Genomic DNA, 72,089 nt, shown 5'->3' with positions numbered 1-72,089 from the left:
TATACAGAGGTGTGTGTGTGTATACAGAGGTGTGTGTGTGTATACAGAGGTGTGTGTCTGTATATAGAGGTGTGTGTGTATATAGAGGTGTTTGTGTATATAGAGGTGTTTGTGTATATAGAGGTGTGTGTATAGAGGTGTGTGTGTGTGTATAGAGGTGCGTGTGTGTGTATAGAGGTGTGTGTGTGTATAGAGGTGTGTGTGTGTGTATAGAGGTGTGTGTGTGTGTGTATAGAGGTGTGTGTGTGTGTATATAGAGGTGTGTGTGTATAGAGGTGTGTGTGTATATAGAGGTGTGTGTATATAGAGGTGTGTGTGTGTATATAGAGGTGTGTGTGTATATATAGAGGTGTGTGTGTGTATATAGAGGTGTGTGTGTGTATAAAGAGGTGTGTGTGTGTATATAGAGGTGTGTGTGTGTAGATAGAGGTGTGTGTGTGTATATAGAGGTGTTTGTGTGTGTATATAGAGGTGTGTCTGTATATAGAGGTGTGTGTGTATATAGAGGTGTTTGTGTATATAGAGGTGTTTGTGTATATAGAGGTGTGTGTATAGAGGTGTGTGTGTGTATATAGAGGTGTGTGTGTATATATAGAGGTGTGTGTGTGTATATAGAGGTGTGTGTGTGTATATAGAGGTGTGTGTGTGTAGATAGAGGTGTGTGTGTGTGTAGATAGAGGTGTGTGTGTATATAGAGGTGTGTCTGTATATAGAGGTGTGTGTGTATATAGAGGTGTTTGTGTATATAGAGGTGTTTGTGTATATAGAGGTGTGTGTATAGAGGTGTGTGTGTGTGTATAGAGGTGCGTGTGTGTGTATAGAGGTGTGTGTGTGTATAGAGGTGTGTGTGTGTGTATAGAGGTGTGTGTGTGTGTGTATAGAGGTGTGTGTGTGTATACAGAGGTGTGTGTGTGTATACAGAGGTGTGTGTGTATACAGAGGTGTGTGTGTGTATACAGAGGTGTGTGTGTGTATACAGAGGTGTGTGTGTATACAGAGGTGTGTGTGTGTATACAGAGGTGTGTGTGTGTATACAGAGGTGTGTGTGTGTATACAGAGGTGTGTGTGTATATAGAGGTGTGTGTGTGTATATAGAGGTGTGTGTGTGTATATAGAGGTGTGTGTGTGTGTATATAGAGGTGTGTGTGTGTGTATATAGAGGTGTGTGTGTGTATATAGAGGTGTGTGTGTGTATATAGAGGTGTGTGTGTGTATATAGAGGTGTGTGTGTGTATATAGAGGTGTGTGTGTGTATATAGAGGTGTGTGTATAAAGAGGTGTGTGTGTGTATATAGAGGTGTGTGTGTGCATAGAGGTGTGTGTGTGTATAGAGGTGTGTGTATAGAGGTGTGTGTGTATATAGAGGTGTGTGTGTATATAGCGGTGTGTGTGTGTATATAGAGGTGTGTGTGTATATAGAGGTGTGGGTGTGTGTATACAGAGGTGTGTGTGTGTATACAGAGGTGTGTGTGTGCATACAGAGGTGTGTGTGTGTATACAGAGGTGTGTGTGTGTATACAGAGGTGTGTGTGTGTATACAGAGGTGTGTGTGTGTATACAGAGGTGTGTGTGTGTATACAGAGGTGTGTGTGTGTATACAGAGGTGTGTGTGTGTATACAGAGGTGTGTGTGTGTATATAGAGGTGTGTGTGTATATAGAGGTGTGTGTGTATATAGAGGTGTGTGTGTATATAGAGGTGTGTGTGTATATAGAGGTGTGTGTGTATATAGAGGTGTGTGTGTATATAGAGGTGTGTGTGTATATAGAGGTGTGTGTGTATATAGAGGTGTGTGTGTATATAGAGGTGTGTGTGTATATAGAGGTGTGTGTGTATATAGAGGTGTGTGTGTATATAGAGGTGTGTGTGTATATAGAGGTGTGTGTGTATATAGAAGTGTGTGTGTATATAGAGGTGTCTGTGTATGCAGAGGTGTCTGTGTATGCAGAGGTGTGTGTTTATAAAGAGGTGTGTGTGTTTATAAAGAGGTGTGTGTGTGTATATAGAGGTGTGTGTGTGTGTATATAGAGGTGTGTGTGTGTATATAGAGGTGTGTGTGTGTAGAGGTGTGTGTGTATATAGAGGTGTTTGTGTATATAGAGGTGTGTATAGAGGTGTGTGTATAGAGGTGTGTGTGTGTGTGTATAGAGGTGTGTGTGTATATAGAGGTGTGTGTGTGTGTATATTGAGGTGTGTGTGTGTATATAGAGGTGTGTGTGTGTAGAGGTGTGTGTATATAGAGGTGTTTGTGTATATAGAGGTGTGTATAGAGGTGTGTGTGTGTATAGAGGTGTGTGTGTGTATATAGAGGTGTGTGTGTATATAGAGGTGTTTGTGTATATAGAGGTGTGTGTATAGAGGTGTGTGTGTGTGTGTATAGAGGTGTGTGTGTGTGTGTATAGAGGTGTGTGTACAGAGTTGTGTGTGTGTGTACAGAGGTGTGTGTGTGTGTGTATAGAGGTGTGTGTGTGTGTATATAGAGGTATGTGTGTATAGAGGTGTGTGTGTATATAGAGGTGTGTGTATATAGAGGTGTGTGTGTGTATATAGAGGTGTGTGTGTGTATATAGAGGTGTGTGTGTGTATATAGAGGTGTGTGTGTGTAGATAGAGGTGTGTGTGTGTATATAGAGGTGTGTGTGTGTATATAGAGGTGTGTCTGTATATAGAGGTGTTTGTGTATATAGAGGTGTTTGTGTATATAGAGGTGTGTGTATAGAGGTGTGTGTGTGTGTATAGAGGTGCGTGTGTGTGTATAGAGGTGTGTGTGTGTATAGAGGTGTGTGTGTATAGAGGTGTGTGTGTATAGAGGTGTGTGTGTGTATAGAGGTGTGTGTGTGTGTATAGAGGTGTGTGTGTGTGTGTATATAGAGGTGTGTGTGTGTGTGTGTATATAGAGGTTTGTGTGTGTATATAGAGGTGTGTGTGTACATAGAGGTGTGTGTGTATATAGAGGTGTGTGTGTGTATATAGAGGTGTGTGTGTGTATATAGAGGTGTGTGTGTGTATATCGAGGTGTGTGTGTATATCGAGGTGTGTGTGTGTATATAGAGGTGTGTGTGTGTATATCGAGGTGTGTGTGTGTATATAGAGGTGTGTGTGTGTATATAGAGGTGTGTGTGTGTGTATAGAGGTGTGTGTGTGTGTATAGAGGTGTGTGTGTATATAGAGAGGCGTGTGTGTGCGCGCAGACGTGTAGAGGTGTTTATGTGTGAATAGAGGTGTGTGTATGTGTATATATATATATATATAGGTGTGTGTGTATATAGAGGTGTGTGTATTGAGGTGTGTGTGTGTATATAGAGGTGTGTGTGTGTATATAGAGGTGTGTGTGTGTATATAGAGGTGTGCGTGTGTATATAGAGGTGTGCGTGTGTATATAGAGGTGTGTGTGTGTATACAGAGGTGTGTGTGTATACAGAGGTGTGTGCGTGTATGGAGGTGCGTGTGTGCGTGTATGGAGGTGCGTGTGTGTGTATATAGAGGTGTGTGTGTGTATATAGAGGTGTGTGTGTGTATATAGAGGTGTGTGTGTATATAGAGGTGTGTGTATATAGAGTTGTGTGTGTGTATATAGAGGTGTGTGTGTATATAGAGGTGTGTGTGTGTGCATAGAGGTGTGTGTGTGTGCATAGAGGTGTGTGTGTGTGCATAGAGGTGTGTGTGTGTGCATAGAGGTGTTTGTGTGTGCATAGAGGTGTGTGTGTATATAGAGGTGTGTGTGTATATAGAGGTGTGTGTGTATATAGAGGTGTGTGTGTATATAGAGGTGTGTGTGTATATAGAGGTGTGTGTGTATATAGAGGTGTGTGTGTATATAGAGGTGTGTGTGTATATAGAGGTGTGTGTGTATATAGAGGTGTGTGTGTATATAGAGGTGTGTGTGTATATAGAGGTGTGTGTGTATATAGAGGTGTGTGTGTATATAGAGGTGTGTGTGTATATAGAGGTGTGTGTGTATATAGAGGTGTGTGTGTATATAGAGGTGTGTGTATATATAGAGGTGTGTGTGTATATATAGAGGTGTGTGTGTATATAGAGGTGTGTGTGTATATGGAGGTGTGTGTGTATATGGAGGTGTGTGTGTATATGGAGGTGTGTGTATATAGAGGTGTGTGTGTATATAGAGGTGTGTGTGTGTGTGTATATAGAGGTGTGTGTGTATGTAGAGGTGTGTGTGTGTATAGAGGTGTGTGTGTGTACATAGAGGAGTGTGTGTGTATATAGAGGTGTGTGGGAATATACAGGTGTGTGTGTGTGTATAGAGGTGTGTGTGTGTATAGAGGTGTGTGCGTGTGTATCGAGGTGTGTGTGTGTATAAAGAGGTGTGTGTGTGTATATAGAGGTGTGCGTGTGTATATAGAGGTGTGCGTGTGTATATAGAGGTGTGTATATAGAGGTGTCTGTGTTTATATAGAGGTGTGTGTGTATATAGAGGTGTGTGTGTGTATATAGAGGAGTGTGTGTATATATAGAGGTGTGTGTGTATATAGAGGTGTGTGTGTGTACGTAAATAGAGGTGTGTGTGTATATAGAGGAGTGTGTGTATATATAGAGGTGTGTGTATATAGCGGTGTGTGTGTATATATAGAGGTGTGTGTGTGTATATAGAGGTGTGTGTGTGTATATAGAGGTGTGTGTGTGTATATAGAGGTGTGTGTGTGTATATAGAGGTGTTTGTGTATATAGAGGTGTGTGTGTGTGTACAGAGATGTGTGTGTGTGTACAGAGGTGTGTGTGTATTTCGAGGTGTGTGTGTGTATATATAGAGGTGTGTGTGTATATAGAGGTGTGTGTGTATATAGAGGTGTGTGTGTGTGTGTATAGAGGTGTGTGAGTATTTCGAGGTGTGTGTGTGTATATATAGAGGTGTGTGTGTGTATAGAGGTGTGTGTGTGTATACAGAGGTGTGTGAGTTTAGATAGAGGTGTGTGTGTATATAGAGGTGTGTGTGTATATAGAGGTGTGTGTGTATATAGAGGTGTGTGTGTATATAGAGGTGTGTGTGTATATAGAGGTGTGTGTGTATATAGAGGTGTGTGTGTATATATAGAGGTGTGTGTGTATATAGAGGTGTGTGTGTATATAGAGGTGTTTGTGTATATAGAGGTGTGTGTATAGAGGTGTGTGTGTGTATAGAGGTGTGTGTGTATAGAGGTGTGTGTGTGTGTACAGAGGTGTGTGTGTGTATAGAGGTGTGCGTGTGTGTGTACAGAGGTGTGTGTGTGTGTATATAGAGGTGTGTGTGTATAGAGGTGTGTGTGTGTATATAGAGGTGTGTGTATATAGAGGTGTGTGTGTGTATATAGAGGTGTGTGTGTATATATAGAGGTGTGTGTGTGTATATAGAGGTGTGTGTGTGTATATAGAGGTGTGTGTGTGTATATAGAGGTGTGTCTGTATATAGAGGTGTGTGTGTATATAGAGGTGTTTGTGTATATAGAGGTGTTTGTGTATATAGAGGTGTGTGTATAGAGGTGTGTGTGTGTGTATAGAGGTGCGTGTGTGTGTATAGAGGTGTGTGTGTGTATAGAGGTGTGTGTGTGTATAGAGGTGTGTGTGTGTATAGAGGTGTGTGTGTGCGTGTAAAGAGGTGTGTGTGTGCGTGTATAGAGGTGTGTGTGTGTGTGTATATAGAGGTTTGTGTGTGTATATAGAGGTGTGTGTGTGTATATAGAGGTGTGTGTGTGTATATAGAGGTGTGTGTGTATATAGAGGTGTGTGTGTATATAGAGGTGTGTGTGTATATAGAGGTGTGTGTGTACATAGAGGTGTGTGTGTGTATATAGAGGTGTGTGTGTGTATATCGAGGTGTGTGTGTGTATATCGAGGTGTGTGTGTGTATATAGAGGTGTGTGTGTGTATATAGAGGTGTGTGTGTGTATATAGAGGTGTGTGTGTGTGTATAGAGGTGTGTGTATATAGAGAGGCGTGTGTGTGCGCGCACACGTGTAGAGGTGTTTATGTGTGAATAGAGGTGTGTGTATGTATATATATATATAGGTGTGTGTGTATATAGAGGTGTGTGTATTGAGGTGTGTGTGTGTATATAGAGGTGTGTGTGTGTATATAGAGGTGTGTGCGTGTATAAAGAGGTGTGCGTGTGTATATAGAGGTGTGTGTGTGTATATAGAGGTGTGTGTGTGTATACAGAGGTGTGTGTGTATACAGAGGTGTGTGCGTGTATGGAGGTGCGTGTGTGTGTATATAGAGGTGTGTGTGTGTATATAGAGGTGTGTGTGTGTATATATAGAGGTGTGTGTGTGTATATAGAGGTGTGTGTGTGTGTATATAGAGTTGTGTGTGTGTATATATAGGTGTGTGTGTATATAGAGGTGTGTGTGTATATAGAGGTGTGTGTGTGTGCATAGAGGTGTGTGTGTGTGCATAGAGGTGTTTGTGTGTGCATAGAGGTGTGTGTGTGTGCATAGAGGTGTGTGTATAGAGGTGTGTGTGGAAATAGAGGTGTGTGTGTATATAGAGGTGTGTGTGTATATAGAGGTGTGTGTGTATATAGAGGTGTGTGTGTATATAGAGGTGTGTGTGTATATAGAGGTGTGTGTGTATATAGAGGTGTGTGTGTATATAGAGGTGTGTGTGTATATAGAGGTGTTTGTGTATATAGAGGTGTGTGTATAGAGGTGTGTGTGTGTGTATAGAGGTGTGTGTGTATAGAGGTGTGTGTGTGTGTACAGAGGTGTGTGTGTGTATAGAGGTGTGCGTGTGTGTGTATAGAGGTGTGTGTGTGTGTGTATACAGAGGTGTGTGTATACAGAGGTGTGTGTGTGTATACAGAGGTGTGTGTGTGTATACAGAGGTGTGTGTGTGTATACAGAGGTGTGTGTGTGTATACAGAGGTGTGTGTGTGTATACAGAGGTGTGTGTGTGTATACAGAGGTGTGTGTGTGTATACAGAGGTGTGTGTGTATACAGAGGTGTGTGTGTGTATATAGAGGTGTGTGTGTGTATATAGAGGTGTGTGTGTGTATATAGAGGTGTGTGTGTGTGTATATAGAGGTGTGTGTGTGTATATAGAGGTGTGTGTGTGTGTATATAGAGGTGTGTGTGTGTATATAGAGGTGTGTGTGTGTGTATATAGATGTGTGTGTGTATATAGAGGTGTGTGTGTATATATAGAGGTGTGTGTGTATATAGAGGTGTGTGTGTGTACGTAAATAGAGGTGTGTGTGTATATAGAGGAGTGTGTGTATATATAGAGGTGTGTGTATATAGCGGTGTGTGTGTATATATAGAGGTGTGTGTGTGTATATAGAGGTGTGTGTGTGTATATAGAGGTGTGTGGGAATATACAGGTGTGTGTGTGTGTATAGAGGTGTGTGTGTGTATAGAGGTGTGTGCGTGTGTATCGAGGTGTGTGTGTGTATAAAGAGGTGTGTGTGTGTATATAGAGGTGTGCGTGTGTATATAGAGGTGTGCGTGTGTATATAGAGGTGTGTATATAGAGGTGTCTGTGTTTATATAGAGGTGTGTGTGTATATAGAGGTGTGTGTGTGTATATAGAGGAGTGTGTGTATATATAGAGGTGTGTGTGTATATAGAGGTGTGTGTGTACGTAAATAGAGGTGTGTGTGTATATAGAGGAGTGTGTGTATATATAGAGGTGTGTGTATATAGCGGTGTGTGTGTATATATAGAGGTGTGTGTGTGTATATAGAGGTGTGTGTGTGTATATAGAGGTGTTTGTGTATATAGAGGTGTGTGTGTGTGTACAGAGATGTGTGTGTGTGTACAGAGGTGTGTGTGTATTTCGAGGTGTGTGTGTGTATATATAGAGGTGTGTGTGTATATAGAGGTGTGTGTGTATATAGAGGTGTGTGTGTGTGTGTATAGAGGTGTGTGAGTATTTCGAGGTGTGTGTGTGTATATATAGAGGTGTGTGTGTGTATAGAGGTGTGTGTGTGTATACAGAGGTGTGTGAGTTTAGATAGAGGTGTGTGTGTATATAGAGGTGTGTGTGTATATAGAGGTGTGTGTGTATATAGAGGTGTGTGTGTATATAGAGGTGTGTGTGTATATCGAGGTGTGTGTGTATATATAGAGGTGTGTGTGTATATAGAGGTGTGTGTGTATATAGAGGTGTTTGTGTATATAGAGGTGTGTGTATAGAGGTGTGTGTGTGTATAGAGGTGTGTGTGTATAGAGGTGTGTGTGTGTGTACAGAGGTGTGTGTGTGTATAGAGGTGTGCGTGTGTGTGTATAGAGGTGTGTGTGTGTGTATATAGAGGTGTGTGTGTGTGTATAGAGGTGTGTGTGTGTATATAGAGGTGTGTGTATATAGAGGTGTGTGTGTGTATATAGAGGTGTGTGTGTATATATAGAGGTGTGTGTGTGTATATAGAGGTGTGTGTGTGTATATAGAGGTGTGTGTGTGTAGATAGACGTGTGTGTGTGTATATAGAGGTGTGTGTGTGTATATAGAGGTGTTTGTGTATATAGAGGTGTTTGTGTATATAGAGGTGTGTGTATAGAGGTGTGTGTGTGTGTATAGAGGTGCGTGTGTGTGTATAGAGGTGTGTGTGTGTATAGAGGTGTGTGTGTGTATAGAGGTGTGTGTGTGTATAGAGGTGTGTGTGTGCGTGTATAGAGGTGTGTGTGTGCGTGTATAGAGGTGTGTGTGTGTGTGTGTATATAGAGGTTTGTGTGTGTATATAGAGGTGTGTGTGTGTATATAGAGGTGTGTGTGTGTATATAGAGGTGTGTGTGTATATAGAGGTGTGTGTGTATATAGAGGTGTGTGTGTATATAGAGGTGTGTGTGTACATAGAGGTGTGTGTGTGTATATCGAGGTGTGTGTGTGTATATCGAGGTGTGTGTGTGTATATAGAGGTGTGTGTGTGTATATAGAGGTGTGTGTGTGTATATAGAGGTGTGTGTGTGTGTATAGAGGTGTGTGTGTGTATATAGAGGTGTGTGTGTGTATAAAGAGGTGTGCGTGTGTATATAGAGGTGTGTGTGTGTATATAGAGGTGTGTGTGTGTATACAGAGGTGTGTGTGTATACAGAGGTGTGTGCGTGTATGGAGGTGCGTGTGTGTGTATATAGAGGTGTGTGTGTGTATATAGAGGTGTGTGTGTGTATATATAGAGGTGTGTGTGTGTATATAGAGGTGTGTGTGTGTGTATATAGAGTTGTGTGTGTGTATATATAGGTGTGTGTGTATATAGAGGTGTGTGTGTATATAGAGGTGTGTGTGTGTGCATAGAGGTGTGTGTGTGTGCATAGAGGTGTTTGTGTGTGCATAGAGGTGTGTGTGTGTGCATAGAGGTGTGTGTGGAAATAGAGGTGTGTGTGTATATAGAGGTGTGTGTGTATATAGAGGTGTGTGTGTATATAGAGGTGTGTGTGTATATAGAGGTGTGTGTGTATATAGAGGTGTGTGTGTATATAGAGGTGTGTGTGTATATAGAGGTGTGTGTGTATATAGAGGTGTTTGTGTATATAGAGGTGTGTGTATAGAGGTGTGTGTGTGTGTATAGAGGTGTGTGTGTATAGAGGTGTGTGTGTGTGTACAGAGGTGTGTGTGTGTATAGAGGTGTGCGTGTGTGTGTATAGAGGTGTGTGTGTGTGTGTATACAGAGGTGTGTGTAGACAGAGGTGTGTGTGTGTATACAGAGGTGTGTGTGTGTATACAGAGGTGTGTGTGTGTATACAGAGGTGTGTGTGTGTATACAGAGGTGTGTGTGTGTATACAGAGGTGTGTGTGTATATAGAGGTGTGTGTGTGTATATAGAGGTGTGTGTGTGTATATAGAGGTGTGTGTGTGTATATAGAGGTGTGTGTGTGTGTATATAGAGGTGTGTGTGTGTATATAGAGGTGTGTGTGTGTATATAGAGGTGTGTGTGTGTATATAGAGGTGTGTGTATAAAGAGGTGTGTGTGTGTATATAGAGGTGTGTGTGTGCATAGAGGTGTGTGTGTGTATAGAGGTGTGTGTATAGAGGTGTGTGTGTATATAGAGGTGTGTGTGTATATAGCGGTGTGTGTGTGTATATAGAGGTGTGTGTGTATATAGAGGTGTGGGTGTGTGTATACAGAGGTGTGTGTGTGTATACAGAGGTGTGTGTGTGCATACAGAGGTGTGTGTGTGTATACAGAGGTGTGTGTGTGTATACAGAGGTGTGTGTGTGTATACAGAGGTGTGTGTGTGTATACAGAGGTGTGTGTGTGTATACAGAGGTGTGTGTGTGTATACAGAGGTGTGTGTCTGTATACAGAGGTGTGTGTCTGTATATAGAGGTGTGTGTGTATATAGAGGTGTGTGTGTATATAGAGGTGTGTGTATATATAGAGGTGTGTGTGTACATAGAGGTGTGTGTGTATATAGAGGTGTGTGTGTATATAGAGGTGTGTGTGTATATAGAGGTGTGTGTGTATATAGAGGTGTGTGTGTATATAGAGGTGTGTGTGTATATAGAGGTGTGTGTGTATATAGATGTGTGTGTGTATATAGAGGTGTGTGTGTATATAGAGGTGTGTGTGTATATAGAGGTGTGTGTGTATATAGAGGTGTGTGTGTATATAGAGGTGTGTGTGTATATAGAGGTGTGTGTGTATATAGAGGTGTGTGTGTATATAGAGGTGTGTGTGTATATAGAGGTGTGTGTGTATATAGAGGTGTGTGTGTATATAGAAGTGTGTGTGTGTATAGAGGTGTCTGTGTATGCAGAGGTGTCTGTGTATGCAGAGGTGTGTGTTTATAAAGAGGTGTGTGTGTTTATAAAGAGGTGTGTGTGTGTGTATATAGAGGTGTGTGTGTGTGTATATAGAGGTGTGTGTGTGTATATAGAGGTGTGTGTGTGTAGAGGTGTGTGTGTATATAGAGGTGTTTGTGTATATAGAGGTGTGTATAGAGGTGTGTGTGTGTATAGAGGTGTGTGTGTATAGAGGTGTGTGTGTATATAGAGGTGTGTGTGTGTGTATATTGAGGTGTGTGTGTGTATATAGAGGTGTGTGTGTGTAGAGGTGTGTGTGTATATAGAGGTGTTTGTGTATATAGAGGTGTGTATAGAGGTGTGTGTGTGTATAGAGGTGTGTGTGTGTATATAGAGGTGTGTGTGTATATAGAGGTGTTTGTGTATATAGAGGTGTGTGTATAGAGGTGTGTGTGTGTGTATAGAGGTGTGTGTGTGTATAGAGGTGTGTGTACAGAGGTGTGTGTGTGTGTACAGAGGTGTGTGTGTGTGTGTATAGAGGTGTGTGTGTGTGTATATAGAGGTATGTGTGTATAGAGGTGTGTGTGTATATAGAGGTGTGTGTATATAGAGGTGTGTGTGTGTATATAGAGGTGTGTGTGTGTATATAGAGGTGTGTGTGTGTATATAGAGGTGTGTGTGTGTATATAGAGGTGTGTGTGTGTATATAGAGGTGTGTGTGTGTATATAGAGGTGTGTGTGTGTATATAGAGGTGTGTGTGTGTATATAGAGGTGTGTGTGTGTGTATAGAGGTGCGTGTGTGTGTATAGAGGTGTGTGTGTGTATAGAGGTGTGTGTGTATAGAGGTGTGTGTGTGTATAGAGGTGTGTGTGTGTGTATAGAGGTGTGTGTGTGTGTGTATAGAGGTGTGTGTGTGTGTATATAGAGGTTTGTGTGTGTATATAGAGGTGTGTGTGTGTATAGAGGTGTGTGTGTACATAGAGGTGTGAGTGTGTATATAGAGGTGTGTGTGTGTATATAGAGGTGTGTGTGTGTATATAGAGGTGTGTGTGTGTATATAGAGGTGTGTGTGTGTATATCGAGGTGTGTGTGTGTATATCGAGGTGTGTGTGTGTATATAGAGGTGTGTGTGTGTATATAGAGGTGTGTGTGTGTATATAGAGGTGTGTGTGTGTGTGTATATAGAGGTGTGTGTGTGTATATAGAGGTGTGTGTGTGTATATAGAGGTGTGTGTGTGTATATAGAGGTATGTGTGTGTATATAGAGGTGTGTGTGTGTGTATAGAGGTGTGTGTGTATATAGAGAGGCGTGTGTGTGCGCGCAGACGTGTAGAGGTGTTTGTGTGTGAATAGAGGTGTGTGTATGTGTATATATATATATATATATAGGTGTGTGTGTATATAGAGGTGTGTGTATTGAGGTGTGTGTGTGTATATAGAGGTGTGTGTGTGTATATAGAGGTGTGCGTGTGTATATAGAGGTGTGCGTGTGTATATAGAGGTGTGCGTGTGTATATAGAGGTGTGTGTGTGTATACAGAGGTGTGTGTGTATACAGAGGTGTGTGCGTGTATGGAGGTGCGTGTGTGCGTGTATGGAGGTGCGTGTGTGTGTATATAGAGGTGTGTGTGTGTATATAGAGGTGTGTGTGTGTATATAGAGGTGTGTGTGTATATAGAGGTGTGTGTATATAGAGTTGTGTGTGTGAATATAGAGGTGTGTGTGTATATAGAGGTGTGTGTGTGTGCATAGAGGTGTGTGTGTGTGCATAGAGGTGTGTGTGTGTGCATAGAGGTGTTTGTGTGTGCATAGAGGTGTGTGTGTGCATAGAGGTGTGTGTGTATATAGAGGTGTGTGTGTATATAGAGGTGTGTGTGTATATAGAGGTGTGTGTGTATATAGAGGTGTGTGTGTATATAGAGGTGTGTGTGTATATAGAGGTGTGTGTGTATATAGAGGTGTGTGTGTATATAGAGGTGTGTGTGTATATAGAGGTGTGTGTGTATATAGAGGTGTGTGTGTATATAGAGGTGTGTGTGTATATATAGAGGTGTGTGTGTATATAGAGGTGTGTGTGTATATGGAGGTGTGTGTGTATATGGAGGTGTGTGTGTATATGGAGGTGTGTGTGTATATGGAGGTGTGTGTATATAGAGGTGTGTGTGTATATAGAGGTGTGTGTGTGTGTATATAGAGGTGTGTGTGTATGTAGAGGTGTGTGTGTGTATAGAGGTGTGTGTGTGTACATAGAGGAGTGTGTGTGTATATAGAGGTGTGTGGGAATATACAGGTGTGTGTGTGTGTATAGAGGTGTGTGTGTGTATAGAGGTGTGTGCGTGTGTATCGAGGTGTGTGTGTGTATAAAGAGGTGTGTGTGTGTATATAGAGGTGTGCGTGTGTATATAGAGGTGTGCGTGTGTATATAGAGGTGTGTATATAGAGGTGTCTGTGTTTATATAGAGGTGTGTGTGTGTGTATATAGAGGTGTGTGTGTGTATATAGAGGAGTGTGTGTATATATAGAGGTGTGTGTGTATATAGAGGTGTGTGTGTGTACGTAAATAGAGGTGTGTGTGTATATAGAGGAGTGTGTGTATATATAGAGGTGTGTGTATATAGCGGTGTGTGTGTATATATAGAGGTGTGTGTGTAAATAGAGGTGTTTGTGTATATAGAGGTGTGTGTGTGTGTACAGAGATGTGTGTGTGTGTACAGAGGTGTGTGTGTATTTCGAGGTGTGTGAGTGTATATATAGAGGTGTGTGTGTATATAGAGGTGTGTGTGTATATAGAGGTGTGTGTGTGTGTGTATAGAGGTGTGTGAGTATTTCGAGGTGTGTGTGTGTATATATAGAGGTGTGTGTGTGTATAGAGGTGTGTGTGTGTATACAGAGGTGTGTGAGTTTAGATAGAGGTGTGTGAGTTTAGATAGAGGTGTGTGTGTATATAGAGGTGTGTGTGTATATATAGAGGTGTGTGTGTATATAGAGGTGTGTGTGTATATAGAGGTGTTTGTGTATATAGAGGTGTGTGTATAGAGGTGTGTGTGTGTATAGAGGTGTGTGTGTATAGAGGTGTGTGTGTGTGTACAGAGGTGTGTGTGTGTATAGAGGTGTGCGTGTGTGTGTATAGAGGTGTGTGTGTGTGTATATAGAGGTGTGTGTGTATAGAGGTGTGTGTGTGTATATAGAGGTGTGTGTATATAGAGGTGTGTGTGTGTATATAGAGGTGTGTGTGTATATATAGAGGTGTGTGTGTGTATATAGAGGTGTGTGTGTGTATATAGAGGTGTGTGTGTGTGTATATAGAGGTGTGTGTGTGTATATAGAGGTGTGTCTGTATATAGAGGTGTGTGTGTATATAGAGGTGTTTGTGTATATAGAGGTGTTTGTGTATATAGAGGTGTGTGTATAGAGGTGTGTGTGTGTGTATAGAGGTGCGTGTGTGTGTATAGAGGTGCGTGTGTGTGTATAGAGGTGTGTGTGTGTATAGAGGTGTGTGTGTGTATAGAGGTGTGTGTGTGTATAGAGGTGTGTGTGTGCGTGTATAGAGGTGTGTGTGTGTGTGCGTGTATAGAGGTGTGTGTGTGTGTGTGTATATAGAGGTTTGTGTGTGTATATAGAGGTGTGTGTGTGTATATAGAGGTGTGTGTGTGTATATAGAGGTGTGTGTGTATATAGAGGTGTGTGTGTATATAGAGGTGTGTGTGTACATAGAGGTGTGTGTGTGTATATCGAGGTGTGTGTGTGTATATCGAGGTGTGTGTGTGTATATCGAGGTGTGTGTGTGTATATAGAGGTGTGTGTGTGTATATAGAGGTGTGTGTGTGTATATAGAGGTGTGTGTGTATAGAGGTGTGTGTGTGTATATAGAGGTGTGTGTGTGTATAAAGAGGTGTGCGTGTGTATATAGAGGTGTGTGTGTGTATATAGAGGTGTGTGTGTGTATACAGAGGTGTGTGTGTATACAGAGGTGTGTGCGTGTATGGAGGTGCGTGTGTGTGTATATAGAGGTGTGTGTGTGTATATAGAGGTGTGTGTGTGTATATATAGAGGTGTGTGTGTGTATATAGAGGTGTGTGTGTGTGTATATAGAGTTGTGTGTGTGTATATATAGGTGTGTGTGTATATAGAGGTGTGTGTGTATATAGAGGTGTGTGTGTGCATAGAGGTGTGTGTGTGTGCATAGAGGTGTTTGTGTGTGCATAGAGGTGTGTGTGTGTGCATAGAGGTGTGTGTATAGAGGTGTGTGTGGAAATAGAGGTGTGTGTGTATATAGAGGTGTGTGTGTATATAGAGGTGTGTGTGTATATAGAGGTGTGTGTGTATATAGAGGTGTGTGTGTATATAGAGATGTGTGTGTATATAGAGGTGTGTGTGTATATAGAGGTGTGTGTGTATATAGAGGTGTGTGTGTATATAGAGGTGTGTGTGTATATAGAGGTGTTTGTGTATATAGAGGTGTGTGTATAGAGGTGTGTGTGTGTGTATAGAGGTGTGTGTGTATAGAGGTGTGTGTGTGTGTACAGAGGTGTGTGTGTGTATAGAGGTGTGCGTGTGTGTGTATAGAGGTGTGTGTGTGTGTGTATACAGAGGTGTGTGTAGACAGAGGTGTGTGTGTGTATACAGAGGTGTGTGTGTGTATACAGAGGTGTGTGTGTGTATACAGAGGTGTGTGTGTGTATACAGAGGTGTGTGTGTGTATACAGAGGTGTGTGTGTGTATAGAGGTGTGTGTGTGTATATAGAGGTGTGTGTGTGTATATAGAGGTGTGTGTGTGTATATAGAGGTGTGTGTGTGTGTATATAGAGGTGTGTGTGTGTATATAGAGGTGTGTGTGTGTATATAGAGGTGTGTGTGTGTATATAGAGGTGTGTGTGTGTATATAGAGGTGTGTGTATAAAGAGGTGTGTGTGTGTATATAGAGGTGTGTGTGTGCATAGAGGTGTGTGTGTGTATAGAGGTGTGTGTATAGAGGTGTGTGTGTATATAGAGGTGTGTGTGTATATAGCGGTGTGTGTGTGTATATAGAGGTGTGTGTGTATATAGAGGTGTGGGTGTGTGTATACAGAGGTGTGTGTGTGCATACAGAGGTGTGTGTGTGTATACAGAGGTGTGTGTGTGTATACAGAGGTGTGTGTGTGTATACAGAGGTGTGTGTGTGTATACAGAGGTGTGTGTGTGTATACAGAGGTGTGTGTGTGTATACAGAGGTGTGTGTCTGTATACAGAGGTGTGTGTCTGTATATAGAGGTGTGTGTGTATATAGAGGTGTGTGTGTATATAGAGGTGTGTGTGTATATAGAGGTGTGTGTATATATAGAGGTGTGTGTGTACATAGAGGTGTGTGTGTATATAGAGGTGTGTGTGTATATAGAGGTGTGTGTGTATATAGAGGTGTGTGTGTATATAGAGGTGTGTGTGTATATAGAGGTGTGTGTGTATATAGAGGTGTGTGTGTATATAGATGTGTGTGTGTATATAGAGGTGTGTGTGTATATAGAGGTGTGTGTGTATATAGAGGTGTGTGTGTATATAGAGGTGTGTGTGTATATAGAGGTGTGTGTGTATATAGAGGTGTGTGTGTATATAGAGGTGTGTGTGTATATAGAGGTGTGTGTGTATATAGAGGTGTGTGTGTATATAGAGGTGTGTGTGTATATAGAGGTGTGTGTGTATATAGAAGTGTGTGTGTGTATAGAGGTGTCTGTGTATGCAGAGGTGTCTGTGTATGCAGAGGTGTGTGTTTATAAAGAGGTGTGTGTGTTTATAAAGAGGTGTGTGTGTGTGTATATAGAGGTGTGTGTGTGTGTATATAGAGGTGTGTGTGTGTCTCTAGAGGTGTGTGTGTGTAGAGGTGTGTGTGTATATAGAGGTGTTTGTGTATATAGAGGTGTGTATAGAGGTGTGTGTGTGTATAGAGGTGTGTGTGTATAGAGGTGTGTGTGTATATAGAGGTGTGTGTGTGTGTATATTGAGGTGTGTGTGTGTATATAGAGGTGTGTGTGTGTAGAGGTGTGTGTGTATATAGAGGTGTTTGTGTATATAGAGGTGTGTATAGAGGTGTGTGTGTGTATAGAGGTGTGTGTGTGTATATAGAGGTGTGTGTGTATATAGAGGTGTTTGTGTATATAGAGGTGTTTGTGTATATAGAGGTGTGTGTATAGAGGTGTGTGTGTGTGTATAGAGGTGTGTGTGTGTATAGAGGTGTGTGTACAGAGGTGTGTGTGTGTGTACAGAGGTGTGTGTGTGTGTGTATAGAGGTGTGTGTGTGTGTATATAGAGGTATGTGTGTATAGAGGTGTGCGTGTGTGTGTATAGAGGTGTGTGTGTGTGTGTATAGAGGTGTGTGTGTGTATATAGAGGTGTGTGTATATAGAGGTGTGTGTGTGTATATAGAGGTGTGTGTGTATATATAGAGGTGTGTGTGTGTATATAGAGGTGTGTGTGTGTATATAGAGGTGTGTGTGTGTAGATAGAGGTGTGTGTGTGTATATAGAGGTGTGTCTGTATATAGAGGTGTGTGTGTATATAGAGGTGTTTGTGTATATAGAGGTGTGTGTATAGAGGTGTGTGTATAGAGGTGTGTGTGTGTGTATAGAGGTGCGTGTGTGTGTATAGAGGTGTGTGTCTGTATAGAGGTGTGTGTGTGTATAGAGGTGTGTGTGTGCGTGTATAGAGGTGTGTGTGTGCATGTATAGAGGTGTGTGTGTGTGTGTGTATATATAGAGGTTTGTGTGTGTATATAGAGGTGTGTGTGTATATAGAGGTGTGTGTGTATATAGAGGTGTGTGTGTATATAGAGGTGTGTGTGTATATAGAGGTGTGTGTGTACATAGAGGTGTGTGTGTGTATATAGAGGTGTGTGTGTGTATATCGAGGTGTGTGTGTGTATATCGAGGTGTGTGTGTGTATATAGAGGTGTGTGTGTGTATATAGAGGTGTGTGTGTGTATATAGAGGTGTGTGTGTGTATATAGAGGTGTGTGTGTGTGTATAGAGGTGTGTGTGTATATAGAGAGGCGTGTGTGTGCGCGCACACGTGTAGAGGTGTTTATGTGTGAATAGAGGTGTGTGTATGTGTATATATATATATATATATAGGTGTGTGTGTATATAGAGGTGTGTGTATTGAGGTGTGTGTGTGTATATAGAGGTGTGTGTGTATATAGAGGTGTGTGTGTGTATATAGAGGTGTGCGTGTGTATATAGAGGTGTGTGTGTGTATATAGAGGTGTGTGTGTGTATACAGAGGTGTGTGTGTATACAGAGGTGTGTGCGTGTATGGAGGTGCGTGTGTGTGTATATAGAGGTGTGTGTGTGTATATAGAGGTGTGTGTGTGTATATAGAGGTGTGTGTGTGTGTGTATATAGAGTTGTGTGTGTGTATATAGAGTTGTGTGTGTGTATATAGAGGTGTGTGTGTATATAGAGGTGTGTGTGTATATAGAGGTGTGTGTGTATATAGAGGTGTGTGTGTATATAGAGGTGTGTGTGTATATAGAGGTGTGTGTGTATATAGAGGTGTGTGTGTATATAGAGGTGTGTGTGTATATAGAGGTGTGTGTGTATAGAGGTGTGTGTGTATATATAGAGGTGTGTGTGTATATAGAGGTGTGTGTGTATATAGAGGTGTGTGTGTATATGGAGGTGTGTGTGTATATGGAGGTGTGTGTGTATATGGAGGTGTGTGTATATAGAGGTGTGTGTGTATATAGAGGTGTGTGTGCATATATAGAGGTGTGTGTGTATGTAGAGGTGTGTGTGTGTGTATATAGAGGTGTGTGGGTATATACAGGTGTGTGTGTGTGTATAGAGGTGTGTGTGTGTGTATAGAGGTGTGTGCGTGTGTATAGAGGTGTGTGTGTGTATAAAGAGGTGTGTGTGTGTATATAGAGGTGTGTATATAGAGGTGTGTATATAGAGGTGTGTGTGTTTATATAGAGGCGTGTGTGTGTGTGTATATAGAGGTGTGTGTGTGTATATAGAGGAGTGTGTGTGTATATAGAGGTGTGTGTGTGTACGTAAATAGAGGTGTGTGTGTATATAGAGGTGTGTGTGTGTATATAGAGGTGTGTGTGTGTATATAGAGGTGTGTGTGTGTATATAGAGGTGTGTGTGTGTATATAGAGGTGTTTGTGTATATAGAGGTGTTTGTGTATATAGAGGTGTGTGTGTGTGTACAGAGATGTGTGTGTGTGTACAGAGGTGTGTGTGTATTTCGAGGTGTGTGTGTGTATATATAGAGGTGTGTGTGTATATAGAGGTGTGTGTGTATATAGAGGTGTTTGTGTATATAGAGGTGTGTGTGTGTGTGTGTATAGAGGTGTGTGAGTATTTCGAGGTGTGTGTGTGTATATATAGAGGTGTGTGTGTATAGAGGTGTGTGTGTGTATACAGAGGTGTGTGTGTTTAGATAGAGGTGTGTGTGTGTGTATAGAGGTGTGTGTGTATATAGAGGTGTGTGTGTATATAGAGGTGTGTGTGTATATAGAGGCGTGTGTGTATATAGAGGTGTGTGTGTATATAGAGGTGTGTGTATATAGAGGTGTGTGTGTATATAGAGGTGTGTGTGTATATAGAGGTGTGTGTGTATATAGAGGTGTGTGTGTATATAGAGGTGTGTGTGTATATATAGAGGTGTGTGTGTATATAGAGGTGTGTGTGTATATATAGAGGTGTTTGTGTATATAGAGGTGTGTGTGTATAGAGGTGTGTGCGTGTATAGAGGTGTGTGTATAGGGGCGTGTGCGTGTATTGAGGTGTGTGTGTGCGTATGGAGGTGTGTGGGTGTGTGTGTATATAGATGTGTGTGGGTGTGTGTGTATATCGAGGTGTGTGTGTATATAGAGGTGTGTGTGTATATAGAGGTGTGTGTATATAGAGGTGTTTGTGTATATAGAGGTGTTTGTGTATATAGAGGTGTGTGTGTGTATAGAGGTGTGTGTGTGTGTGTATCGAGGTGTGTGTGTGTGTATAGAGATGTGTGTGTGTATAGAGGTGTGTGTGTGTGTATAGAGGTGTGTGTGTGTGTATAGAGGTGTGTGTGTGTGTATAGAGGTGTGTGTGTGTGTATAGAGGTGTGTGTGTGTGTATAGAGGTGTGTGTGTGTGTATAGAGGTGTGTGTGTGTGTATAGAGGTGTGTGTGTGTGTATAGAGGTGTGTGTGTGTGTATAGAGGTGTGTGTGTGTGTATAGAGGTGTGTGTGTGTGTATAGAGGTGTGTGTGTGTGTATAGAGGTGTGTGTGTGTGTATAGAGGTGTGTGTGTGTATATATAGAGGTGTGTGTGTATAGAGGTGTGTGTGTGTATATAGAGGTGTGTGTGTGTGTATATCGAGGTGTGTGTATATCGAGGTGTGTGTGTGTATATAGAGGTGTGTGTGTGTGTATATATAGCGGTGTGTGTGTATATAGAGGTGTGTGTGTGTGTATAGAGGTGTGTGTGTGTATAGAGAGGCGTGTGTGTGCGCGCACAAGTGTAGAGGTGTTTGTGTGTGAATACAGAGATGTGTGTGTGTGTATACAGAGATGTGTGTGTGTGTATACAGAGGTGTGTGTGTATATAGAGGTGTATGTGTGTATATATAGAGGTGTGTGTGTGTATATAGAGGTGTGTGTATGTATATAGAGGTGTGTGTGTATATAGAGGTGTGTGTGTGTATATATAGAGGTGTGTGTGTGTATATAGAGGTGTGTGTCTGTATATAGAGGTGTGTGTCTGTATATAGAGGTGTGTGTGTGTGTATATATAGAGGTGTGTGTGTATATATAGAGGTGTGTGTGTGTGTATAGAAGTGTGTGTGTATATAGAGGTGTGTGTGTGTATATAGAGGTGTGTATATACAGGTGTGTGTGTATACAGAGGTGTGTGTGTGTGTATACAGAGGTGTGTATGTGTATACAGAGGTGTGTGTATGTGTATACAGAGGTGTGTGTATGTATATAGAGGTGTGTGTGTGTATATAGAGGTGTGTGTGTATATAGAGGTGTGTGTGTATATAGAGGTGTGTGTGTATATAGAGGTGTGTGTGTGTATATAGAGGTGTGTGTGTGTATATAGAGGTGTGTGTGTGTATATAGAGGTGTGTGTGTGTGTATATAGAGGTGTGTGTGTATATAGAGGTGTGTGTGTGTATATAGAGGTGTGTGTGTATATAGAGGTGTGTGTGTATATAGAGGTGTGTGTGTGTATATAGAGGTGTGTGTGTGTATATAGAGGTGTGTGTGTGTATATAGAGGTGTGTGTGTGTGTATATAGAGGTGTGTGTGTATATAGAGGTGTGTGTGTGTATATAGAGGTGTGTGTGTGTATATATAGAGGTGTGTGTGTGTATATAGAGGTGTGTGCGTGTATATAGAGGTGTGTGTGTGTATATATAGAGGTGTGTGTGTGTATATATAGAGGTGTGTGTGTGTATATAGAGGTGTGTGTGTGTATATATAGAGGTGTGTGTGTGTATATAGAGGTGTGTGTGTGTGTATAGAGATGTGTGTGTGTGTATAGAGATGTGTGTGTGTATATAGAGGTGTGTGTGTGTGTATAGAGGTGTGTGTGTATTTAAAGGTGTGTGTGTGTATATAAAGGTTTGCGTGTATATAGAGGTGTGCGTGTATATAGAGGAGTGCGTGTATATAGAGGTGTGTGTATATGGAGGTGTGTGTATATGGAGGTGTGCGTGTGTATGGAGGTGTGTGTGTGTATAGAGGTGTGTGTATAGGGGCGTGTGCATGTATAGAGGTGTGTGTGTGTGTATAGAGGTGTGTGTGTATATAGAGGTGTGCGTATATATAGAGGTGCGTGTATATAGAGGTGTGCGTGTATATAGAGGGGTGCGTGTATATAGAGGGGTGCGTGTATATAGAGGTGTGTGTATATGGAGGTGTGTGTATATGGAGGTGTGTGTGTGTATATAGAGGTGTGCGTGTATATAGAGGGGTGCGTGTATATAGAGGGGTGCGTGTATATAGAGGGGTGCGTGTATATAGAGGGGTGCGTGTATATAGAGGGGTGCGTGTACATAGAGGTGTGTGAATATAGAGATGTGTGTGTGTATGGAGGTGTGTGGGTGTGTGTGTATATAGAGGTGTGTGTGTATATAGAGGTGTGTGGGTGTGTATATAGAGGTGTGTGGGTGTGTATATAGAGGTGTGTGTGTATATAGAGGTGTGTGTGTATATAGAGGTGTGTGTGTTTATAGAGGTGTGTGTGTTTATAGAGGTGTGTGTGTTTATAGAGGTGTGTGTGTATATAGAGGTGTGTGTGTATATAGAGGTGTGTGTGTATATAGAGGTGTGTGTGTATAGAGGTGTGTGTGTCTATAGAGGTGTGTGTGTATATAGAGGTGTATGTGTATATAGAGGCGTCCGTGTATATAGAGGTGTGTGTTTATATAGAGGTGTGTGTGTGTATAGAGGAGTGTGTGTATATAGAGGTGTGTGTGTGTATATATAGAGGTGTGTGTGTGTATAGAGGTGTGTGTGTATATAGAGGTGTGTGTGTGTATATATAGAGGTGTGTGTGTGTATATATATAGAGGTGTGTGTGTATATAGAGGTGTTTGTGTATATAGAGGTGTTTGTGTATATAGAGGTGTGTGTGTGTATAGAGGTGTGTGCGTGTATAGAGGTGTGTGTATAGGGGCGTGTGCGTGTATTGAGAGGTGTGTGTGTGTATGGAGGTGTGTGGGTGTGTGTGTATATAGATGTGTGTGGGTGTGTGTGTATATAGAGGTGTGTGTGTATATAGAGGTGTGTCTGTATATAGAGGTGTGTGTGTGTATGCAGAGGTGTGTGTGTTTATAAAGAGGTGTGTGTGTGTATCGAGGTGTGTGTGTATATAGAGGTGTGTGTGTGTGTATATAGAGGTGTGTGTGTATATAGAGGTGTGTGTGTATATAGAGGTGTTTGTGTATATAGAGGTGTGTGTGTGTGTGTATAGAGGTGTGTGTGTATTTCGAGGTGTGTGTGTGTATATATAGAGGTGTGTGTGTATATAGAGGTGTGTGTGTATATAGAGGTGTGTGTGTATATAGAGGTGTGTGTGTATATAGAGGTGTGTGTGTATATAGAGGTGTGTGTGTATATAGAGGTGTGTATGTGTATACAGAGGTGTGTGTGATTAGATAGAGGTGTGTGTGTGTATAGAGGTGTGTGTGTATATAGAGGTGTGTGTGTATATAGAGGTGTGTGTGTATATAGAGGTGTGTGTGTATATAGAGGTGTTTGTGTATATAGAAGTGTTTGTGTGTATATAGAGGTGTGTGTGTGTATAGAGGTGTGTGCGTGTATAGAGGTGTGTGTATAGGGGCGTGTGCGTGTATTGAGGTGTGTGTGTGTGTATGGAGGTGTGTGTGTGTGTATGGAGGTGTGTGGGTGTGTGTGTATATCGATGTGTGTGGGTGTGTGTGTATACAGAGGTGTGTGTGTATATAGAGGTGTGTGTATATAGAGGTGTGTGTGTGTATGCAGAGGTGTGTGTTTATAAAGAGGTGTGTGTGTGTATAGAGGTGTGTGTGTATATAGAGGTGTGTGTGTGTGTATATAGAGGTGTGTGTGTATATAGAGGTGTGTGTATATATAGAGGTGTGTGTGTTTATATAGAGGTGTTTGTGTATATAGAGGTGTGTGTGTGTGTATAGAGGTGTGTGTGTGTGTATATAGAGGTGTGTGTGTGTATATGGAGGTGTGTGTGTATATAGAGGTGTGTGTGTGTATAGAGGTGTGTGTGTATAGAGGTGTGTGTGTGTATGGAGGTGTGTGTAAATATCGAGGTGTGTGTGTGTATATAGAGATGTGTGTTATATTAGAGGTGCGTGTGTGCACACGTGTAGAGGTGTGTGCGTGTGTACAGAGGTGTGCGTGCATGTGAAAATCAGCTTTCCAGCATCACTGTTCCCATTAAAAATGACAAAATGTCACATATATGCCTTTGCATAGTTAGATGGTTTTCTTTAAGTTTGATTTTGTCTTTAACTTTTTCAGTTAACCATGCATGGTGGGTCCTACTCTTGGAATTTTTCTTTCTGTATTCTGAAATATCTCTTTAAATATCAGGCATTGCATTTCTATGAACCCTTCCGGTCACCTCGTTTGCCAGTTCATTTTAACTAGCTTTCATGCCGTCATAATTATCCTTATTTAAGTGTAAAATATTAGTCCTGGACCCATTCTTCTCCCCCTCGAACTGGATGAAAAATTCAATCATCTTATTTATGATCTGCTAACTGGGGTTGGCTTCACTATGAGGTTATCAATTAATCTTATCTTGCTGCACAATACCAGGCTTAGTATAGCCTGTTCTCTGGTTGACCTCAGAACACACTGTTCTAAGAAACAACCCCAAAAACATTCTCTGAACTCCTCATGTACCTTTGTCCATCTGATTTTACCAGTCTCTGTGTAGATTAAAATCTCCCATGATTACCGCTGTACGTTTCTGACAAGCTCCCATTATCTTTTCCTTTATACCCCGTCCTAACATGTAGTTACAATTGTGTGGAGGAGGTGCTTTACATCACTCCCACAAGTAACTGCTTGCCTTTATCATTTCCCATCTTAACTCGAACCATTCCCTGAACCTCGATCAATCCTCTCTAATGCACTAATACCATCATTAATTTACAGAACCACCCTCAGAAACATTTATTCACTATCTTTCAAAAGTTGGTGAGTGAAATGCTCCTTGACTGGACTGAAGGAGGAAATTTTCCAGAAAACCATATTTGCATCATCAAACATATTTACATATTGGACTAATTGGCACCACTCATAACGGGCCAACAATGCAGAGGGGCACCCCCGGATGGATATTCGATCGGGTCCCCCCCCTGCACAGCTGAGAGACTCACGAATTTCAGAAACTACGGAAGATCCCTAATCTGCCTAGCAACAGCGCGTAGCTGCATTTTAAACTGGCCAAGGCAGACATAAAAATCTGATAAACTAAGAGATAAGGATAAAAGGTTAAGAATGAAATACCCCAGACACCCAACAGGACAGGATGACATTAACACTCAATCTCACAAGCAGGAAACACAGACACGGAACAATAGGATCAATTTAAATAAGAGGACACATAGAGATGGTAATGGGAAACGCATTTAGACACCGGGGCAGGACCAAGTAATCCCATTAACACGAACACACACCATACAAATGCTAATCCATGAAACTTCCTAGGGACTTTTGAAACTGACAGACCACTTTATACATTGTGTAAAAAAGGCATAATCAAATGTTCCCGCGCGAATTTTGGATCCCTATAAAGATCCAGAGCTGATGTGATTTAATTGAGATCAACGTGGCCAAGCCACTGTTTCTGAGCTGGCTACGGGGGTCTCCCTGGGATCCCAGTAATTGTACAATAAAGACACGCTTTGAACCTTGATTTGCGACTCAACTTCTATTCTGCACTGGTAAGGGATATTTCCCTACAACAAAATGGCGTAGTCACGGCAGGATTTGATATCTGACTTCTGACTGATGGCCACAGTTTGAAAGTCGGGATCAAATTTAAACGAATCTGATACAAATCCAGAGCAGTCAAAGGCGAGTGCAGGTCTCCGTTCAAAGTGAGGTACCTTTAAGGGTTAGGGTTTGTCTGTTTTAAGTATTGTTGTCTTGTAGAACTGTATAATCTTGCCTAAGTTTTTAAATTGAAACAGAAGTCCGCACTAAAGAGGTACAGGTCAGAACGACCGCGTGGAAAAAGGTAAGTAACTTTTAACTTTAATAGGAGTAAAGGACCAGAGGTAAAGATAACAGGTTTTGGGCTATTTGATAACAGGAATTAAGACTAATATAAAGATAAGTACCGCATGCAGAACTAATTGGTGTAACTAACCCAGGATTGTAAATGAAACCGCTGTCTGTGCCAAGGCAATAGGACAAGGGAGTGCTTGACTCAAGGTGCCCTACCCTAAACTGGACGTTAAGAGGAGAAATCTCCCACGCTAAGGTTGGGTTTTGAAGCGGGCGCTAAGAGGCACAGGCACTCAGGGTGCAAGGCACGGACAGTGTAAATCGGGTAACAACACTGACTCTGAAGGGACGAACAACCTCAGAGTCGATACAGTTACTAACTATAACAGGGGCTTTGATAACAGAATACATGTGTGTAAGTGTTGAGGAAAAGGGGACCCGATCCATCCTGACCAAGAGACACGACGACGGAGGATCCATTAGGGACCCGGGCGGAGTTTGATAACCTTGTTCGTCTGTAGGGAACACCACAGCCCATAGCAGGATACCCGGTTTTGGGGTAACGGATCAACCCTGCTAGTGGGGGTGGTGGCCGAGCGGGAGGCGTTGTACTTAGAGGGGCTGGGAACAGGGGCGGACAAACCCACTAAACAACCAGCACACATCCCAATAAGACAACACAAAATAGTCCAAGCGTGAGGTGTCAGGAATAGTTGGGGGAGCCCAGGGGAAAGAGACCCACTGGAACCTCACTACGAGGCCCTACAGCAATACAGACGGTGCTGGGGCAGTATCAGTGACAGGAGATAAGGGAGAGAGTTGAGGCACTTTTACTGTAGCAGCCAGCATACGGGGGTTGCAGGACTGCTAGACAGAAAAATGGCAGACCACGTTGTTAAGGGAGAAACTGCAGTAGCTCTCATTTTGAAGTATCTGTTAGCCAGAGAAGCGATTGTTGCAAAGATGAAACGGAACGGGTGGAACGCATCACAAACTTTAGAAGATCAAAGAAAGTGGGTAGACGGAGTTAAACGGGACAAAACAAAAGTAATGGGAGTAATATTAGTGACCCAGTTAGCTGGACTAATTGAGGAAGTAAATGCCTCAATGGAGGAGAGACACAAAGAGACAGAACAAATTAAAGTATTACAGGAGAGAGTGAGGGAATTAGAACACAGAAGCCACACTGCGGAGATAACGCAGAGATCAGAGGAAACGGACCCTCGGCGCCCATACGAGTCAGTGCAGAAACATACAACCGCTCCAGCATCAGAAGAAAACGTAGAAAATTATAATCTAGCGCCAGTCACGAGAGGAGGGACGTTAGCACAACCAAAGGCAACCTATAAGCCTTTTACGCCAGGGGAAAGGCAGCAGATGGATAGGAGAGATCTTAGTTTTTGTATTTCAGTGTGTTTGTGAGATCTGGTAGCTTGTCGAATGTAGGTGGTTGTTGTTGTAATTAGATTGAGAGCAGGGAGCTCTTTGTTCCTGTGGAATGTTTGGTACAGGCAGTGGGTGCAGTGTATTGCACCTTGGTTTAGCCTCAGGGGGCTGGGAGAGTGTTAAAACTGTTAAAGATTAAAGTGATAGGATTTCTTGAATTTACTTCTGTTTTGAGTTAATTACAGTTTGGAAGAAAGAAGAATAAAAGCGATTGTCTTAATCAATGTTCTGTATTCTCTTTGAATGTTTTACACTCATCCCAGTCTGAAATGATAAGTTTGAATGAAAAAGGATGTACTGTGGAATGACTTTTGGAAGCTTCCATGTGTGTGTGTGTGTGTTTAAACAAAGTGGTTGCGTGGATGCTTTGTTGTTGTTTGTTTTAATGTTAAGAAAGGATTTAAACCTTGGAAGGAAGCATGTGCTCTTTCCTTTGTCTTGAAGTAGAAATTATAAGAGTTAGTTGAGGAGTTAAGAGAAGAAAATAAGTTATTTTGTGGAAAGGTAGAAAAGCAGGAACAAAAGACTGAGGTCTATGAATTAGTTTAAAGTGTATCAAGTCAGTGAAATACAGTATTAATCGCAGAATATCGCGATTTGCGAACGTCAGATAGTTTAGTATTCTGAACTAGTTAAAATTATGTACTGCCGTCGGAATTTCATGAGCCATCAAGGTTCAAGGTTTGCCAAATATAAAAGCACTGCAAAGCTTAAAACCTAGCCAGTTAAGAAACCAAAATGTTCCTAATCAAATAACTGGTATGTATTGTACCTGCTTTGATTTTGATTCGGCGCCTGTTACTTTTCCTAGAGTGCGGGGGTTTCGATCTGGAGCTCAGTTTAAAAAAAAGAAACGGCTTAAATTAAAAGGGTTTGGATATCACGGGTACGATGTGTAAAGTGGTATGATACAACTGCCGCTTGATTATTTTTATTATACAGTATAGCACTGCCATATAGACACAAGAATAACATCAAATCCTGAAAAGCCTTAACCAACTTTGTATGATATATTCATACACTATATTGGGCATTGATAAAGACATAATTATTTTGTGAAGTACTGTGGTGTAGCGCTTGCACGCAAACAAATGATCAAATTAGAGATAGTGTAAGAGTACTCATATAAAGATCGGAACTGTATGGCATGTGATTTTAATGGGGAAAGCGATGTCTTTTGATAAGACTACATACAAATGAATGGATGTATCCGACAATACATCCGAGACCTTAGCACCCAATTGAAGGGGATGCGCCGGTCCGTAATTTCTAATCAGGCACAGGTCGACGCAGAGGGGGACTCAGAAATATTACCAGAAGTCCCAAAAGCCGGGAGCCGGGTATTAACAAAAGTGCTTCCTGCAAAACCAGGATTTGCCCCAAGATGGCACGGACCTTACGAGGTCATTGTTAGCGGAGATACCTGTGCCTGTATAGATATAAGGGGACAGGGGGTCTGGAAACACTGGACCCAATTAAAACTATATGAGGACAAATGAACTAAAAAATACCGTTTTGCTCATTCAACTTCCACAGGAACCAGGACCAGATCTACTATCAAGACGTCGGAACCAACTACTTTTAATTTGATTGCCTGTTTATTTTCTGTATATACTGTAATTGTAAAATACTGTTGAAAAAAAAGAGCGATATGGGAACAGGGACATATCTGATAATAACCCTGACCATTGTAAATACACTCCAACATATGGGGGTTAGGGGAGCAGAACCACCAATCATGGAAGGAAACCTATTCCTGAAAACACACATCCAGATCTATGGGAATAGGACCGCTTGTTACCCCTCAGCGCGATCAGTAAACTCCCTATTCATCGCAACACCAGGGTGGCTCCCACAAGAGTTATTCACTATTGACACATCGGGGGCACCCTGCAAAGAACATATTGGGTACTTTAAGCAAGGGATACAAGGAAGGTGTGTAGAGCTCACTGAGCCGGGAATTCTAAGGGGGACGGGACCCCAACCGGAGGAGACACTTGGGAACTACCCACAATGTTTTAAGGGAGAGGGATGGGGGTGCGTGCATGCCTTTGTCCCTAAAAATGATTCGTGCGCTGAGGCACATTGTGCTCTCCAGGAGTGCCGGGTCCGGGAAGGACACTTCACTTGTGACTGCAAGCAACAAAAATGCATTGCAGTCACCGCGGGTAGGCAGCTTATGTGTGGCAAGTGCAACAGCACCCACGTAAGCTCAGCCTCAGGGACATATCCATTTGATTCTCACCAAGAGGTACAATCAAGTGGACAGTCCAGGGGGAGGGAAGGTTCCACAAGATGGGGCCATGCGGTCAAACGACACCGGGGTAATGCATGTTATCGGGTTAAAGACGGGTACGTGTTTTATTTAAAAATGTATATATGACGGCCACAGACAGGCCTCCAAGGTTATTTTCCGTAGGGACAATCAGACCTCTCACGGTTCCATGCCCAAGCGAAGGGCATGTCCAGAAACGCATAGTGACCAGGGCCATCAGCGCAGAATTTTGCTCCGACTGGCAGGCCCCTGTCACACTAGGGTCTTCTTTAGGATATGGATTTCTGGGGACACTATCCCTGGGAGGCGCCGCAGGGGTGATCAGTGCCAGTAATAGGAACTTCTTCATATGTGGACTGACCATTTTAGGAAACAACACCCTACAAGCATTAGGCGCAATTGACCAAGAACTCGCAGAACTCAGACTATACACACAACAAACGAGATATGCGGTGGACTATCAGCTAGCCAGACAAGGGGGGGTATGCACCATCATCAAGGAAAAATGCATCACATACGTACACGACGAGACACTAAACATAACAGCAGCCATGTCCGGGATACAAAAGCAATTGGATAACTTTAAACAGGGGTTAACAGGGACTGATGGGTGGTTAGGATGGCTGTTTAACACAGTTTGGGGAGCATATATTATGAAGGGATTAATCCTAGTAGTAGCCATCCTGTTCACACTCTGCCTTGGCCTAACCTGTATTAAAGTGATATGTGCAAATATTACATCAAGAATGCTACCCACTGCCAGTATCCAGATGCAAGAACTTAACAACGACACAGAAGAAGAGGAACAACGGCAAGGACAACAGCTGTACAAATCACTGTTCCTCTGAAGGTCGTCCATGGGGGGTCAGCCATGAATGGCACCCCCTGGACGAGAGGAGGGACTGAAGGAGGAAATTTTCCAGAAAACCATATTTGCATCATCAAACATATTTACATATTGGACTAATTGGCACCACTCATAACGGGCCAACAATGCAGAGGGGCACCCCCGGATGGATATTCGATCGGGTCCCCCCCCTGCACAGCTGAGAGACTCACGAATTTCAGAAACTACGGAAGATCCCTAATCTGCCTAGCAACAGCGCGTAGCTGCATTTTAAACTGGCCAAGGCAGACATAAAAATCTGATAAACTAAGAGATAAGGATAAAAGGTTAAGAATGAAATACCCCAGACACCCAACAGGACAGGATGACATTAACACTCAATCTCACAAGCAGGAAACACAGACACGGAACAATAGGATCAATTTAAATAAGAGGACACATAGAGATGGTAATGGGAAACGCATTTAGACACCGGGGCAGGACCAAGTAATCCCATTAACACGAACACACACCATACAAATGCTAATCCATGAAACTTCCTAGGGACTTTTGAAACTGACAGACCACTTTATACATTGTGTAAAAAAGGCATAATCAAATGTTCCCGCGCGAATTTTGGATCCCTATAAAGATCCAGAGCTGATGTGATTTAATTGAGATCAACGTGGCCAAGCCACTGTTTCTGAGCTGGCTACGGGGGTCTCCCTGGGATCCCAGTAATTGTACAATAAAGACACGCTTTGAACCTTGATTTGCGACTCAACTTCTATTCTGCACTGGTAAGGGATATTTCCCTACAACACACTAATACCATCATTAATTTACAGAACCACCCTCAGAAACATTTATTCACTATCTTTCAAAAGTTGGTGAGTGAAATGCTCCTTGACTGGTTCACAGCAGCAGTTCTTAGAGGATAATTTGGGAAGGGGCCAAAAGAACAAAAGTCAATAGTCTGTGCGGAGTTTGCACATTCTCCCCATGTCTGCGTGGGTTTCCTCCGGGTGCTCCGGTTTCCTCCCACAGTCTGAAAGACGTGCTGGTTAGGTGCATTGGCCGTGCTAAATTCTCCCTCCGTGTACCCGAACAGGCGCCGGAGTGTGGTGACTAGGGGATTTTCACACTAACTTCATTGCAGTGTTAATGTAAGCCTACTTGTGACACTAATAAATAAGCTTTAGAAGCTTTATAATTGTGAATTTCTCTGTAACCTGTCCAACAAACTCCCGCTGATGTAAGTGGAATCCTTGCCATACGACGGAAAAGTAATCAGCAGCTGATGCTGAGCGGAACAGGTTGAAATAACTACTTACAGGCAGGAAGCTCCATTCCTGAGACTTGGGATTGTACTTCTCCACAATGTCAATTGGAGACTGCTGGCTCCCGAACCCTCCGATCACTAACAATACCTCATTGGCTCCTACAGAAATAAACACAGTCAGCACCTGCACATTCACATCAAATGACAAGGATTTCTATCGCACCTTTCACAACTTCAAAATGACCCACGGTGCTTGTCAGCTCATTTTTAAAAATCATTTATGGGATGTGGGTTTTGCTGACTAGACCAGCATTGATTGCTTATCCCTTGTTGCCCTTGAAGGTGGTAGTGATCTGCCTTCTTGAATCTACAGTGCTGTTAGGGAGAATTCCATGATTTTGACCCAGCGACAGTGAAGGAACATGCAGGTAGTGGTGTTCCCAGTATCTACTGCCCTTGTCCTTCTAGATGGTAGTGGGTCGTGGGTTTGGAGGGTGCTGTCTAAGGAACCTTGGTGAGTTGCTGCAGTGCATCTTGTAGATGTTACACACGACTGCTATTGTTCATCAGTGGGGGAGGAAGTGAATGTTTGCGGATTGAATGTGGTATCTTTGAAGCATAATTGCTCTTGTAACGTAGGAAACTAATTCAAAATGACCACAAATATTTCTTAGTGGGTGAAGGAGATGAGAAGTTTCCAAATGCAAGTACAAAGTTAACAGAACAGAAGAAGCTACCGAACTCCCATCTCCTCCTGGAGAACCTATACCATGCAAATGGCAGTCATTGTTTAATATAACAAAACTAAGTTAATATTTTCATTTTTTTTAAATTCTACATTTTGATGCAACAAACATTTGCTTCCCCTTTCTCATCCTAATCGAGAAGTCTATAACATCAAGTTATAAAAAAACAAGCTGATCTCCTGTGTCTGCTCATGGTTAGTCTGGCCTGAGGAGTGTGACTGTGCTGTGGTTGCACAAGGATGGAGCTACTTTTAACCCACTTTAAGGCTCAGATATTTTTATGGAGAAACACTTTAATTACATGTCCAGAGGCCAATTTGAGACTAACTGCTGTGTGATGTTTCTGTAGATTGTAGTGGATGTAGTAAATCTACATGTGTCTATTTTAACGCCAGGAGTGTAGTGAATAAAGTGGATGAGCTTAGAGTGTGGATCGATGCTTGGAAGTGTGATGTGGTGGGCATTACGGAGACTTGGGGACAGGGACAGGACTGGATACATCAGGTGCCGGGTTTCAGATGTTTCAGGGGGGGGGGGGGGGGGGGGGGGGGGGGGGGGATAGTGTGACAGCTGTAGAGAAGGTGGAAGCCGTGGAGGGATTGTCTATGGAGTCTCGGTGGGTGGAAGTTCGGAGCGGGAAGGGGTCGATAACTTTCCTGGGTGTTTTCTACAGGCCGCCCAATAGTAACAGGGATGTTGAGAAGCAGATAGGGAAACAGATCCTGGAGAGATGTAGGAATAACAGGGTTGTCGTGAGGGAAGACTTTAATTTCCCAAACATCGATTGGAATATCCCGAGTGTAAGGGGTTTGGATGGGGAGGAGTTTGTTAGGTGTGTTCAGGAGGGTTTCCTGACACAGCATGTGGATAAGCCTACAAGAGGAGAGGCTGTACTCGATCTGGTACTGGCTAATGAGCCTGGACAGGTGTCGGATCTCTCAGTGGGGGAGCATCTTGGGGATAGTGATCATAACTCTATCTCCTTTACGCTAGCATTGGAAAGGGATAGGATCAGGCAAGCTAGGAAAGTGTTTATCTGGAGTAAGGGGAAATATGAAGCCATCAGGCAGGAGATTAGAGGCGTAAATTGGAAGGAGGCATTCTCGAGGAAAAGTACCGAAGTAAGGTGGCAGATTTTCAAGGAATGTTTGTCTGGAGTTCTGCATGACAACGTTCCGATGAGACAGGGAGGTGTTGGTAGGTTACGGGAACCGTGGTGCACGAAAGCTGCGCTGAACCTAGTCAAAAAGAAAAGGAAAGCGTAGAAAAGTTTCAGAGAGCTAGGCGATGATAGGGATCTAGATGGGTATACGGCCTGTAGGAAGGGACTTAAGAAAGAAATTAGGAGAGCCAGAAGGGGTCACGAGAAGGCCTTGGCAAGTAAGATTAAGGAGAACCCTAAGGCATTCTATAAATACGTGAAGTGTAAAAGGATGAGATGTGAAGGAATAGGACCTATAAAATGTGAAGGTGAGAAAGTCTGTACAAAACCGGAAGAAAGAGCAAAGGTGCTTAATGAATATTTTACCTCGGTATTCACGGTGGAAAAAGACCTGGGTGGTTGTACTACAGGATTGAGGCAGACTGAAAAGATTGAGTATGTGGACATTAAGAAAGAGGATGTGTTGGAAATTTTGAATAGCATCAAGATAGATAAGTCGCCGGGACCAGGTGGGATGTACCGCAGGTTACTGTGGGAGGCAAGGGAAGAGATTACAGAACCTCTGGCGATGATCTTTGCGTCGTCGATGGAGACGGGAGGGGTTCCGGAGGATTGCGGATGTGGTTCCTATATTCAAGAAAGGGAATAGGGATAGCCCAGGAAATACCGACCGGTGAGCCTAACCTCAGTGGTTGGTAAGTTGATGGAGAAGATCCTGAGGGACAGGATTTATGAACATTTAGAGAAGTTTAGTGTGCTCTAAAGTAGTCAGCACGGCTTTGTCAAAGGCAAATCGTGCCTTACGAGCCTGGTGGAGTTCTTTGAAAATGTGACTAAACACATTGACGAAGGGAAAGCGGTAGATGTGGTTTACATGGACTTCAGCAAGGCGTTCGATAGGGTCCCCCCATGCAAGACTTCTCGAGAAAGTGGGAGGGCATGGGATCCAAGGGGCTGTTGCCTTGTGGATCCAGAACTGGCCTGCCTGCAGAAGGCAGAGAGTGGTTGTAGATGGGTCTTTTTCTGAATGGAGGTCGGTCACCAGTGGTGTGCCCCAGGGATCTGTTCTGGGACCCTTACTGTTTGCCATTTTCATAAATGCCCTGGATGAGGAAGTGGAGGGATGGGTTGGTATGTTTACCGACGACACGGAGGTTGGTGGTGTTGTGGATAGTTTGGAGGGATGTCAGAAGCTGCAGCGTGACACAGATAGGATGCAAGACGCTGCAGCGTGACATAGATAGGATGCAAGACTGGGCGGAGAAGTGGCAGATGGACTTCAACCCGGATAAATGTGTAGTGGTCCATTTTGGCAGGTCAAATGGGATGAAGGAGTATAATATCAAGGGTAAGACTCTTAGCAGTGTAGAGGATCAGAAGGACCTTGGGGTCCGGGTCCATAGGACTCTTAAATCAGCCTCGCAGGTAGAGGAGGTGGTTAAGAAGGCGTATGGTGTGCTGGCCTTTATCAATGGAGGGATTGAGTTTAGGAGTCCGGGGATAATGATGCAGCTATATAAGACCCTCGTCAGACCCCACTTGGAGTACTGTGCTCAGTTCTGGTCGCCTCATTACAGGAGGGATGTGGAAATGATTGAATGGGTGCAAAGAAGATTTACAAGGATGTTGCCTGGATTGGTTGGTATGCCTTATGAGGATAGGTTGAGGGAGCTCGGTCTTTTCTCCTTGGAGAGATGAAAGATGAGAGATGACCTGATAGAGGTGTACAAGATGTTGAGAGGTATAGATCGGGTGGATTCGCGGAGGCTTTTTCCCAGGGTGGAAATGGCTGCTACAAGAGGACACAGGTTTAAGGTGCTGGGGGATAGGTACAGAGATGTCAGGGGTAAGATTTTCACTCAGAGGGTGGTGGATGAATGGAATTGGTTGCCGTCAGTGGTGGTGAAGGCAAACTCGATAGGGTCTTTTAAGAGACTTCTGGATGAGTACATGGGACTTAATAGGATTGAGGGTTATAGGTAAGCCTATATATAAGCCTAGGTAGGTAGGGACATGACCGGCGCAACTTGTGGGCCGAAGGGCCTGTTTGTGCTGTATTTTATCTATGTTCTACATCTTTCGAAGGCGGCCAGGTTACTGACGTCAGAAAATCTTGCAGGAAGTGACTGGTTCTCTTTATATTTTTCATACTTCAAGCATGACACAGATGCTCGTGTAGTTTTGTTTTGTTTTAGAACAAAGGGATGTTATTAAGTGTGATGTCGAAACCATGACACTTATAGGAAGTGCACATCAAGAGTTGACAGATTAAGAGATGTGAGGGAGGGAAAGAATGATAGTTTTCAGAAAACAAGTCCAGTTTGGATGTGGCAAAAACAGATTTAAAGACTCCTGTACAGCTCCAAGTTCTTTCATCATAAGTTTTAAATTCACTCCAAGTAGCAGAAAATTAGTTAGGAAGATATCTAGTTAAAACTATATCAATATTAGGAAACCATGGTTGGGTATATTTAAGTCACCATATTTTTATGAAATATTAAACCATTTATATGTGGTTTGTTTGAAAATAAGGTGCCTTCAACTTTGTTGCAAAACCAACTTAAGGCACCAAAATGGCAAAAGCATTATAAACTTCGGAAACCTAATCAAACTATATAGATGATTTCTTTTGTTTGAGAGTATGTTAAACTCTTGCATTGAGAAAACAGACTCTCCAGCAGCTGAAGCTGAACAGCAGTATTCAGAAAGAAAAACAACACCATCTAGTGCGAGAGGGCTGAAAGACAATGTTTCGGAAAGGAGGCTTGATAACATAACCCATAAATAATGTGAAGTCACAGAGGAAAATTGTGCTACGTCACTCATGATAGAATGTTAACCTTCAACATCGGATACAGTTATAAAAAATGTAATACTGTCCATAGCACTGACTGTAGTCAGTTGATTAATTTTTATTGAATGGACATTGTGCTGGTAGAGGAGTTACAGCTCACTCTGCAACTTACTCAATACAGCAACCTCGTGGCCAAAAGCAGCACATACAACCTGACATCTGACAGCAACATTTGGATAGAAATGCTGACACAAGAGTAAGACCAAAAATTGTGACAACAGAAAGATAAATTTGTGGACATTAATATGTACCTACACTAGATTTTTGATGACATAGGGCTTGGATGACTGTAACGTTCTCCCCGTGTCTGCGTGGGTTTCATCAGGGTGTTCCAGTTTCCTCCCACAGTCCAAAAATGTGCAGTTGATTGATGAGCCATGGTAAATGGGTGGGGTTACGGGAATAGGGCGGAGGGAAGGCCTAGGTGGGATGCTCTTTCAGACACCTGAGGCCAGAATTGAACCTGGGTCCCTGTGAAGCAGTAGTGCTAACCACTGTGCCACCGTGCTGCCCCAATCTTGGCATTACTCCCAGTGTCATGCGCTAATGAGAATGGAAATAGGAAGATAATGAGGGTTAACCTGGGACTTGAGACATGGTACAGGAGGGAGGGATTCTGATTCTTGGGGCATTGGGTCCAGTTCTGGGGCAGAGTCACCTCAACCAATGTCCTCACAGAGAGATTCACTAGTATAGGTGGGGAGGATTTAATCTAAAATTGGCAGTGGGATAGACACCAACATATAGAATTAGAAAAAAGGGGTAGGGTGCATAAAGAGAAAATGTTGGATAGTTTTAGAAAAAAAGTACTACTTATTGGATAGAAGCAGATTAAAAAGATCTGTAAGGAATACAAAAGCACACTTGAATGCATGTATGTGAATGCACAAAGAATAAGGTTGGTGAGCCACAAATACAAACAGCCTTTTGGAAATATGATGCAGCAGCAATAATGAGAAAGGGGCTTAAAAATGATGAGGACTGGACAAAAAGTTCAGAAAAGATAGGGAAAGAGAAAAGGAGCTGAGACGGAAGTGAAGGCTGATGAAGGGAATGCAAAGCATTTTTCTATATGGATTTTAAGGAAGCATATGACAAAGTACCACATAAAAGGGCGGTAAGGTGACACAGTGGTTAGCACTGCTGACTCGCAGCGCCCGGGTTCGAATCCCGACTTGGATGACTGTCAGTGTGGAGTCTGCACATTCTCCTGTATCCGTGTGGGTTTCCTCCGGGTGCTCCGGTTTCCTCCCACAGTCCAAAGATGTGCGGGGTTAGGTGGATTGGCCATGCTAAATTGCCCCTTAGTGTCAGGGGGGGCTGGCGAGGGTAAATGCATGGCATTATGGGATAGGGCCTGGGTGGAATTGTGGTCGATGCAGACTCGATGGGCTAAATGGCCTCCTTCCGCACTGTAGGATTCTATGAAAAGGTTAACAAAATTAAAGCTCATAAAACAAGAGGTTCAATGTCAGCTTGGATAAAAAGTAAGCAGTAAACAGTGAGTCATAGGTAAAAGGGTCTTTTTGCAGACTGGATTATGGTGTACAGTTAGTTTCCCAAGGGTCGGTGCTCGGACCATTGTTTTTTTGGGGGTAATTTAAATGACTGATATGGGAACACAGTAAAATTTCAAAATATGCCAATGGTATCAAACTGAATGCCTGAGAACTAAGACAGGCAAGCAAGACTGGCAGGCGAGTGGCAGGTGTAATTTAATACAGAGAAGTGTGAGATGGTGGCATTTTGACAGAAGGAACAGGGAGAGACAATGCAGGCTTAACAGCACAGTTCTAAAGAGTGTGTAGGGCCTCAGGAACCTGAGGAGTCCATGTACGTAGATTTTCCAAGTTGGCAGGAAATATTGAGAGGGCAATTAGCAAAGCACAAGGGATTTTGGGCTTCATAAATAAAGGTATTGAATAACAAAAACAGGAAAGTTATGCTTTCCCTTTATAAAGCTCTGGATAGGCCACAACTAGTCTATTGTGTTCGGTTCTGGTCATCAGACTTTAAGAAGGATGGTGCTCGAGAGGGTGCGGAGGAGTTTAAAGTTTTTATTATTGTCACAACTAGACTTATATTAACACTGCAATGAAATTACTGTGAAAATCCCCTAGTCGCCACACTTGGGTGTCTGTTTGGGTACACTGAGGGAGAATTTAGCATGGCCAATGCACCTGACCAGAATGTCTTTCGGACTGTGGGAGAAAACTGGAGGAAACCCATGCACCCAATGGGGAGAACATGTAGACTCCACACAGTCACCCAAGGCTGGAATTGAACCTGGGTCTCTGTCGCTGTGAGGCAGCAGTGCTAACTACTGTGCCACCAGATTTACCAGAATGGTTCCAGGGTGCAGAGGCTGGGGTTGCTCTCTTTGGAGCAAAGGAGATTATGGGGAGATTTGATAGAGGTGTACAAGATTATGGCAGGTTTAGATAATGTGGATAAAGAAAAACTGGTTCCATTAGGTAATGGTAGAAGGACTAAAGATCACAGATATTAGGTTTTGGGCAAGAGATGCAGGAGCATTGTGAGAAATAACCTTTTTTTAATATGTTTTACAGTGAGTGGTAATGACCCCTTGCCCATGAGGGCAGTGGAAATGGAGATGATGAATGGTTTCAAAAGGAAATTGGATGGGTACTTGAGGAGAATAGACTTGCAGGCTATGGGGTTAGAGGAAGAGAATGAGACTGATTTGATTGCTCTACAGAGAGCCAGTATTGAATTGATGGGCCAAATAACCTGTCTCTGTGTCATAATGACTCCAGAACTTCGAAGCTGAGCATAAGAAATCCATGGAATCAGCAGAATATGGATCACTTAAAGAACTCTTGAAAGAAATGGAATCCAAATATTACAATACTATTGTAAATGCCTTAAACAGGAGAAGATGTCCAAGTGTGTCTAGGGTTATTCTGCAAAATTAATACCATGGCATTGGCTTGGTTGGTCGAGCCCCTTATCTAAGGAAAGATAGACTGGCATTGGAGGCAGTCCAGAGAAAGTTCACTAGGTTAATTCCGGGTGTGGGAGATTTTCTTATGAGGAGAGATTAAGCAGTTTATTCGTTCACCGGATGTGGGCTTTACAGGCTAGGACAGCAGTTATTGTCCATCCCTAATTGCCCTTGAGAAAGTGATGGTGAGTCACTTTCTTGAACTGCTGCAGTCCACATGGTGTAGGTACACACACAGTGCTGTTAGGGAGGGAGTTCCAGGATTTTGACCCAGAGACAGTGACGGAACGGTGATATATTCTCAAGTGAGTGGCTTGGAGGGGAACCTCCAGTTGGTGGTGTTCCCATGTGTCTGCTGCCCTTGTCCTTCTAGATGGTACTGGTTGTGGGTTTGGAAAGTGCTGTCTAAGGAGCCTTCGTGAATTTCTGCAGTGTATCTTGTAGTTGGTATACACTACTACTACTGTGGTGGAGGGAGTGAATGTTTGTGGTGGTTTGCTTTCAGTGATGATCGGAAAAGAATGAATATCTTTCTATATTTTACACCTCATGATCAAGTACAGTTTCGGTAAAGCATGAATTAAGTATAAAGTAAAGCTTCCTGCATATTGTTCCAACCTCAAAACAAGCAGCTATGTGATATTTCTACATTCCACAACCGGTGCCCTTGAGATCTTTCTGATTATCTTCTCAATTTAGGATCCATTACTGACCTTTCGGCAGCTTTGAGTACCTTGGCTCTGTATCCATGAGGAATTAGGCTCAGAATGTAAAGGTATTTTCTTTAGGATATTCACAGTCAGAGGAGAGGAGGCCGTCATCTCATCTGACCAGACTGAAATGGTTCAAGGCTGGGATGAGAAGGCAGTACGAACTACAGAAAAGGGTGAATTTAAGATAGTTGGAACACTCACACAGAACAATCTAAGGCAGATATGTAAAAGTCAATGTATAGGTCAACCATATTCTGTCGCACTTCCAGGAATGATCTGTGTATAAGGAATAGATTCCAACATGAATATGGGAAGAGGCTATCCTTTCACTGCCACTCACCCAATCTCGGCCTGGTCCTGGGGCTTTGCATCTGTGTTCGGATTTCTGGTCTCAGGTGAAATTTCTTGGCTTCATCCACCAGATCTCTGCATTGAAGGCTATACCGAATCAGGGGCTGGAGAAAGAGGGAAAACTCTCAACCAGAACTAATGACTGTTCAGGAAACAATCCATTTCCACTCCAGTGTCCCACAGTACAAATCTGGGATCAGCACAAACCAAATGAAGGTGAAAAATCCTATTTTGACCTATTGACAGATGCTGAAAAGAAGGCAGATTAATAATTCAACTGAGACACCGCAGGAGGCAGATGATTTAACTGAACCCCTAACTCCATATAAACATCGGAATCAGACTTAACTCATATAACAGGGGAAACACCTCATTCAATCAAACAAAAACCCAAGAGGCTATTCTAATCTCTTGCAACTCATTTTAAAAGGAGATAGCCATGCCTTTTCTTAAGATTGAAAGCACCACTCATTTATACTGTGGACCTAGGTTGAAGCCTCTTAACTGATTCTCTTTTCCGCATTATAAAGTGACTTTACCTGTCCACATGCTCCCAGATTTGCAAAGTGGCTGTTACTTGTATCATGGGTAATAGAATAGATCGATAGACTGCTTAACAGACAGAAAACAGAGCGGGAATAAACAGGATGGCAGGATGTAACTAGTGGAGTGTCGCAAGGATCAGTGCGCGGACCTCAGCAATTTACAATTTATATCAATAAGTCAGGTGAGGGCACGGAGTGTACCAGAGTCATTACTGCACAGGGGAGGCTATTTGGCCCACTGACTTCATGCTGGGATATATCCAAGCTTACTGACATTACAAAACTGTGAGAGAAATTGTGAAGAGGACACAATTAAATATGGATCAGTTAAGTGATTAGGCAGTAAGATGGAACAAAGAGCATGAGGAGGAGTGAAATTATCATTTTGGTAGGAAGTTTGGGAAAAAACATTCTCTAAAAGGCAAGAGACTAGTAAATGTTGTATATAAATCACACAAAGTTAATATGCAGTTACATCAAGCACTGAGGGAGGCAAATGTTTTTTTAATCTGTGTTCTTGGGATGTGAGCATTGCCTGGCAAGGCCAGTGTTATTGAGCTGGAGGCGGTGAACCTTAATTACAAGGGTTGGGACTGTAAGAGTAAGGAACTCATGCTGCAATTAGATAGGAACAGGTCTAGGCCACTTCGCCCCTCCAGCTTCCATCATTCAATCATGACTGGCCTCTGATCGAACACCATAAACCTGCCTTGCCCTCCCATTTCATATGCCACTTTTAGATAACAAAAAACTGAGATCTTAATCTCAGATGCAAATTTACAATTGATCTAAAAGAGTTACAAATATCTACCACCCATCTTATGTCAAAGTCTTTCCTAATCTAGCGCCTTGGTGAGACCACACCTGGAGCACTGTATACAGTTTCGATCTCCTTATCAAGAAAGGATAGAATTATCTAAAAGGGAGTTCATTAGGTTGATTCCTGGGATGAGAGGTTGTCCTATGAGGAGTGCTTGGGTAGAATGAATCTATATTCTCTAGAGTTTAGGAAAATGAAGAGTGATCTAATAGAAATGTAAGAGGTTCTGTGTGGAGTTTGCACATTCTCCTTGTGCCTGCGTGGGTTTCCTCCGGGTGCTCCGGTTTCCTCCCACAGTCCAAAGATGTGCAGGTTAGGTTGACTGGCCATGCTAAATTGACCCTTAGTGTCCTGAGATGCGTAGGTTAGAGGGATTAGAGGGTAAATGTGTAGGGATATGGGGTAGGGCCTGGGTGGGATTGTGGTCGGTGCAGACTCGATGGGCCAAATGGCCTCTCTGCACTGTAGGGTTTCTATGATTCTATAAGTTTGTAGAGGGATGATGCTGAGATGCTGTTTTCTCCTGGCTGCACAGTCAACGAATTAGTGAAATGGATTATAATCCTACCCCTCAGGAGTACACTCTTAATAATCATTTTCATTTGGGTTTAAAATAGCGATTGGGCAGTAAGATGACAGTGAGCATAATATGAGGAAGAGTGAAATTCTCTATTTTAAAATGGCCACACATGTTGTGGGCCTGAGTAAGTGAACTACATTTCTCTCAAGGAAGATAATCAAAGATATTATTACCTTCTTCCAGATAGCCTTTTAGAATAAACATCAGCCAGTTTATAATTACCCAGATATGAGAGTCCAGAGGGGTCTCTTCAAAAAATAATATCTCCCCACTTTGGAGAGGGGCTTCTTGAAGTTGTGTACAGAATTATATATGTGGAATGTTATACTTCACTAATTTATCTACACACATATTAAAGAACTGTAACATGAAATGTACTTTAAGTGGATAATTACGTTGCAATGATAAAGATTATAGAAAGATGGAAAATACCATAGTTCTAAAATAGAACCCAGTATTAAAAAGACTCTTACTATGCTATTGACTAAGATGTCTTAGAATAGCCATCAAATATTTAAAGCAAAGTGTTACCTTAAATCCCTAGTGTTTTAGCTCTCCAATGAGCAGGACACGATGGACCATTAGCTCACTTGAAGTGTCTAACTTTTCAGCAGCTTGAGAAGGGCTGACCCAACATTTATTTTCAATGCCACTGAGTTTCTGTGGCAAAAACTATCTTTATACACTTTCTAATTGGTTAGATAATCTTTATCAAATGTTGATGCTGCCTCTCTGTGTAAGATATTGTCTACTCTTTTCCTTGGTAAGGTACTTTTGTCTGTTTAACAAAGGTAACCATTTATATATTTCTAAACTATAATATCCTAATTATATATAAATTCTATACATTATCTATATTTCCCAAAACTAAATTATACTTCCTTCACATGGGTAGTGTCATAACCTTGACATGGGGTCTATCATTTAGAGCTATTTCTTCACTCGCAGGGTTGTGAATCTTTGGATCCATTTGCCCCAGAGACCTGTGAATGCTCAGTCGATATGTATATTTAAGACTGAGATTGATACATTTTTGGGCACTTACGGAATAAAATGTTACGTTGTCCACAAAGGACACAGGGGATCATTGATAGATCCCCCCTGTGGGCTTTGTGGAGCATGAGCTTGAACGAATGGAGGCTCGCACAATGAGAAGTGAGCAGTGGGGCTGCTGCTACTGCCTGGACCATTGTTGTAGGTCTCAGGGTGCAGACCTGCTGGCTGTGAGCCACAAGTGAGGCTCTTCCTTTCAGTTCACAATAAAGGTTCTGCTGATGGGTAACTGGTGTTGGTTGAATGACTACACAATGGATATGAGGATTGGGTAAGAAAGTGGAGTTGATGTAGAAGGTTAGTGATGATCTTATTGAAATGTAGAGCAGGCTTGATGGGGCATATTTATTACCTACTCTTTCTATTGTATTGGTTCTACTTATATTTGGCATTAGAGTTTAAAGTGGCTTTCAATTCAACAAAGCTCCACAATACTTTTGATATAAGCTCAAAACATGTGATAAATCCTGTGTCCTACAGCCACTTCATGACAGCCTAACATCCTACAAGGGAATAAAGGGTTATGTGGGGAAGGCAGGAAAGTGGAGCTAAAGTCACAATCGGATCAGTCATGATTTTACTGAATGGTGGAGCAGATTCGATGGGCTGAATGGCCTACTCCTCTAAGCTCCTCCTAACCTCCAATGGTTTAAAATCAACGCTCTTCTCACAATCTTTTTCTGCAAACACAATCTTTTCCAAGTCTGGAGTACTTTTGTGAAAAGGAATGAAGGAATTCTTTCAAAGATTTAGCTGGATTTTGTCTTATTTCTCATGTCATTGCACACATGGGGTTTCAAATCCACTCACTCACTAAAACTCATTTTTCAGCCCATTCATGCTATTACAATAATTATTTCAATCCAGTAGGGGGTTCAAAACCATTCAATTCAGATGCTGTCATGCCTTGTAATTTGTTCAAAAACTTGTTTGATAGGAAGCTCTTAACAAGTATTGAGGCCCCACTAATTGAGGATATTTATCAGCCAGATTTCTTCGTAATTGAGTTCATCTGGACTTTCAAAGAGAAAAAAAAAGAGTCTTCATGGGGGTCTTTGAAGATTTTTAAAAGTCTTTCAAAGCTCCAGACAAACTGCCCAATCTGGAAAACTCGTGGGATGCTGAGTATATTCAGACCATTATTGAACAAACTAAAAAAACTGCCAAAATATTTTTTAAAACCCAGGTAAATCCTGGAGTTGGTGAGATGGAAGAGGCATTATGTTTGAGGATTTAATTTTAGTCTTACTGAATCACCTGTGTCAGTGTGTCAGAAGATGTCTGGGGGTTCTGTTCATATAAAGGCCTGTTTTTAAGAACACTAGTTGCTACAATAAGTATTTGTTTTTTTTTTAAATAAGTGGGGCCTGTGATTAGCAGTAAAACAAAGGGTGTACTTCATATCACAACTTTCTGATATTCCTGTATCGTTACTTGTGGATTTCTCTTCACTCATCTCGTATCTTATTTACTTGTGCCTGTCATCTTGTTTCTCTTCTTCCTTGTCCTCTTTTTCAGGTTTTATGTTAATTTGTCTTGGATGCTCCAAAATGATATTCTTTCCTGTTAACTCCCACCCCATTGTCTGCCCCTTTACACTCAGCTCCAATCTTCTCACCCGCAGAAGTAATAAAACAAAGTTAGATTGGAACAAAGGTTCTATTATACCTCATAATCACAAGAGGAAAGCAAACCCACAGAAAACAACACAAACCTCGTGCATCACAGCACAGACAACATCAATGAGCAATAAGCACAGGAAAGAAGGCAACGGTGAATTAATACATTTATCGAGCAGCAGACATCAGCAAATTAAGGCAGCAAGTGGGCAACCATTATCTAAATAACAGCAGTCACTAGTGAAATCAATGGAGAAATGGGTAACAGTGAATTCAGCACATCAATAAATTAATGGAGAAGGAATACATATGGAGCAGGGATGGTTTTTAATTCTGGAATTATGTTTTTAATCACAATAAAGCATGTGGTTGCCTCACAACATTTAAGTTACACGTGGTGGCAATCTATTTGGAAAAGTGTACACACCTCAGCATCAATTACATCTGTAATGTATCTTGGAGTGAGCAATGGCATCCGGACATATTGCAGCAAATCTGGCAGGAATTCTTCTCGTTCCTTCTTTGAGTGTTTTACCCAGTTTAACACTGCTTCAAACACCGGTTCCTCCGAATCCACCTAGAACAACAGCAGGTCATCAGAAAGCAGACAGCAATCCACTGTACTATAGGGTGCTGGTCTTATTACTACTCACATATGAACCCCCAACTCAGATAACAAATATAGCTCCCACCGCAGCTGGGTAACAACTGCTGGAGGGGGAGGGTGGGGAGGGTGGGGCGGGGGGTGTGCGGTGGCGGTGCTGAAGTTACTTTTCTTTCAGTGGCCAAAAACACATCACAGAAATATTCAAACATCCTGGTGATTGCATTAATGCATTCTATTGTGTATTAAATTGAAATCTGTTTCTATCCATATGGTACCCAGTAGTAATTTTGAGCATTCACCTAATGTTACTGGTGCATCTCCTACTTTTGACCACAGAAAGTCAAACAAAGGTCATTTCTCTCCGAGTGCTTTTGCAGTGCTACAGATGTCAGTTTGGAGACCTGCAGCTTTTGAAGTGGCGTCTGGTGGCCGAAGTCTGCAAACGCAGGCATGGCATACGGTGATGTTGAACTACAATACACATTTAATACATTCATAGAATCCCTACAGTACAGAAGGAGGCCAGTCGGCCCATCAAATCTGCACCAACCACAAACCCACCCAGTCCCTATTCCTGTAACCTGACATATTTACCCTTTAATCCCCTGACACTAGGGTAGCATAGCCAATCAACCTAACCCGCACATCTTTGGACTGTGGGAGGAAACCAGAGCATCTGGCAGAAACCCACGCAGACATGGGGAGAATGTGCAAACTCCTCACAGACAGTGGCCCGAGGCCTGAATTGAACCCAGGTCCCTGGCGCTGTGAGGCAGCAATGCTAACCACTGTGCCACTATAGTTCGTATTTCGTCCCATGAACCTAGTCAGTATTCACTGCCCTAACTCACTGCTGAAAAGATTTGCATTAAAATGTGCAGCTACAAAACTAGGGTGAGGTTAGGGCCGGTCAAGGACAGTAGTGGGAACTTGTGTATGGAGTCAGTAGAGATAGGCGAGGTGATGAATGAATACTTTTCTTCAGTGTTCACCAAGGAGAGGGGCCATGTTTTTGAGGAAGAGAAGGTGCTACAAGCTAATAGGCTGGAGGAAACAGATGTTCGGAGGGAGGATGTACTGGCAGTTTTGAATAAACTGAAGGTCGATAAATCTCCTGGGCCTGATGAAATATATCCTAGGATTCTTTGGGAGGCAAGGGATGAGATTGCAGAGCCTTTGGCTTTGATCTTTGGGTCCTCACTGTCCACGGGGATGGTGCCAGAGGACTGGAGAGTGGCGAATGTTGTTCCTCTGTTTAAGAAAGGGAATAGAAATGACCCTGGTAATTATAGACCGGTTAGTCTTACTTCGGTGGTTGGTAAATTGATGGAAAAGGTCCTTAGGGATGGGATTTACGACCATTTAGAAAGATGCGGATTAATCCGGGATAGTCAGCACGGATTCGTGAAGGGCAAGTCGTGCCTCACAAATTTGATTGAATTTTTTGAGGAGGTAACTAAGTGTGTTGATGAAGGTAAGGCGTTTGATAAGGTCCCCCATGGTCGGCTTATGATGAAAGTAAGGAGGTGTGGGATAGAGGGAAAGTTGGCCGATTGGATAAGTAACTGGCTATCTGATCGAAGACAGAGGATGGTGGTGGATGGAAAATTTTCGGACTGGAGGCAGGTTGCTAGCGGAGTGCCACAGGGATCAGTGCTTGGTCCTCTGCTCTTTGTGATTTTTATTAATGACTTAGAGGAGGGGGCTGAAGGGTGGATCAGTAAATTTGCTGATGACACCAAGATTGGTGGAGTAGTGGATGAGGTGGAGGGCTGTTGTAGGCTGCAAAGAGACATAGATAGGATGCAAAGCTGGGCTGAAAAATGGCAAATGGAGTTTAACCCTGATAAATGTGAGGTGATTCAAATGTGGATTACAGGGTCAAAGGTAGGGTTCTGAAGACTGTGGAGGAACAGAGAGATCTTGGGGTCCATATCCACAGATCTCTAAAGGTTGCCACTCAAGTGGATAGAGCTGTGAAGAAGGCCTATAGTGTGTTAGCTTTTATGAACAGGGGGTTGGAGTTTAAGAGCCGTGGGGTTATGCTGCAATTGTACAGGACCTTGGTGAGACCACATTTGGAATATTGTGTGCAGTTCTGGTCACCTCACTATAAGAAGGATGTGGAAGCGCTGGAAAGAGTGCAGAGGAGATTTACCAAGATGCTGCCTGGTTTGGAGGGTAGGTCTTATGAGGAAAGGTTGAGGGAGCTAGGGCTGTTCTCTCTGGAGCGGAAGAGGCTGAGGGGAGACTTAATAGAGGTTTATAAAATGATGAAGGGGATAGATAGAGTGAACGTTCAAAGACTATTTCCTCGGGTGGATGGAGCTAGTACAAGGGGGCATAACTATAGGGTTCATGGTGGGAGATATAGGAAGGATATCAGAGGTAGGTTCTTTACGCAGAGAGTGGTTGGGGTGTGGAATGGACTGCCTGCAATGATGGTGGAGTCAGACACTTTAGGAACATTTAAGCGGTTATTGGATAAGCACATGGAGCACACCAGGATGATAGGGAGTGGGATAGCTTGATCTTGGTTTCAGATAAAGCTCGGCACAACATCGTGGGCCGAAGGGCCTGTTCTGTGCTGTACTGTTCTATGTTCTATGTACAAAACAAATTGTTATCTGTGATGCATTGCTGCAACAATGTGACCAGGTTGCAGTAACATGCCCAATTAACCAGAAAGGACTGCTTCAGGTTAACCCATTCACCATCAGGGATATCTGCAGGTGGTTCGGGAAGGGGAAATATTTTTAAATCCCGGCTACAAAAATTCTAACTACATTTCAATACTTTTCTTACGCATTTCTATGAATTTTTGAAGAGCCACTTTACAGAGTTATTGAAATAAAACAGGTGAAGCAACCTGGTTTATCAATGTGCGATTTACTCAGTTTCCTCTGGTGGTTGGCCTCAGTAAATTCTGTGGCCAAATCCCAAACCCAAGAGGAGTTTGTTCTGAGTTAGCCAGTCTCAGGACTGGGTGGAAGCAGAGGGATGTAGTTATATCCAAAGATTCCTGGAGGGAGAACCAATCACCGGTTAAATTCTAGAATCCTAATCCAAAGTAGCTGCAAGTGTCATGGATCTGCCTAGCAATAGCAGCAGCCAGCATTCAGAGGGGATGATAAGATGCAACCTTTCCCAGTAATGAGATTAGCAGACAGAATCAGGAGTAAATAGCTATCATCAGGAAAAAGCTTACCTGAGGAATGACTGAGAAATCAGGGGGGGGGGGTATAACAGATGCTAATTTCAATAATCAAGGAATCTCAGAGATGCATCCAGCCCAAAGGCCCAAAGGGGAACCAGGATATAATTGGCAGCACCTGCAAAAGCAGGCAGGCCAGTTTAACACCTAACAGCCAAGAAGGCATTATACAGAGACTGAGAGGCCACTTTAACATCTAAGAAGTCTTAGAGCCAAGGTAGCACAGGAACCTTCACAAAGTCAATTTAAATATCTCCCCTGGACAAGGACAAGACATTTCCCAGACTTGATCGTCTGCTTTGTATTGAGTGGTAACCATAAGCTAGATTTGACTGACAGATTTATTTAATTTGAATGTAATTTGAGAACAGGAAGGTCTTAAGGAGATCAGGGATTGCAGATATCTATACCTTAGAACAAGGATAATTGCTATATAAGCAGTGTGTTTAGTAATTCATATATTTAATTCCTCCATAGAATCCCTATAATGCAGAAGGAGGACATTCGGCCCAACGAGTCTGCATCGACTCTCCAACAGAGCACCCCACCCAGGCCCTATCCCTGTAACCCCATGTATTTACCCCACTAATCCCCCTAACTTACACATCTTGATACACTAAGGGACAATTTAGCACAGCCAAAACACCCAACTTGCACATCTTTAGACTGTTTGAGGAAACCGGAATATGCATCCAATAAAGCATCCAATATGCATCCAATAAAGCATTCAGATAAAGCTCGGCACAACATCGTGGGCCGAAGGGCCTGTTCTGTGCTGTACTGTTCTATGTTAATAAAATGTCAAAAGAATCCGGGTGAACATGAAATTATTTTCAACTTCTTGTGCACAATTACTGTATAGCATCAGTATTCATTATCCTCCAAGCATTTTACAAGAGACAGAATCTCCTGAAAATTGGTAATGTCTTCAACTTTAAAGCTTGGTTTCTCCTCCTTACCTATCACAGCTTGTTTAAGGGAGCCAACGGCCTTTATATATTCTCCGTGGCTGAGATCTCACCTGAATCTCGTCACATCTAATGAGTTTCTCCACATCCCCTTTGTTCAGCAACATGAATTCCTCGTGTTGGACAACTTCAGGAAAATTCTTCTGACTGAAAACTTCTGCTGCTTGCATCAGGTCCACACAACTGTGAGTCTCTGCAAAGTCCTGGATTCCCAAACAGTTGGACGGGTCTAACTGACTCTCCAAGAACTCACAGCAAGCCTGCTTCACACCTAGTGAAAAATACACAGGAAGGGTAATTTGTTTAATGCTGCAATTAGATCACCTGCAGTATCCGCAGCAGGTAAAAGATACCTTCTGGAGAGAGACGAAGACTAAAGTTTAGCCACAGTTCAGTACTAGCACTGAAACCAAAAGAGAAAATGCTGGAAAATCTCAGCAGGTCTGACAGCATCTGTAAGGAGAGAAAAGAGCTGACGTTTTGAGTCCAGATGACCCTTTGTCAAAGCTGTCGGTACTAGCACTCTTGACTCAAGAGTCAGAAGATTCTGGGTACAAACCCAATTCCATAGACATAGCCCAGTGCAGTACTGACAGGGTGCTGCACAGTCAGAGATGCCATTTATCAGAACAAACACAAAAACTGAGGTCCTGTCCGTCTTCTCAGGTGGATATACAAGAACCCTTGTATCTGGTGTCCTGGTTAAAATTTATCCCTAAACCAACATCATTAAAACTTGTGATTACTTGCGTAGCTCGCTGTTATTTATACGACCTTGCTGTAGGCAAATTGGTCGTCATGTTACCTAACCTTGCGACAGTAGCTATACTTCAAAAGTATTTCACTGGCTGCAAAGTACACCCTCCACAAGCAGGAGTGCTGGAGCAGCAATACAAATGGCTGTCAACTGCAGCGCTTCACAGGCCTGAGGTGAGCTGATTGTTGATCTTGGGGAGCAGGGCAATGCAGTTTTATAAGAGCTGCTTTCACACTCAGCCCTGGAGCAATAAAACTGAGGATCGAGCTCACCTTTCAGCTGGAGGAGGCAAGCTGCAGGAAGCAATTCCTGAACATTTTCCACAGTGACATGGACCGTTTCTGTGTATACAAAATCCAGCAGGATCTCCATAGTGGAAGCAGTCAGACCCTGGATATCAATATCCGGTTTCCCTTTCTCCGAAAGCTGTAACGGAAAAAAACATAGGCTCAAACGCTTTCCAGGAACAAATTCAAACAGTTTCTAATCCCACTCGAGGTACACTATCTTTTTTTAAAGTTTATTCATTAGTGTCACAATTAGGCTTACATTCACACTGCAGTGAAAATCCCTTAGTCGCCACATTCCAGCGCTTGTTCAGGTACACTGAGGGAGAATTTAGCATGGCCATTACACCTAATCAGCACGTCTTTCGGAGTGTGGGAGGAAACCGGAGCACCGGAGGAAACCCATGCAGACACGGGGAGAAAGTACACGGAATTGAACCCGAGTCCCTGGCGCTGTGAGGCAGCAGCGCTAACCACTTTGCCCGTTCAAATATTAGAATGTATCCAAATTTCATAAAGCACACCTCCCACACAGACGCCCCCCCCACAGCAACACATACCCCACAGACCCCCATCCTGCAGCAACATATTCCCCACACAGACGCCCCCCCCCCCACAGCAACACATTCCCCACAGATCCCCATCCTGCAGCAACATAATCCCCACACAAACCCCCCCCGCACCAACACACTCCCCACACAGACCCACACCCTGCAGCAACGCACTCCCCACACAGACCCACACCCTGCAGCAACGCACTCCACACACAGACCCACACCCTGCAGCAACGCACTCCCCACACAGACCCCCATCTGCAGCAACACACTCCACACACAGACCCCCATCTGCAGCAACACACTCCCCACACAGACCCCTATCTGCAGCAACACACTCCCCACACAGACCCCCATCTGCAGCAACACACTCCCCACACAGACCCCCATCTGCAGCAACACACTCCCCACACAGACCCCCATCCTGCAGCAACACACTCCCCACACAGACCCCTATCTGCAGCAACACACTCCCCACACAGACCCCCATCTGCAGCAACACACTCCCCACACAGACCCCCATCCTGCAGCAACACACTCCCCACACAGACCCCCATCTGCAGCAACACACTCCCCACACAGACCCCCATCTGCAGCAACACACTCCCCACACAGACCCCCATCTGCAGCAACACACTCCACACACAGACCCCCATCTGCAGCAACACACTCCCCACACAGACCCCTATCTGCAGCAACACACTCCCCACACAGACCCCCATCTGCAGCAACACTCCCCACACAGACCCCCATCCTGCAGCAACACACTCCCCACACACAGACCCACACCCTGCAGCAACGCACTCCACACACAGACCCACACCCTGCAGCAACACACTCCCCACACAGACCCCCATCCTGTAGCAACGCACTCCACACACAGACCCCCATCCTGCAGCAACACACTCCCCACACAGACCCCCATCCTGCAGCAACACACTCCCCACACAGACCCCCATCTGCAGCAACACACTCCCCACACAGACCCCCATCCTGCAGCAACACACTCCCCACACAGACCCCCATCTGCAGCAACACACTCCCCACACAGACCCCCATCTGCAGCAACACACTCCCCACACAGACCCCCATCTGCAGCAACACACTCCCCACACAGACCCACACCCTGCAGCAACACACTCCCCACACAGACCCCCATCTGCAGCAACACACTCCCCACACAGACCCACACCCTGCAGCAACACACTCCCCACACAGACCCCCATCCTGCAGCAACGCACTCCACACACAGACCCCCATCCTGCAGCAACGCACTCCCCACACAGACCCCCATCCTGCAGCAACACACTCCCCACACAGACCCCCATCTGCAGCAACACACTCCCCACACAGACCCCCATCCTGCAGCAACACACTCCCCACACACAGACCCACACCCTGCAGCAACGCACTCCACACACAGACCCACACCCTGCAGCAACACACTCCCCACACAGACCCCCATCCTGCAGCAACACACTCCCCACACACAGACCCACACCCTGCAGCAACGCACTCCACACACAGACCCCCATCCTGCAGCAACACACTCCCTACACAGACCCCCATCCTGCAGATGGATGTTTCTGCAGCTGCAGGTGTGACACCAGGATGGTATATTGACTTCCTGGAGCCAGGGTCAAGGATGTGATTGAGCGGCTGCAGGACACTCTGACTGGAGAGAGTGAACAGCCAGGGGTGGTGGTCCATATTAATATCAACGACATAGGTAGAAAGAAAGGTCCTGAAAGCAGAATATAGGGAACTTGTAAATAAATTATGAGGCAGGACTTCAAAGGTAGCAATCTCAGGATTACTCCCAGTGCCATGTGCTACCACGATCAGGAGTAGGACAGAATAGATGAATGCATGGCTAGAGAGATAATACAGAAGGGAAGGATTTGGATTCCTGAGGCATTAGTAGCACAGTGGTTAGCACTGCTGCTTCACAGCTCCAGGGACCTGGGTTCGATTCCCGGCTTGGGTCACTGACTGTGTGGAGTTTGCACATTCTCCTCATGTCTGCGTGGGTTTCCTCCGGGTGCTCCGGTTTCATAGAACATAGAACAGTACAGCACAGAACAGGCCCTTCGGCCCACGATGTTGTGCCGAGCTTTATCTGAAACCAAGATCAAGCTATCCCACTCCCTATCATCCTGGTGTGCTCCATGTGCCTATCCAATAACCGCTTAAATGTTTCTAAAGTGTCTGACTCCACTATCACTGCAGGCAGTCCATTCCACACCCCAACCACTCTCTGCGTAAAGAACCTACCTCTGATATCCGTCCTGTATCTCCCACCACGAACCCTATAGTTATGCCCCCTTGTAATAGCTCCATCCACCCGAGGAAATAGTCTTTGAACGTTCACTCTATCTATCCCCTTCATCATTTTATACACCTCTATTAAGTCTCCCCTCAGCCTCCTCCGCTCCAGAGAGAACAGCCCTAGCTCCCTCAACCTTTCCTCATAAGACCTACCCTCCAAACCAGGCAGCATCCTGGTAAATCTCCTCTGCACTCTTTCCAGCGCTTCCACATCCTTCTTATAGTGAGGTGACCAGAACTGCACACAATATTCCAAATGTGGTCTCACCAAGGTCCTGTACAGTTGCAGCATAACCCCACGGCTCTTAAACTCCAACCCCCTGTTAATAAAAGCTAACACACTATAGGCCTTCTTCACAGCTCTATCCACTTGAGTGGCAACCTTTAGAGATCTGTGGATATGGACCCCAAGATCTCTCTGTTCCTCCACAGTCTTCAGAACCCTACCTTTGACCCTGTAATCCACATTTAAATTTGTCCTACCAAAATGAATCACCTCACATTTATCAGGGTTAAACTCCATTTGCCATTTTTCAGCCCAGCTTTGCATCCTATCTATGTCTCTTTGCAGCCTACAACAGCCCTCCACCTCATCCACTACTCCACCAATCTTGGTGTCATCAGCAAATTTACTGATCCACCCTTCAGCCCCCTCCTCTAAGTCATTAATAAAAATCACAAAGAGCAGAGGACCAAGCACTGATCCCTGCGGCACACCGCTAGCAACCTGCCTCCAATCCGAAAATTTTCCATCGACCACCACCCTCTGTCTTCGGCCAGACAGCCAGTTACCTATCCAATCGGCCAACTTTCCCTCTATCCCACACCTCCTCACTTTCATCATAAGCCGACCATGGGGGACCTTATCAAACGCCTTACTAAAATCCATGTATATGACATCAACTGCCCTACCTTCATCAACACACTTAGTTACCTCCTCAAAAAATTCTATCAAATTTGTGAGGCACGACTTGCCCTTCACGAATCCGTGCTGACTATCTCGGATTAATCCGCATCTTTCTAAATGGTCGTAAATCCCATCCCTAAGGACCCTTTCCATCAATTTACCAACCACCGAAGTAAGACTAACCGGTCTATAATTACCAGGGTCATTTCTATTCCCTTTCTTAAACAGAGGAACAACATTCGCCATTCTCCAGTCCTCTGGCACCATCCCCGTGGACAGCGAGGACCCAAAGATCAACGCCAAAGGCTCTGCAATCTCATCCCTTGCCTCCCACAGAATCCTAGGATACATTTCATCAGGCCCAGGGGACTTATCGACCTTCAGTTTATTCAAAACTGCCAAGACATCCTCCCTCCGAACATCTATTTCCTCCAGCCTATTAGCCTGTAACACCTTCTCTTCCTCAAAAACATGGCCCCTCTCCTTGGTGAACACTGAAGAAAAGTATTCATTCATCACCTCGCCTATCTCTACTGACTCCATACACAAGTTCCCACTACTGTCCTTGACCGGCCCTAACCTCACCCTGGTCATTCTTTTATTCCTCACATAAGAGTAAAAAGCCTTGGGGTTTTCCTTGATCCGACCCGCCAAGGACTTCTCATGTCCCCTCCTAGCTCTCCTAAGCCCCTTTTTCAGCTCATTCCTTGCTAACTTGTAACCCTCAATCGAGCCATCTGAACCTTGTTTCCTCATCCCTACATAAGCTTCCCTCTTCCTTTTCACAAGACATTCCACCTCTTTCGTGAACCATGGTTCCCTCACTCGGCCATTTCCTCCCTGCCTGACAGGAACATACTTATTAAGGACATCCAGTATTTGTTCCTTGAAAAAGTTCCACTTTTCATTAGTTCCTTTCTCTGACAGTTTCTGTTCCCAACTTATGCCCCCTAATTCTTGCCTAATCGCATCATAATTACCCCTCCCCCAATTGTAAACCTTGCCCTGCCGTACGGCCCTATCCCTCTCCATTGCAATAACAAAAGACACCGAATTGTGGTCACTATCTCCAAATTGCTCTCCCACAACCAAATCTAACACTTGGCCCGGTTCATTTCCCAGTACCAAATCCAATGTGGCCTCACCTCTAGTCGGCCCATCCACATATTGTGTCAGGAAACCCTCCCGCACACACTGCACAAAAACTGCCCCATCCAAACTATTTGACCTACAAAGGTTCCAATCAATATTTGGAAAGTTAAAGTCCCCCATGACAACTACCCTGTGACCCCCACACATATCCATAATCTGCTTAGCAATTTCTTCCTCCACATCTCTATTACTATTTGGGGGCCTATAGTAAACTCCTAGCAACGTGACCGCTCCTTTCCTATTTCTAACTTCAGCCCATATTACCTCAGTGTGCAGATCCCCCACGAAGTGCCTTTCCGCAGCCGTTAAACTATCCTTGATTAACAATGCCACTCCTCCACCTCTTTTACCAGCTTCCCTACACTTAGTGAAACATCTATACCCCGGAACGTCCAACAACCATTCCTGTCCTTGTTCTACCCACGTCTCCGTAATGGCCACAACATCGTAGTCCCAAGTACCAATCCACGCCCCAAGTTCATCTACCTTGTTCCGGATGCTCCTTGCATTGAAGTAGACACACTTCAACCCACCTTCCTGTCTACCAGTACCCACCCTTGACCCTGATACCTTCCCCAATACCTCACCACCCTCACTGACTTCTGGACTACAACTCCCTTTCCCACTCCCCTGACAAATTAGTTTAAACCCCCCTGAAGAGCCGTAACAAATTTCCCTCCGAGGATATTGGTGCCCCTCTGGTTCAGGTGCACCCCGTCCTGTCTGTACAGTCCAACAGACACAGTCCAAAGATGTGCGGGTTAGGTTGATTGGCCATGCTAAAAAAAATTGCCCTTAGTGTCCTGGGATGCGTAGATTAGAGGGATTAGTGGGTAAATATGTAGGAATATGGGGGTAGGGCCTGGGTGGGATTGTGTCGGTGCAGACTCGATGGGCCGAATGGCCTTTTTCTGTACTGTAGGATTTCTATGATCTATTAGGACTCTGGGGAAGATGGGACCTGTGCAAGCTGGATGGGTTGCACCCCAGCAGGACTGGGACCAATATCCTCACAGGGATATTTGCTAGTCCTGTTGGGGAGGGTTTAAACTAGAGTGGCAGAGGATGGGGACCTGAACAGGAAGATACAAGAAAAGGAAATGAAAGATAGGAAAGTAAAAAGCAAAAGTGGAAGGCAGAGGAAACAAGAGCTAGCAGCAAATAGGACCACAGTATAAAAAGGATGTGTAAAAGTGTTAAAAAACACATCGAAGGGCACTGTATTTGAATGCATGGAGCATTTGCAATAAGGTAAACAAATTAACAGGGCAAACAGATATAAATGGGTACAATTCGATTGTGATTACAGAGACATAGCTGCAAGGTGACCAAGGATGGGAACTTAATGTCCAGTGATATTCAATACTTCGGAAGGTCAGGCAAAAAGGGAAATGAGGTGGGGTGGTATTGTTAGTAAAGGATGAAATCAGAGCAATGGTGAGAAATGATTTTGGCTCAGAAAATCAAGATGTAGAATCAGTCTGGGTGAAGCCAGGAAGTAACAAGGAGGGAACATTAGTGGGGGTTGTCTATAGGCCTCCAAACTGTAGTGGTAAGGTAGGGGACAGCATCAAGCAGGAAATTAGGGATACATGTAGCAAGGGTGCTACAGTAATCAAGAGCAACTTCAAGCTACATAAAAACTGAGCAAGCCAAATGATTAATAATAAGTTTAATTGCTGGAGCGCGTCTGAGATTTTCTTTTAGACCAGTACATCGAAGAACCAACTAGGGAATAGGCTATCCTAGATTTGGTATTGTGCAATGAGAGAGGGTTAAATAATAATCTTGTTGTGTGGGGTCTTTTAGGGAAGAGTAACCATAACAGGATGGAATTCTTAATTGGGATGGAAAGTGAAGTAATCAAATCTGAAACTAGGGTCCTGAATCTTAACTAAACAAACTACAAAGGTGTGCTGGGGTGGGTAGGTGAAGATAGATCGGGGAACTTCAACAGAAGGCATGATGTTGATTAGGCAATGGTTAATAATTAAGGAACAAATGCATGCATTGCAAAAGTTATACAATCTTTTCTGGTGCAAAAATATTACAGGAAAAGCAGCCCAACCATGGCTAACAAAAGAAATGAAGAATAGTATTAGATCCAAAGAGGAGTCATATAAAATTGCTAAAAAAACTAGCAAGCCTGAGTGTGAACAGTTCAGAATTCAGCAGGGGAGGAACAAGAGATTGATTAAGCAGGGAAAATTGAGTATGAGAGTAACTTCATAAGTAACATAAAAGCAGACCATTTCTCTAAGTTTATAAAAAGATAAAGATTGGCGAAGACAAATCTTACAGTCTGAAGGGGGAAGAATTGATAATGGAGAACAAGGAAATGGCAGAGCAATTAAACAACTACTTTAGCTCTGTCTTCATGGAGGAAAACACAATTAACTTCCCAGAAATGCTAGGGACAAAAAAAGGGACCTGGGTGTCCTAGTCAATGAAAGCAAGCGTGGAGAAGCAGCAAGCAGTTATGGAGCAAATGGTATGTTAGCTTTATTGCAAGAGGTTTTGAATATTGGAACAAGGATGTCTTCCTGCAGCTGTTCAGGGCCTTGGTGAGACCACACCTGGAGTATTGTGTGCAGTTTTGGTCTCCTTATCTATGAAAGGATATAATTGCCATTGAGGGAGTGCAGCGAAGGTTCACCGAACTGATACCTGGGACGGCAAGATTGTCGTACGAGGAGAGATTGGATTGCCTGAGCCTGTGTTCACTTTAGAAGAATTTGAGGGAATCTCAAACCGGGGGGGGGGATATCCTAGGAAGAGGATTGGAGTATAGGATTGCAGATGTCTTGCTGCAGTTTTACAGGGCCACAGTCTAAGAATAAGGGGTAAGCCATTCAGGACTGAGGTGAGGAGAAATTCCTTCACTGAGCTGTGAACCTGTAGAATTCTCTACTACAGAAGGTTGTGGAGGCCAAGTCACTGAATATACTTAAGAAGGAAATCAATTTCTAGACACCAAAGATATAAAGGGTATGGAGAGGGAGCGGGAATATGCTTTGAGATAGAGGATCAGCCATGAGCACACAAAATTGTGGAGCAGGCTCAAGGGGCCAAATGGCCTACTCCCATTCCTATCATTTTCTATGTTTATTTTCAAATTCATAAGTTTAAATTGGGACAAAGCACTCTGAGGGTACAGCGATACACTAACCTCACAAAATAAAACACAATGGTCATGGACAATAATAAAACACATATTTAGTCTATGACACACCTCACACCCTTGCGCCGCCACCTTGTGCAAACACACGCCCACATCCTCACCCCAGCATGGTCAGGTCTCCCTCACAGCAATCTGACACACCAACACATAAATGGCGAACATCAATACAGTAAAGCACAAATGTAATGTGACCAAACCTATGACACTAACTAGCATGATGGTACTGAACATTCTCAAAGCTTTATCTCTGGGTACTTAACACTTGTTGGAGTCACATTTACTAAAGGTTGTACCCATATCCTCCAGGCAAACAGTAATGACTAGGTGAGGGTTATGAGGAAGCAGTCGAAATTCTCAGTACAGGATGGAGCAGAGTTCAGGGAAACAAATTCAAACCAGCAACTGAGGAACCCTGATGGGTTTTCCTAGAGAAACGAAAATTCTGGGTTAGGAATAGAAACGTAACTATTTCTGCAGCTGCCTCACTGCTTGTGGACACATGAATTGCAATTCCCCAGAGATAGAATCAGCACATCACCAAGGGAAAGGGTTAAGTATATGTCATTACCAATAACTGATTTTTAAACCAGGTAATAACAGGGTTATTATTAGAAACAGGCATTATAGTGCAACCATTAATCAAGTCATTTTGAGGCACGTCCTCATGTTTAGAATGTTTTTGTTTGGAAAGAAATCAAGTTGTTTTCTTCACGAGGAAGAGTTCTTAGTGCAAATATCTGTGGAGAAGACTGATCACCAATATATTCACAGTCTCAATGCAATTCTCCATTGCATGGGAAACTAGTTTTGAGCTGAGGTTAATTAAGTTCTACCACTCGGCTAATGAATCAGCATTCCTGGCTGATGAACACCACTGGAAGAAACACTGAGGATACAACCACCATCTGCAAGTTCCCCTCCACGTCAATCACCAGACTTACTTGGAAATATATCACAGTTTCTTCACTGTTGCTGGGTCCTGAATCCAGGAACTCCCTTCCTAACTGCACTGTGGGTGCACCTACGCCATATAGAGTCATTGAGGTTTACAGCATGGAAACAGGTCCTTCGGACCAACTTGTCCATGCCGCTCTTTTTTTTAAACCCCTGAAGTTAGTCCCAATTGCCCGCATTTGGCCCATATCCCTCTATACCCATCTTACCCATGTAACTGTTGAAATGCTTTTTAAAACACAAAATTGTGCCCGCCTCTACTACTTCCTCTGGCAGCTTGTTCCAGACACTCACCACCCTGTGTGAGAAAAAATTGCCTCTCTGGACACTTTTGTGTATCTCCCCTCTCACCTTAAACCCATGCCCTCTAGTTTTAGACTCCTTACCTTTGGGAAAAGATATTGACTATCTAGCTGATCTATGCCCCTCATTAATTTATAGACCTCTATAAGATCACTCCTCGGCCTTCTACGCTCCAGAGAAAAAAGTCCCAGTCTATCCAGCCTCTCCTTATAACTCAAACCATCGAGTCCCAGTAGCATCCTTTATGAACAGCAGTGGTTCAGGAATGCAGCTCATCACCACCTTCTGAAGGGAAGTTGGGGAAATAAATATTGGCCTTGTCCCTATCCATGACAGCATTGGTAGGAGTGTCCACCACACAGTTCTCTTGGAGATTAAGTCCCATCTTCACACTGAGCATACCCTTCATCATGTTGTGTGACACTCTCATTGTACGAAACGGGATAAATTCAGAACAGATCGAGTAGCTCAAAATTGGACACCAGTGAGGTGCTGTGGCCATCAGCAGCAACTACAGAATTGTATTCAATCACAATCTGTAATCTCATTGTCCAGCATATTTCTCACTTTACCATTACCATGAAGTTAGGAGATCAACCATGGTTCAATGAGGAGTGTATGAGAGCATGCCAGAAGCAGCACACACATTCCTAAAAATGAGGCCAGTCTGATGAAGCTATGACATGGGGCGACATGAATTCTAAATGGCAGGATTAGCATGCAATAGACAGAGATCTAAGTAAACCCATAACCAAGGGGTCAGATCAGACCTCTCCAACCCTGCTACACCCGATCATGAATTGTGGTGGGCAACTAAACAACTAACGAGAAGCAGTGGCTCCATGAATATTTGGTGAATTCAAACCAAAAGGCAGCATCTAATAATGACAATTTAAAAGTCACCGGGCAACAGGTAAGTGATTGGATGATGAACATTACAGTTGTCGCTTTTTTCTCTAATTTAGGCAGTGGGTTAAACTAATCTTTTAAGTTTGATAATTTTCAAATTTGGTTACGTTTTAAGTAGGCTCAAGTCTAAGTAAGTCTTATTTCTGGTGAGTTTAGTTAATGGTCCAATAAATAGTGTAAGAAGCCTCACAACGCCAGGTTAAAGTCCAAAAGGTTTATTTGGTAGCACAAGCCACTAGCTTTCGGAGCGCTGCCCCTTCATCAGGTGAGTGGGAGTTCTGTTCACAAACAGGGCATATAAAGACACAAACTCAATTTACAAAATAATGGTTGGAATGCGAGTCTTTACAGGTAATCAAGTCTTAAAGGCACAATGTGAGTGGAGAGAGGTTAAAGAGATGTGTATTGTCTCCAGCCAGGACAGTTAATGAGATTTTGCAAGCCCAGGGTTACAGATAGTGTGACATGAACCCAAGATCCCGGTTTAGGCCGTCCTCATGTGTGCGGAACTTGGCTATCAGTTTCTGCTCAGCAACTCTGCATTGTCGTGTGTCATGAAGGTCGCCTTGGAGAACGCTTACCCGAAGATCAGAGGCCGAATGCCCGTGACCGCTGAAGTGTTCCCCAACAGAAAGAGAACACTTTTGCCTGGTGATTGTCAAGCAGTGCTCATTCATCCGTTGTCGTAGCGTCTGCATGATCTCCCCAATGTACCATGTCTCGGGACATCCTTTCCTGCAGCGTATCAGGTAGACAACGCTGGCCGAGCTGCAAGAGTAGGTACCGTGTACCTGGTGGATGGTGTTCTCACATGAGATGATGGCATCCGTGTCGATGATCCGGCACGTCTTGCAGAGGTTGCTGTGGCAGGGTTGTGTGGTGTCGTGGTCACTGTTGTCCTGAAGGCTGGGTAGTTTGTTTCGGACAATGGTCTGTTTGAGGTTGTGCGGTTGTTTGAAGGCAAGAAGTGGGGATGGCCTTGGCGAGATATCCGTCTTCATCAATGACATGTTGAAGGCTCCGGAGAAGATGTCGTAGCTTCTCCGCTCCGGAGAAGTACTGGACGACGAAGGGTACTCTGTCCGCCGGGTCCCATGTTTGTCTTCTGAGGTGGGTGCGGTTTTTCGCTGTGGCGCGTCGGAACTGTCGATCGATGAGTCAAGCGCCATATCCTGGTCTTATGAGGGCATCTTTCAGCGTCTGGAGGTGTCTGTTGCGATCCTCCTCATCTGAGCAGATCCTGTGTATACGGAGGGCTTGTCCGTAGGGGATGGCTTCTTTAACGTGTTTAGGGTGGTAGCTGAAGAAGTGGAGCATTGTGAGGTTATCCGTGGACTTGCGGTATAGTGAAGTGCTGAGGTGACCGTCCTTGATGGAGATGCATGTGTCCAAGAATGCAACCGATTCCAGAGAGTAGTCCATGGTGAGTCTGACGGTGGAATGGCACTTGTTGATGTCACCATATAGTTGTTTCAGTGTAACCAGTTCCATTCCAACCATTATTTTGTAAATTGAGTTTGTGTCTTTATATGCCCTGTTTGTGTACTCAACTCCTCACTCATCTGAAGAAGGAGTGACACGCCGAAAGCTTGTGCTACCAAATAAACCTGTTGGACTTTAACCTGGTGTTGTGAGACTTCTTACTGTGTTTACCCAGTCCAACGCCGGCATCGCCACATCATGGCTACCAATAAATAGTGGCATAGCAGGGTCCCTCAATCCTGTTGAATGTACATCCTGTGCCAAGTGGGAACTCAGGGTGCTTCTGATGGCTTGGACTACCACAGGAAACAGCATCAGCTGGAGCAGCTCGAGTTCCTGGATCTTGGAACTTGATGTGGAACTTGAGGTGTTGTTAAACTTCTTGGAACTTGAGCAGCAGCTGGAACCACTGCCAGTCAGGTAAATGGCATGTTTCCAGAGGTGATCAAGATTCTATAGCAGAGAGAAAATGGGTGAGCACCAGACAGTCAAGAGGACCAGGATAGCAGTGCATCTCATTCTCTAATCGGCATTCAGTTCTCAGTATAGGTGAAGACAATGGTTTCTCTGAAGAATACCGATAGGGCTAAGGCGATGGCACCATGCATGACTCAGCTTAGCAGGCTGGAGGAGGAGGGTCAGAAAAGTAACAAAGAGCGAGGGGAACAACGAGGTGTTCCTGCAGCCGCAGATATAGCTCTAGGAGGAACACTGCCTCCATGGAGTCAGGATCAAGGAGTCACTGAGCAGCTGCAGAGCACATGTGGTAGGCCAGAGGTTGTGGTCCATATCAATGAGATAAACAGAAAGAGGGATAAGATCTTTCAAGCAGTTCAAGTTAAAAAGTAGAACCGCAAAGGCAGTAATCTTCAGATTACTCCCAGTGCCAGACAAGAGTGAGGACAGAAATCGGAGGATAGCTGAATATGTGGCTGGGGAGATGATGCAGGAGGTGTAGATACCTGAGATATTGGAACTGAATTTGGATGAGATGAGACCTGTCCAACCAAATGGGTTGCACCTTAGCATGACTGAAGACAATACTTTAACAATGAGGTTCCAGCACTGGTGGGGATGGTTTAAACCAGTCTGGTGAGATGGGAACCTGAACATGGATTCAGAAGGGAGCAAAGCAAAGTTGGAAATAGTAGGCAGAAAGTAGGAGTTGTAGTTGTCGTCTCAACTTCACTTTCCTGACTGTCCAATAATCTTTGATTCCCTTGTCTATCAAAAATCTGTCCAACTCAACCTTAAACTCCCATGAACCAGCTTCACTACTTTCTGGGGAAAACGATTCCATAGCGACCCTCTGGGAGAAAAAATTCTCTTCATCTACATCTTCAAAGGAAAGATCTCTTATTCATAAAATATGTCCCCTAATTCTAGTCTCATCCAAATGAGGAATCATCCTCCAGGTATCTACCCTGTCATCCTCCAGGTATCTACCCTGTCAACTCCCCCCTCAGAATCTGTTTTGTTCCAACAAGATCACCTCTCATTCTTCTAAATTCCAATGGGTATAGCCCAACCTGTTCAACCTTTCTTCATAAGAGCTCTTCAACCTCAAAATGAGTCAAGTGAACTCAACTGTATAAATCACCAGAATGCAGATTAAACGTATCCCAGACTGCTGGGAGAAGCAAGGGAAGAAATAATGGAGATTCTGACCATCATTCCCCAAACCTCTCTGGATCCAGGCATGGTGTCAAGAGGACTGGATGACTGCTAACATTGTATCATTGTTTGAAAAGAGATAGGTCAATTAATTACAGAGCAGTCAGCCTAACCTTGGTGGTGGGCAAATTATTGGAACAAATTCTGCAAGTCAGGGAGTAATTCACAGATTAATAAAGGACAGTCAGGAAGGATATGTCAAGGGGCAGACATGTCTGAATGACCTGAATGAATTTTCAGAGGCAGTGATGAGGAAAGTCAATGAGGGTACTGTGATTAATGTCCACATGGATTTTAATAAGGCTTTTGACATGGCAAGTTGGTCATAAAATTAAAAGCTGATGGGAACCAAGAGAAAGTAGCAAATTGGATCCAAAATTGGCTTATTGGTAGGGAGCAAAGGGTAATGGTTGATGGGTATTTTTGTAACTGGAATAATATTTCTCCTGGGGCTCCGCAGTGCTCTACACTGGAAGATCCCTTCCTGTTCATGTTATTAATGATTTAGATTTACATGCAGGAGGCATAATTAAGAAGTTTCCGGAGATGCAAAAATTGGCCATGTGTTGATAGTGAGCAAGAAAATTACAGACTGCGGGAAAATATCAAAAGAGAGTCGGAAAAGTGGCAAATGAAATTCAAGCCAGAGGAGTATGAAGTAATACATTGGGGAGGACAAACAAGAGAACAGAAATCTAACTGAATTATGATCACCACCTCTAATATACTCTCCCACACATACTCCTTTTGCCTGTCCAACATTATTTCTCAAAACCAATGATTGTCTTCTGTGCTTTATTCTTCTATGATTATTGTACAGCCAACAAGGTTACAGCTCAACCTATGCCAGAGGGATGACAGAAAGGAGGGATACGATGTGACCTGTTTGAACAAGTGTCAATGGCTAAGTACACCATTAATCCTGTAAGTGCCATGGTTGGGTTTACACAACTCAAGTTGAGCTTCTCAATGGGTTATTTAAGCTATGTTTATTGGAACTCAATGATGGCATAGTGGCTAGCACTGCTGCCTCACAGTGCCAGGGACCTGGGGTTGGATTCCCAGCTTGGGTCACTGGCTGTGCGGAGTCTGCACGTTCTCCTCGTGTCTGCGTGGGTTTCCACTGGTGCTCCAGTTTCCTCCCACAGTCCAAAGATGTGCAGGTTAGGTGGATTGGCCATGCTAAATTGCCCCTTAGTGTCAAGGGGATTAGCAGGGTAAATACGTGAGGTTACAGGGATAGGGCCTGGGTGGGATTGTTGTCAGTGAAGGCTCAATGAGCCAAAAGGTCTCCTTCTGTACTGTAGGGATTCTATGATTCTAATATCCAAAAGGATGGGTAGAATTCTCATGATGAAGGAGATATTACTTTTAATGAACCAGGTGGTGGTTTTTTCTAACAATTGGCAATGGTTTCTTGGTCATCGATACATTCTTAATTCCAGATATTTTTTATTGACTTCAAATTCTGCTTTGGTGGAATTCGAACCCGGGTCCCTAGAATAGTAGCTGAGTTTTTGGATTAATAGTCTAGGGATAAGATTCATGAGAATGCTTCCAGGTATGAGGAACTTCAGTTAGGTAAATAGATTGGAGAAGATGAACTGTTCTTCTTGAAAAGGAGATTAAGATAAGATTTAATAGAGCTGTTCAAAATCATGAGGTATCTGGATAGAAACTGTTCTTATTGGCAGAAGGGTCCAGAGTTACAGGACATCAATTTAAAATGATTGGTAAAAGAAGCAATGGCAGCAGAAGGGAAATCGTTTGTTAAGCAGTGAGTGGTCAGAGTCTGGAATGCATTGCGTGAGTGTGTGGTGGAAACAGATTCAATCAAAGCTTTCGAAAGGAAATTGGAATTTATCTGAAGAGAAAATATTTGCAGGATGATGAGAAAAAGACAGGGAAGTGTGACTAGATGAGTTGCAGAGGATCAGCACTGACACAGCCTAATGGGCTCCTCTATGTTGTAAGCATTCTATATCTTTCACCAGTTTGAAAATTTTCAGTCCACTTAGTGTTATCAGCATCCAGCCTTCTCTTACTGGGGGAAAGAAATGTTACGGATAAGCCATTGTACACAGCAAAGACTCTCTTGCTTGACACTAATTATTAATACTGATTAAACAGCCCTAAATTCAGGAGCCACAGTCAGTAGATTGACAAACATCAGTACTGCTGTGAAGAAGTGAAAATGTTTGCTGACCGATCTTTAGAGAGTTACAATGGCAGCTTGCCAGCTTACCTCACTGGTGAACATGGCACAGAAATAATCGCTGCAAGCGGCTAACACAATACGATGAGCTGGAAAATCCTTGCTGTCAACTCGCAATGTGACATCGCACAGGGTGTTACTCTTCCTCAGAGAGTTCATAGTGTTGAGAATTGACTTGGCATGTGAGTTGGTCATTATATCCCGAGGAGCCATGTTGAGCCTTCCCACTTTTAAGGCCAATGAAGAGAAATCTAGTCACCTATAGCTGGATTCAAATCAGACCAATGATGCATGATTAATAGACTGGGAAAATGTATCCTCTCATATTTCATACTTTCTTTGCAAAACCTATGAACTATAAGATTAGTATAGATTTTAAAGCATTTTGATTAAAGACAATATTTGACAAATTTGCATCTGACAATGCTATTATCAATCTGTTGACATGTGTCCAGAATGCCCACCTTTCTCCTCACCTCTCTGTTGTGATCCAGCCTATTTTCTAACCTAGTTTGTGATTTCCTTAATTGTTTTTTGACCTCGAGGCCTCTTTCCATTCACTGGGTTGTGCATCCCACCCACTGTTCCTGAACTTCCTTATCAGCCATCTCAAGTGGTCCCCATCACCTTTCCTGAATTCCAGTTATTGGAATCCACACTGCTGCTAATCCACCCAGGTTCTCCAACTCAGCACCAACCTCCTTTCTTAAAAGCTGCTGTACTGCAAATCAGATGCTCATTTCTCAAGATAACATTTCAAACTTGTTTAAAGTTTTTATTTATTATCACAAGTAGGCTTACATTCACACTGCGATGAAGTTACTGTGAAAATCCACTAGTCGCCTTTTCAGGTACACCGAGGGAGAATTTAGCATGGCCAATCCACCTAACCAGCTCGTCTTTCAGACTGTGGGAGAAAACTGGAGCACCCGGAGGAAACCCACACAGACATGGGAGAATGTGCAAACTCCACACAGAAGTGACCCAAGCCGGGAATTGAACCCGGGTACCTGGTGCTGTGAGGCAGCAGTGCTAACCACTGTTCCACCTCTGGCATTAGTGCATTAAGTTAAGATGGGTTTTTTTGTTGATAAAATATAATTAACACAAATCCAAACAAGCTGGCAGTTCTGTTCCTTCTACAACACAGCAAAATCTTCTTTGTATCTGTCCATTGCCACCAGAACTCTAACCAAAACAACAACTCAGTCACTCACTATCTCTCTATCTAAGATTCTTACAGTGCCACTCTTGATTCAACGATAGCACTTTCACAAAAGAGTCAAGAGTGTGGTACTTAAGAAGTACTGTACTACAGGAGGTGCCATCTTTCAGATAATGTTAAACCAAGGCCCCTCTTAAATTGACTTAAATATCCCTTTCTCTACACACTAGCTATGACTATAATTCTACATTCTGCACCCTCTCCTTTCCTTCTCTATGTACAGTATGTTTTATCTGTATAGCACACAAGAAACAATACTTTTCACAGTATACTAATACATGTGACAATAAATCAAATCAAACCATGCACTATTTGGAAAGAAGCCTGATCCCAGTGTTAACCAACATTCAGGCCTTGTCTAGAGAACATGGATTTAATATGTTCTGGAAAACATCCCCAGGAACAGGTACATGCATCACTTCTGCGTAAATATTTCCTACAACACAAAGTAGGAGCTGCCATATGTAAACTTTTGGTTATAGGTAGTTTACACCAACCTGTCTAGATTAAACAGAATGTCTTGGTGGGGCTGTGGTAAACGCTTTCCTGTCACAAACATGGTTTAGTTGCCAACTCTTGATTCTATTCCATTCAGATTAGCGCAGGAGCAGTGGATTAAACACATTGCTCCAATTCTCAGCATTCAGTCCCAACAGATTTATGACATTTGTACTCTAAGTTTAGGATCTCTTCAGATGTCTGGGAAATTGAGAATGTATTAGTGTATGAAACTGAATGGCATGATTTTAGACTCTGCTGTCTGTGATGCTGCAGTATTGAACAATGCAGTGACTGTTTAGAGGGAATCTTTGCAATGTTGAACAGCATCAAATCAGCCTGCAGAGTAATCACTGCAATACCAAAAACAATCTAAATTGCAAAAGCAGCTTTGATATTATGGTTTACAAATGTCCTTACGTCACAGAAAGGGTTTATTTTTCATTGGCTGGCTGAACTAGAGTTTACATTCGACAAGCCATGGAACACTTCCAGTCTGCCACCTGCCAGTTACTCCCAAGCCTTTCCACTCTCCCAGAACTGAACAGGACTCCTCTCATTTCAATCGCCTTCAGCCGTATCCAGTCATACCACCTGGAATATTAATAAAAGGATCAATAATGTAAATCAATCAATTTCTCAACAACTGCATGTCTGCTACATCTGCACATCCCAAGTCTCATAAAACATAATTCACCGTTTTAGTATTTGTTACAGGCCTAGTAAGCCCCGGCAAACTGATAAGCCTGCTATTGATTTCCACTCCACTTGAGAAGAGAAATATTTCCACCAGCTGCCTGTACCAGTAATTCAGCCATGCTAGGACATTCATTTTAAATAGGGCATGGGAAAGCAGTTATTCTTGTCTAGACTTGAACATCAGGTGATCATGCAGCCTATGCAGACACACCCGGCAGAGCTGAGTTTTTCTTTTGTTAACTGTTCTACCTCTCTGAAGTACTTTCACACAGAAGGACGTATTTGCTGACTTTGTCTGACATATTAACAAACCCTGTGCTGCCCTAGCGTCAATGTTTGAGCAACTAGGCTAGTGTTTTATCATTTGATGGTACATTGTGTGCCAATAATCTGCAATCACGTGAAATAGGCTGCAACTTTATTCATTTCACTCATGACCTACTGGTTACTGGGTTTAAAGGTCCCAACTCCTTCCCTCCCTGAAGATCAGGCTCAGCCTCTGGAACTCCCTCCCTCTGACTCTTTCAAATCTTCCTCAGAACACAATGACATTCTATCATGTGCACCCCACCCAGCATCTAGTTCCCTTCTGTGAATCACCATGGAGGTTTTCTCCATGAAAGGTACCTTACAGAATGTGAGCGGCAGCGGTTGCACCGCTCTGGCCTTTTATGTAATAGACAACCAGTCGCCAAAACAGAGCCAACAGCTCTCTGAACTCAAGATAAAAGCAAAATACTGCGGATGCTGGAATCTGAAACAAAAACAGAAAATGCTGGAAAATCTCAGCACGTCTGACAGCCTCTGTGGAGAGAGAATAGAGTAAGTCTCACAGCACCAGGTTAAAGTCCAACGATGAACGTCTGAGGATCGTGGGATTATATTCATTGGAGTTTAGGAGGTTGAGGGGAGATCTGATAGAAACTTACAAGATAATGAACGGCTTAGATAGGATGGACGTAGGGAAGTTGTTTCCATTAACAGGGGAGACTAGGACGCGGGGGCACAGCCTTAGAATAAAAGGGAGTCACTTTAGAACAGAGATGAGGAGAAATTTCTTCAGCCAGAGAGTGGTGGGTCTGTGGAATTCATTGCCACAGAGGGCTGTGGAGGCCGAGACGTTGAGCGTCTTCAAGACAGAAATTGATAAATTCTTGATTTCTCGAGGAATTAAGGGCTATGGGGAGAGAGCGGGTAAATGGAGTTGAAATCAACCATGATTGAATGGTGGAGTGGACTCGATGGGCCGAATGGCCTTACTTCCGCTCCTATGTCTTATGGTCTTATAGGTTTATTTGGTAGCAAAAGCCACTAGCTTTCGGAGCGCTGCCCCTTCGTCAGGTGAGTCACCTGGCGAAGGGGCAGCGCTCCGAAAGCTAGTGGCTTTTGCTACCAAATAAACCTGTTGGACTTTAACCTGGTGTTGTGAGACTTCTTACTGTGTTTACCCCAGTCCAACGCCGGCATCTCCACATCATGAGAGAGAATAGAGCCAACGTTTAGAGTCTGGATGACCCTTCATCAGAAGGGTCTGAACCCACTGCCTGGAAAAGTGTCCCAGATGTTTCCACTCCAGTCTTGCTCATGCTTCCCCATCGCTAAGTGTCTGCTCCTTTCCCCCTTTATTTGTCCTTCATTGCTGATCCGCTGGTTATTAACCGTTATCATTCTCTCCCCACATCTTCCTACTTCATTTCTCCTGGATTCCTTTATTTCCTCCTGTTCTTCCCGTACTCTTCATTTTTAACCCCGGGTTTAGACCCCCCCCCCCCCCCCCCGGGCCCGGTTTAATGCCCCCATTCCCCGGTTCATTCCCGGGCCCACTCTGCCTTTCCCCAATCCGGGCCCCGTGCTGGCCTGGGGCTGTCCCCGGTCAGGCGGCGGGTGTTATCCGGGCCCCGCTCCCGGAGGTTATCCCGGCCCCGCTCCCGGAGGTTATTCGGGCCCCGCTCCCGGAGCCGCCGCTTACCGTCCGCCCTCCGCCACTGGACTACAGCCCCCACAATGCACCGCCTGACGCATGCGCACGCAGCCGCGGCGGGTCACGTGAACAAGCTGCAGCCAGAGTAGATCCGAATGATGGAGCCAGAGACACTGTGGATGTGGGGGATCATCAAGGGGGGGTGAAATCATCAAAGGGGGGGGGGGGATCATCAAAGGGGGGGGGGGATCATCAAAGGGGGGGGGGGGATCATCAAAGGGGGGGGGGGGATCATCAAAGGGGGGGGGGGGGATCATCAAAGGGGGGGGGGGGATCATCAAAGGGGGGGGGGGATCATCAAAGGGGGGGGGGGATCATCAAAGGGGGGGGGATCATCAAAGGGGGGGGATCATCAAAGGGGGGGGATCATCAAAGGGGGGGGGATCATCAAAGGGGGGGGGATCATCAAAGGGGGGGGATCATCAAAGGGGGGGGGATCATCAAGGGGGGGATCATCAAAGGGGGGGGATCATCAAGGGGGGGGATCATCAAGGGGGGGATCATCAAGGGGGGGGGATCATCAAGGGGGGGGGAATCATCAAAAGGGGGGGATCATCAAGGGGGGTGAGATCATCAAGGGGGGTGAGATCATCAAGGGGGGGATCATCAAGGGGGGGATCATCAAGGGGGGGATCATCAAGGGGGGGGATCATCAAGGGGGGGGATCATCAAGGGGGGGATCGTCAAGGGGGAGGGATCATCAAGGGGAGTGAGATCATCAAGGGGGGATCATCAAAGGGGGGGGATCATCAAAGGGGGGGGATCATCAAAGGGGGGGATCATCAAAGGGGGGGGGATCATCAAAGGGGGGGGGATCATCAAAGGGGGGGGATCATCAAGGGGGGGGATCATCAAAGGGGGGGGATCATCAAAGGGGGGGGGGATCATCAAGGGGGGGATCATCAAGGGGGGGGATCATCAAGGGGGGGATCGTCAAGGGGGGGGGGGATCGTCAAGGGGGGGGGATCGTCAAGGGGGGGGGAATCATCAAGGGGAGTGAGATCATCAAGGGGGGGATCATCAAGGGGGGGATCATCAAAGGGGGGGGGGATCATCAAAGGGGGGGGATCATCAAAGGGGGGGGGATCATCAAGGCGGGGGATCGTCAAAGGGGGGGGATCATCAAGGGGGGATCATCAAAGGGGGGGGGATCATCAAAGGGGGGGGATCATCAAGGGGGGGGGGATCATCAAGGGGGGGATCATCAAAAGGGGGGGATCGTCAAGGGGGGGATCATCAAAAGGGGGGGATCATCAAGGGGGGGATCATCAAGGGGGGGATCATCAAGGGGGGGATCATCAAGGGGGGGGATCATCAAGGGGGGGATCATCAAGGGGGGGATCATCAAGGGGGGGATCATCAAGGGGGGGGATCATCAGGGGGGGGGATCATCAAGGGGGGGTCATCAAGGGGGGGGATCATCAAGGGGGGGGGAGGATCATCAAGGGGGGGGAGATCATCAAGGGGGGGGAGGATCATCAAGGGGGGGAGATCATCAAGGGGGGGGGAGGATCATCAAGGGGGGGGAGATCATCAAGGGGGGGAGATCATCAAGGGGGGGGGAGGATCATCAAGGGGGGGGATCATC

At 43.9% G+C, this 72,089-nt stretch overlaps 1 protein-coding gene across 1 annotated transcript; it reads right to left on the bottom strand.

The window, feature by feature from the left end:
• Positions 1 to 27,587: 27,587 nt before the first annotated feature.
• On the bottom strand, positions 27,588 to 70,544 carry klhl12 (kelch-like family member 12). The gene is made up of 9 exons (XM_078205908.1): positions 70,490 to 70,544; positions 68,242 to 68,415; positions 66,129 to 66,363; positions 50,425 to 50,578; positions 49,449 to 49,666; positions 45,034 to 45,183; positions 39,979 to 40,093; positions 31,251 to 31,357; positions 27,588 to 27,643 (listed from the first exon to the last, which is right to left on the bottom strand). The coding sequence occupies exons 3-9, from the start codon at positions 66,309 to 66,311 to the stop codon at positions 27,623 to 27,625; spliced, it is 948 nt and encodes a 315-aa protein (XP_078062034.1). The 5' UTR covers positions 66,312 to 66,363; positions 68,242 to 68,415; positions 70,490 to 70,544; the 3' UTR covers positions 27,588 to 27,622.
• Between the last annotated feature and the right edge of the window lie 1,545 nt (positions 70,545 to 72,089).

Source organism: Mustelus asterias, unplaced genomic scaffold (assembly GCF_964213995.1).
Source record: "Mustelus asterias unplaced genomic scaffold, sMusAst1.hap1.1 HAP1_SCAFFOLD_1080, whole genome shotgun sequence".
NCBI lineage: Eukaryota > Metazoa > Chordata > Chondrichthyes > Carcharhiniformes > Triakidae > Mustelus > Mustelus asterias.
The sequence above is the reverse complement of the archived record's forward strand: the minus strand, read 5'-3'. Positions and strand labels throughout refer to the sequence as shown.

Excerpts from the sequence above, each read along its gene's own strand:
- klhl12 (XM_078205908.1), bottom strand. The coding sequence starts at position 66,311 with ATGGCTCCTCGGGATATAATGACCAACTCACATGCCAAGTCAATTCTC. Across the intron at positions 40,094-45,033 it reads CAGATGTAATTGATGCTGAG|CCCCTGATTCGGTATAGCCT; the intron begins GTGTGTACACTT and ends CTCTTTCTCCAG. Across the intron at positions 31,358-39,978 it reads CAGGACCAGGCCGAGATTGG|GAGCCAATGAGGTATTGTTA; the intron begins GTGAGTGGCAGT and ends TTATTTCTGTAG.